Source organism: Pyrus communis, chromosome 13 (assembly GCF_963583255.1).
Source record: "Pyrus communis chromosome 13, drPyrComm1.1, whole genome shotgun sequence".
NCBI classification, from domain to species: Eukaryota; Viridiplantae; Streptophyta; class Magnoliopsida; order Rosales; family Rosaceae; genus Pyrus; species Pyrus communis.
Window position 1 is genome coordinate 1,719,555 of NC_084815.1, and position 72,089 is coordinate 1,791,643.

Genomic DNA, 72,089 nt, shown 5'->3' on the forward strand with positions numbered 1-72,089 from the left:
ATAATATTAAATATTAACGTAACTTAACAATAACCACATAAAATAAAATAACACGAAAAATGAGAGCGTAGAGAATCTGTCTCCGTGTTGTATAGTGAGGAAGTTTGATGTGACAGATCCACAGCATGCAATGTGTCTTCAGCTACCGGTCTCGGGTTTCTAATTTCTCATTGGCGGGGAAGTGGTACTTTTCTTGGTGAGCACTAACCTCCGGTCACGTGATTGTGTTAAGTTTGTTAACTAATCTACCATTTTTCATTGAATTAAACGCTTGAAGAGAATAATCTAAGATTTTGTTTGCAATCAGTTTTAACGAAAAGTCCACAGTATTGTTCATTTTAACAAAAAAATCACATTTTTACATTAAAAAGTCAAACCTGATACTATTCACTTTACCATTTATTTTGTTCCGTTAAAACTCAAAGTTTCCAAACCCTTTTTATTAATTTTTCTTAGATAGAAAGGCTTAAGTACTTTCACACCATTGAGAATTGGGTTGGATTTTAAAATAAGGTATGGAATTTGGGTTTAATTTATCCGCTGCTGAGGTTGATTGTATAGTCAACTATTAACTAGAGGTGTGGTAATGTCGAATGCATACACCAAGCAAACTAACCATACCACAAAGAAACCTGCAAGGTCATCTTTTAAATTTCAAGATGTGAAAAAAGTTAGCACTTTGTGTTTAAAATATCGATATGCAAATTTGTAAAAATATCGATGGATATATCATATATTGATATCGGTTGTCTTTGATCGAAATGATGGAAATTTACTTAAAATGTGAAAATTTTAAAATGAAACTTTAGGAAATGTTAAACACTTGCTTTAAATGAAATATAAAAATTTCTCTGATATTTAACCAATATATCATAAATATAGACGAAATCTGTCAATTTTAATCAAAATTTAAAAGTTTTTCTGATATAATGTGATGTTTAAATTTCACCCACCTTTTTCATTTTTTTTTTTCTAAATATATTAACCGTATCAATGAAATTTTAAGCATTGGTTGGCACCTAAAAGTTAAAACTAACAATCTTTCCCACCGACGAGCCAGGCGCCAACTTGTATTTCCTACGTGCGAGCTCCACCCCAACTTGCAATTCCTAAACGTGAACCCCAAGACGTTTTAACTCAAGTTGAGATTCCAATCCCAACAAGGGTTTGTTTGTGTGTTTCTGTTTTAGGCTCTTGGGTTACTATGGAGGCTCATTTTTTATTCGTTTGGTTTATGTATTTGGGCATTTGTTCATGTAATTATGTCGTGTTTTAGTAATAAAGTAGCCCCTTTACCTGAAAATGGATTTGGTGTGTTATATGTGGTATAGTCATGGGTTTAGTAAGTAGGCCCCGCACTTCCATGTCATCAGTTAACAGTTCATTAAACGGTTGCTTGTAGCTCAAACGCTTACAAACATTTATTTTTCCACCCGAAGTCCTACGTTTAATTTTCTCTCCCCCGTTATGGCTTTATTTCAATCTTTGTTTGCTAACAAATTAAACATAATAGAAGCTAAAGCATCTCACATTTTATCTTGATGGATGTACAAATTGCAATGGAGTTGATTTTTTCCTCTCCTAATCTCTCTCTCCTTCCTTCCCTTCCTATTTGAACAGTTACGGTTAAGCCACATCAACGTTTTGTGTTGATTTTTTAATAGCCATAAGCAATGACGGAGCCAGGAATTATTTGATGGGTGGATTAAACTAAAATTATTACTACGAAATCAAATGGTTAATTTTTTTTGTTATTTACATAAAGTTACATAATAATAAGTCTAAAAGCAATAATTTGAATAAGAAACTTAACTCTGAATAAATCAAGTTTCAACTAAATTTAACAAAGAAAACATTTAAAGTTGCAACTTATAATAGAAAGAAACATACATTATCAATCTTGTCATAACAACCTAACAAATAAAAAGGAAAAAAATACCTATTCAAATTGTGCTCTTCGATCATTAATAGAATTGAAATCCCTTATTGTTTCATTTGAATCAATCTTTTCAGCAAGCTATTTTTCAATGTAAACAACCATTGAATCTACTACAAATTCATTCTCCATCTTGTTGCGAAGTCTTGTTTTAATAAGATTAATTATTGAAAAAGCTTGTTCAATAGATGCAAAAGGTATATTACTCTCTAATTTATCACCACCATCTCTTTTTCTAAAGAATGAATCAATAGTTTTTAACCTCTCATCCAAGATACATTGACCCAACCAATTGAACAACAATAAACAAGTTTATATAATAAATTATATTTCTAAAAAACCTATCAGAAAAAAAGTATATTAAATTTGAAACTGAACTATTCAAGCACAAACTCTTAAAATTCAAACAATAAACAAATAGTTGTGACATATGTTTATTGTGATTGCGTAAATCCTAAGTAGATATAGATTAGGAATCATTTGGGATCTAAAATATTTTTTCTAATAGACTTTGTATTACTTGGAAAGCAAATTTATTTCCTTTTTATTACTATAAATAAAGATATAAGGACTGGAAAATTAACACACAATTCCTTAATCCTATTCTCTAATCTCTTTCTCTTCATGCCCCTTCAAACATAAACCACAACACAAATAAACTCATAAAAAATTAAGAATAAAGTAGTCAAAAACTTACCAATTGATGAGAAAAATCAATAAACTTTCACAATTATAGGCTTAGTAAAATGAATAAAATAATAAAAGGTAATAATTACTCCTAAAAACCTAGAACCGTGTGTGACCACTCCTTATGAAACCTAAAATAATAAAATACTAAAACCTAGTTTTTAAAACCAAAAAATGATCATCTCTCGATCCTTTGCCTAGGGATCCTAAGAATTCTGTGATTGTAATTGTTCATTGTAATCGTGCGGTCAATTTTTGTTAGGTACTATTTATATTTAATTTTAAATTTGAAATTTTGAAATGATTTATAATCGTACAATATACGATGAACGATCACGATAGCAGGATTCCTAAAATTCCTAAAAAAAAGATCTGACCAAGATCATTTTCCTTTAAAACCGTGTGACTATTATTCTAAAATTAGTAAAATATTAAAGCCTATAGACTACTCCCTAACAAACCCAAGAAACGTGTTCAGAACTTTCATTAAAGTAAACAATTTATTTTATATTTTTTAACTCTTTCTTTTTCTAAAAGTAATCTTGTGTCAAAACTTTTACTTATTGAGTGAGTGGGCTATAATAATTATAAATAATAAAATTGTCTAAATTATTAATATTTTTTAAGCTCAACCAATTAAAATTCTTCCTATGCTAGCCTTGTTACTACCTCCGCCATTGGCCAGAAGAAGACAAAAAATAATTTAAAATCTCACTCCAATGGCAATAGCGGTAGTTGTGGTAATGGTAGGAGTTCATGTAACAACCCGTTTCAAATTTTACGTTTTTATTTTATTTTAAAAGCGTGAATTTACGAAATTACCCTAGAGGCAAGGACTTTGACTTCCGTTGACCATCGACTTGTGAGATGTGAGACTTATTCTTTTAGCATATCCTTGTAGTACTCATTGGTACGAACGTAAAGGCGAAAGCCGTTTGCGAGTCCGGATTATAACGGTATAGTTATGGACGTTTGAAATTGGTTATTTAAATATTTGAATTCCCACCTTGTGGGATTAGTGGACCAATTAAATTAAAGGGACAAGGAACCAATTAGAAGAAGAAGAAAAGTTTGCAGCCAATAAAAAGGAAAGAAGAAAAGAAAAGCAAGAAAAAAAAAAAAAAAAAAAAAGGGGAAAAGCTTCCCGTGCACCCATACCCGCGCCACCGCGAGTTCATCTTCCAAGGCCGATTCCGGCCAACTCCAGTGGAATTTTTGGATGCCACCACCACCATCTTGAAGCTCTCATTCCCCTCTACAAAACCCACCCAAGAACCACATTGATTAACCATGGTATGGGACGGTTTGAGGCCACGAAAGTTGACAAAAATCAATGGTGCTCCGACCACCCTTTTTGATGTTCCGGCAAATCGGCAAAGCGATGGCCGATGCCACCACTTGGGCTTTGTAGCCCATCATCCCAGGAGCAAAACCCAACCAACCTTGACCCCGTTGGACCACCGTAGACGACGAATTGACGTGGGGAAGTTTTAGGCACCTGCCGGCTTTGTGGGCAAAATTGACCATCTTACGTCCACTTTTGGACTTCGTGGAAGGTATGAAAGTTTCTCCACTCACTGAGATCTTCATTTCTGTGAAGTTTGAGAATTTTTTGAAATAGTTGAATTTTCCGGCAAGTCGGGGCGGCCGACCGCCACCCGCGGCGGCGCGTGCGGCGGCGCGTGGCCAGTGGGCCGCCAATGCTATTTTTAGGCTATGTCAAATGTCTTGAATTCATTTTTGTCATTTGAATGACGTAGGTTGATAGTTGGAACCTAAATTCGTTACAATACGTTACTTGATAAAAATGTGAATCGATGATCCGACTGTTGGATCGTCACCAAAATTGGATACATTATAATACATAATATTTAAAGATCATAGAAATTTATGGATCGGGAATCCGACTTACGGATCTTCCTGAATTGGATTTGTAAGTTAGTAAAATAAATGTTCACGGCCACTTGTTTTAGGCAATTGGCGGAGATCTGACCGTTGGATCGTAATGAAATTTTAATATGTTATTCTAGAAACATATTTTGGATCATTGGGAGTTGCGGATTGGAAATCTAATATGCGGATCTTCCGGGTCAAGTTATACAGGGTTGTAAACCCTATCGTCGATCTTTAATCGACGGTTGACTTGTGGTCAATGGGTCTCAAACTATTTAGAATGTCGTTGAGGTTGTGTTTTATGTGAATTACATATTCTACGGATAAGAGTTCTGAGATGTGATTTGATAATTGTTCATAGGGACCAATCATTCAGGACGTCTCGATGCGTGCACTAGAGAATCATAGCGTGGACTCCTGGTGAGTGGATCTTTTCCTTTTTATCGTACATATTGTTGAGAGTTCTATCGACACTTTTAAATTGATTAGGCATATTACTTTCATATATAATTATTGTGAATGCTTGAAGTACTATATTAACTACGAATGGCTTGATCCCTGTCTAAGGTACGTAGGCAGTCTAACGAGACGTTAGATGCAGCCATAAAATATTTGAGACAAAAGCCTTATTTGGGAAATTGAGTAATGCGAAGGAAATTGATAAAGACAAGTTTTAGTTTTGTGAATTAGTTAGTTAATTAGTGTTAATTGGGTTATTATGGATAATTATCCCTGAAAATAAGTAGTTCGGGAGTAGAGCGTTATTGATTGTACATTTCACACTGTATAGTTTATAATTGAAAATGCTACAACATGGTTGAGTGTTAGATTGCATCATGGTATCTTCATATGTATTGTACTTGCATATAATTATTGGGAATGCTTTCAAGTGCAAAGGTGGACGCAGGACACCCAGGTAAGCTTCAGGTGAGTACATGTTGATGTTAGTGATGGTAGTGAGTACGATTGTGTTGAGATATAGTATAGCTCATAAACCTGCACCCCGGTGTTAGTGCTCCCGCCCGTGGCCAGGGCACAGTCCTTCATGTGATGTTCACCTCCCGCACCTTACGCTCACCTTGGATTCAAAGTAGGTGCACAGTCCTGTCGTACAGACCACTTTAGGTGGTTCCGACTTGTAGGTAACCCGCGATTATTCGCCCAGTCTTCACGTGATCGTAGCACTTGAGCGTATTTATTTACACCCAGTCCTGTCGTACAGACCACTTTAGGTGGTTCCGACTCGTGTGCAGGTATACTTATTGAGCTATTGGCTAGCCAGGATTGATGAGATATGGATAAGTCGTACAGGTTACTATAGGTGACTCCGACTTATATGCTAGCCATGATTGATGAGATATGGATAAGTCGTACAGGTCACTATAGGTGACTCCGACTTATATGCTAGCCAGGATTGATGAGATATGAATAAGTCGTATAGGTCACTATAGGTGACTCCGACTTATATGCTAGCCATGAGTGATGAGATATGGATAAGTTGTACATGTCATTTTAGATGACTCTGACTGATTTATCACTTTGTATTGATTTAGTTCATTTGGCCTACTTATTAATGTATGGTGGAGTTGATGGCAAACCGTGGTTTTGGTCATTTCTTAGTATGGTTTGGATATATGTATATATGTTGTACTGTCTTATGGAAAACGATACGGATTCTACATTTAGGGGCATTACTTTTAGTGAGGTAATAACTTTGGGAAGCTTGGTTTTATTGCTTACTCACACCTTCTGTTTGGTGCCCTCCAGGTTTTAGTTGCTGAGTTTGTATCGACAAGAATATGTGGCGAATCTTAGTATTGATGGATATTTCTAAGCGTATGATTCTTACCCACACTACTGTACCTTACTTATGCTCTGACATCGCGTGTGAAATGGGTTCGCTCCCACTTATAGCGCACTCTGGTACTTAGACACTTTTAGATTCAAATTTATTCACTTTTTCTACACTCTATCACATTTTATGGCTTCGTCACCGTCCAGGTGTCGGCCAGCACAGCTCGATTCAGGGTCCAAGTGGACTTTCTGGGTTGGGGTGTGTCAGTTCACTTATAATGTTCGAATTTGTTGGATTTAGATCTCATCCGGATCTAAATTGTGAGGATTATAGGGTTACTCACATCTTAACTATTCATCGTACATCGTGCGGTCAGAAATTATTTGAATTTTTTATTTAAAATTAAACACAATTAATATATAATAAAAACTGATCGTACAATATACGATAAATAATTGTAATATAAAAATCTCTAAAATCCTCGTAAAAATAATCCAAACAAGATTCTCATTCGAATTTGTTCACCACCGTTACTTCGTGGTGCGCTTTACCAAGAATTCTTAATGAGCGCCATGTGTCCAGTGAATTATCCACAATTAACTTATTTAATATCTAAAAGATTGGTGGATTCGAAGAAGGCAGTTGGTGAGAACCATAGGTCGCCACTAGCCAGTGACAATTTACACGTGAATCTTGATTTAATTACCCCAATTTTTTTTTTAAATAGTGTTAAGCTCACTCCATTATCTTATTATTTCATCATTTTTAAAATATAAGTATCAATAACAAATATCTTTTCTTATAAAATGATATTTAAGGACTTAAATAATAACTACTAACATTTTGCCATATCATCATTAGTTGAAATAGCAAGAAAAAAAAAAATTATGTACAGCGAAGGGGAATATATGGGTAGAGCCGTGCAGGTGGGTGGTTGTGAGGCTATAACATCCCATACCGAACAATAAAGAGGGGGAGTGATGTGTTTTATACGTACATGCTCAGGTCCATATAGCACGAGACTTTTTGAGAACTCAATAGCTTCCGAAGTTAAACAAGTTTGGGTTAAAGAAATCTCATAATGGGTGACCCACTGGGAAGTTGCTCGTGAGTTCCCATAAACAAAACCGTGAGAACGTGGCCCAAAGCAGACAATATTGGTGGAGCTGGTTTGAGATGTGACAAAATAGCATCAAAGGCACTCTGTCATGTGGTGCGAGTGTGCTGACGAGGACGTTGGGCCTTTAAGAGGGATGAATTGTAACATTCCACGCCAATCAACAAAAAGAGGGTGATGTGCCTTGTACTCATATTTCTTGTCCATAGTCTCATATTCAATCTTTAATTGGCACTCTGACTTGGTTTTTTATGATGATATATATGTACCAGTACCTATTTCGCCATCTCCGTCCTTCGAGCGTAACCCAAAAAAGAGGTGACTGTGTACCTTCCATGTCTGCCTTGATGGATTTTTGTTTGTTGTTTGAATTACTACTGAATATGTCCCATGGTTGGTTTTTTTTTCCTTGAGATAAATATATTTTACAGGTATACATACATATATACATATTACAGAAAATAAAATTTAGGGTAAAGTACAAAAAACTACCTCAATTATTGGTGTCACGACACTTTTATACCTCATCTTTTAAAATTAACAATGTCATACCTCATCTTACGAATTTGTGCCAATGTTATACCTTCCGTTAGCTTGGCGTGAATTTCTCAGTTAAATGCTGACGTGACTTGATTCAAGACCCACTTTATATTTAAAAAATTAATAAAATATTATTAAAAACTAAAAAAAAAAAATTTAACATTTTTTAAATATTAAAATAATAAATAAAAGTAAAAAAAAAAAAAAAAAACTTCATCCCTTCCCCTTCCCCCCGCGTCCTTCTCTCTTCTCCCTTATCCCCACCCCACCCTCTCTTCTCCCCTACCCGAGCCCCTACCTGCAACCCAAAAAAAATATCCCAGTTCGTCTTCCCCTCACATCCACCCTCCGCACCCAACCTCGCACCCACCCCCCCCCCCCCCCGCGAAATCGGCCTGGCGAACGGGATCTGGGTTTTTTATTTTTATTATTATTATTTTTTCTTCTTCCTCCTCCTCATTCTTCTTTCTGGGTTGCAAGGGGTTGGATTTGTTTTTTTTGGGGGGGGGGGACGAACTAGGTTGGGTTTTTATTTTTTATTTTTCGTTTTCTTCTTCCCCCGGGTGGGGAGGGGAGGGTTGGGGGTTGATGGGTTTTCAAATTTATTTATTTATTTTTTTTGGTTGAAGATTAAGTAGGGAAGAAGATGAAGATGGGGAGGGAGAGAAAGGGGAGGGGGTGGAAGAGACGAAAGATTTTGTTTTTTTTTGTTTTTTAACTTTTCTTTATTATTTTATTATTTAAAACTATTAATTTTTTTTTTAGTTTTTTTAATTTTTTAATTTTTTAATAGAAAGTGGAGTCTGAATCAAGTCACGTCAGCATTTAACTGACAAATTAACAGCAGACTAACAAAAGGTATAATATTGGTACAAATTCGTAAGATGAGGTATGACATTGTCAATTTTAAAAGATGAGGTATGAAAGTGTCGTGACATTAATAATTAAGGTAGTTTTTTGTATTTTATTCTAAAATTTAAAGAACTTAAAGATATTCAAAAAGTTATAATTGAAATAATGGTGAGTGAGAAAAGAATGATGTTATTATTTATTTTTTTATAGTAGATGAAAATATAATGTGAAAACGAGAATGAGACCAGCCTTGTACCACTCTTTTCTTTTTATAAGCTATGGATAATTATGACGGTGTAAAGTGGTGGTGGTCAAAGTGGACAACTGCAACAAGACAAGTCACTTCATATTTACTTCCTTAAACGCGGTTTCTTCACATTTTGTTTGATTCCACAAACCATATTTATACAAGCCATGCAACTTTGGATTTCCTTTTTTAACTTTTTGATTTTTGATTGTTTGGATGGATTTAGTATAATTATTTTATTATTTATATTGGCAAAATAATATAGTAATTCTCAAAAATTTTAAAAATTCTCCAAAATAAGATCGTGCACTCATTCTATTATTATTTTTAACAAATTTGAACTTAAACACTCGCATATATATCTCATGTGTTGAGTAGTAAGTTTTACATCACCTAATAAACTACGAGGATAAAAATTTCAAAAGGGTAGTGTTTGATACTTGAAAATTATAAGTGAACACCAAAATTGACGTGCATCAAACCCAAAATCCTTTCAACGTAGTTGATAGTTTTTGGCTTTGAGCTCAATATTGGTTTGAAATTGAAAGCTCTTTGAACTTGCACTCATTTTATCCTTACTTTTTAGAGCATTTCCAATGAAGATGTCAAAAATATAAATGTCAAATGTTAATTTGATAACTGACGTGTCAATATCGGATATTCTTTTTTTCTAACTGATACGTTTTTTTTGTTATAAATGATATTGGTAAGACCCATTTAAAAAAAAAATCAATTAAATTAAAATTTCAAGATCTATAATTTGTGCATTAATAAGATTCATATAATAAAATAATTGAAAATTATTTGACATTATATTTTCTCATATGTCAAATTTGACATATGAAAACTCATATGTTAATCCATATAGGATTGACATATCGATTGGAGCTTGCTCCTACTTTCAAATTTGATTACATGACATTCCACTTACGACTTGACATCTCCTTTGAAGATGGTCTTACAATTCTCTCATGTGCTGACACATCACTCAATTCTACACATTTTGCAGGTTTCGGCTTTGAGCTCAATTTTTATATCGTAATCGAAAAAACTCTGAACCAACTGAATGAGCTTCAATTCCCACACATTATACAAAATTTGGAGAAAAAATGCAAACAAATTTTCTTTTTTTCTTAAGCAATAAGAAAGCTATATATAGTAGCCAAAATACGCCGTATCTGGTGAACCGAATTCAATGCACCTGCCACCAGTTTTGGTTTCGGCTTTGTTGCGCCGAATACAGCCGCGCCATGGAGGAGGACCAACCTAACCACCTCCCTCCCCTGCAATAGGACCACTCCTTAAAAATAAAATAAAAAACAACAAATTAGAAAGGAAAAAAAAGGGAAAAGGTGAAGAAAAAGCCACGCGTTGCCAGATGCATGATTTTCCGCAACCTTTATTTATCAATCACAATCATTTCCCAACTTCTATGTGAATTTTCCAGGCTGTCTCCTACCATAATTCCATTTTTTCATAAATTAATTTTGATTTCCCAATCATGAGCAAACATTTTACATCATTCAGATTTAAAAAAAAAAATGATATTATTTATATTAATTAGATGGAGGAGTAAGCTAATCTTTACAATAAGTTAGCAATAATACGATTTAAACTCTCATTTCTTGAGAATAAAATCTAAGATCTCTCACTAAAATAAAGAGAAATATCATTAAATTGTATTACTAAATGAACTACACCATTGAATATGGTGGTTGATTTAAAATGGGTCATGATATTTCAATTTTTTCATATGTATCTAACATTTAAAGTGTTTTTTTTTTTTAATGAAATGTGAAAATATTGAAACTTCATGATCAGTTTTAATACTGATTTCAAACCTCGATAAACATCAAGACCACAAAACATATGGATTTTGAGTGCACATGTTAAAATATTTAGAAATGCTGAAGAAACTCTCTTAAAAAAGGGATTTTCTATGTACTCTTTACCACCTTATGTTTATAGCATAACGTTTTATAATATTGACACATTAATTGATGTTAAATTGTGAGATAATATACAGTCCATGAAAAATCTCACTTTGAAAAACGTCTCCATAATATTTCTTATTGATTTAGTTACAATTATAGTCAAACGATATTATTTAGACTAAGGGGTGGGCGAGTAAGCTAAACCTTATAATAGATTAGCCATAATAATATAGTTTAATTTGTCTTTAGCGAGAATCGAACGTAAATATCTCACTTACAGGTAAAGAAGAATATCATTAGACTAATTTAGTGTTATGTTTTTCATTTGTTTATATATTAGTTTAAAATATATTTTTTCTAACAGGCAATGGGTCATGTCATATTACCCATTAATATTAACGGCTCGATTTTAGATCGGGTCATATTAACTGTTTATTTTAGCGGTCTTACACGATACGACCTGTTAATATATCGGATATGACACGATAATGATATGAATGCAAAAAACACAAAATGACCCATTAAGATATCGATTATGATACAAAAATAACACGAATACGAAAACACGACATGCATATTAGGTCTACTTATAATTTAAATAGAAGAACAACGCGAAGGTGACGACATTCTTGTGCAACAAATAAAATTGCTAATCAATCATATTAACTTTGGACGACGATAATTCTACTTTTGTCCCGTTTCCCCGCTCCTTCCCTTCTTTAATATGATATAATTAATATTCCTCCCTCTGACCTTCTCGATAATTCTTCCGTCTTAAGATTCTAAACCCCCTCTCTTTCTCCTCCTTCATATTCTTATCCCCTCTCCTCGCTTCGCTTCACAAGAAAATCTCTCCATTCCTCCTCACCCAGGTACTGAAATCTCTCCTTCTCCCACCTTATATATATATATATATATATTCTTTTTTTTTTAAAATTTTTTTGGTAATTTTCTGTTTGGTAGCTGAGAAAATTAAGGAGGAAAAAAGAAAGAAAACAGATGGGAGAATCCAGAATCCGCTTCGTTTGGTTCCGAAAAATTAGTTTCCAAAAACGCGGATCCTCTGGCCGCTGATGGTTTAATATGAGCCGCAGGGCTTGCTGTTTTTTGGAGTCTGGGAACCGGAGAGCGGATTTTCTTTTTCCTTCATTTGGTTTCTCAGCAACCAAACAGCATACCTCAGGATTATTAATTATTAATTAATCCTCCGGTTTCTCAAAATAATTTAACGGAAAAGCGTTTGAGATTTCGTCAATTTTTTTTTTTTAATAATTATTTTGTACTCTCGATCGCAGATCAGTTTTCCGAAATCAATTCTCTTTGGCGAAGACGACGACGATCTGATCTAATCGAATCCGATCGGCGAATTTAAGAAAAACAAGATCTTGAGGCGAAATTGTAAGCAGACATGGCGGAAGAGCACAGATGCGAGGCCCCAGAAGGCCACCACCTCTGCGCAAACAACTGCGGATTCTTCGGCAGCCCGGCCACCATGAACCTCTGCTCCAAATGCTACAGAGACTTCTGCCTCAAGGAGCAGCAGCAGGCCTCGATCAAATCCACCGTCGAAGCTTCCCTCTCCGCCTCCGCTGCCGATGCCGCTTCTTCCTCTCTCTCCGCTCCTTCTTCCCCGCCTTCAACATCCTTGCCTGCCTCTCCGCCAGCGATCGAGACTCTCTGCCAACCTCCGCCCCCGGCCTTGACTTTGCCGGAGGTAGCCGGAGATATAATCGGTGAGCCCGCTGAAGTTGTCCGGGCTCCTGAGGTGGCTACGGTGGTGTCGCAGCCGAACCGGTGCACCGTTTGCAGGAAACGGGTCGGGTTGACCGGGTTCAAGTGCAGGTGCGGGACCACGTTCTGCGGGGTTCACAGGTACCCCGAGAAGCACGCGTGCTCCTTCGATTTCAAGACCCTCGGGAGGGAGGAGATCGCCAGGAGCAACCCTTTGGTCATAGCCGAGAAGCTCGAGAAGATTTGATCCGGGCCGTCGGATCTTAACACCTTTGTCAAAATTCAAATCGGTGATCGGCAGGTTTCAATCAATCAGGCTGTCTGCGGAACCGACGATATGATCAGGGCCGTTCATCGAGCACGCGTGGGAATTAAGCTGATATAAATATATTTTCTGTTCCCCTAGCTTTTTAATTTAATTTTATATTAGCTTTTACTATAAGTTATTGTGGGATTTGGCTTGTAAGTTAAAAAACCAAAAAAAAAAAAAAAAAAAACAAAAAAAACGAATTTCTTGTTTGGGAGTGAAATTTCGGGTAGATTTCAGTGTCGATTCGTCTCTCTTTCGATTTAATCTTCCATCGTCGTCTCATGGTGCGTCTTGCTTTCGATTGTTTTTTTTTTTTTTTTTTTTGTCAAATAATAGATTTGGTTAGATTAAGTGTTAGATTAATCATCAATAAAGTTTGAATTCACGTCGTCAGTACAGGATTTAACTCATTTTCACTACCGTAGAAAAAGGATTCCTTTCGATTGATCCCTGTCGGCAGACCAAGTCGCAACACATAACCTTGTAGGGTATGGTTTGATGTTGGCTTGTTTAAATGGAAAATTATCTGCCTTTCGATTGATCCCTGTCGACAAATCAAGTTGCAACACATAACCTTATAGGGTACGGTTTGATGTTGGCTTGCTTAAATGGAAAATGATCAGCCATGTTGTGTGCTTTTAGAAAAGGAAATTGTAACGAAATTTTGTCGATATTGTTCACTTTAACGAAAAATGATAATTATACTCTAAAAAATCACTTATGGTAGTTGTAAACATGAATTTTCCTGAAACAAAAACACGTGTACAAAATAATATTTTGTATTGATTTTGGGGTTACAATCTCTTTTACAATTTGATCATCTGATTTTATCTTGGTAAAATGTAGATATGCGGATGGGCTGTTGATCCAAAGGGCCGTCGGAGCTTGATCTTAGGATGAACGGTTGATGAACGGATTTTCAAGGGCTTTTGGGCTTGATCTTGAAGAACGGGTGTGTGGATTTATTGATGTTGTTGATCCAAATGGCCGATGGTGCTTGATCTTAGGATGAACAGTTATGCGGATTTATTGATGTTGTTGATCCAAAGGGGCCGTTGGGGCTTGATCTTAGGATGAACGGATGATGAATGATGAACACTTTCTTCAAGGACCGTCGGGGCTTGATCTTGAAGAATGGTTGTGTGGATTTCTTCAAGGGCTTTTGGGCTTGATCTTGAAGAATGGTTGGATGTGTGGATTTGTTGATTTTGTTGTTCCAAAGGGCCGTTGGGGCTTGATCTTAGGATGAACGGATGATGAACGATGAACACTTTTTCAAGGATCGTCGGGGCTTGATCTTGAAGGAGGATTTGACGAAGAACGAAGAGGGCTTTCTTGATGATTAGGGATTTGCTTGAGAGCTTTAGAGTTTCAAAACTTCAAGGTTTTGGTGTGATGTGAATTGATGAAATGAAATGAATGAAATTGGCTTCTATTTATAGAAAATTTCAAGGCCTAATTTTGAATATAATATTCATATAAAATAAATCATTTATGCCATGTGTTGACACATGTCTTATTTGATGACTTTTCCGATTTATCTTGATTTTTTGTTGAGTCACACACTATGTGTAAAATTTATGCGACAAGTGAGCGTTGAAATTTTAATTATTGGTCAACATTCATTTCACCGAAATTTCAATGTCTACAGTAGTATTCACTTACAACACTTTTTGTCCCTTTGATTAAAACTTAAAATTTTCAAACTTTTGTCATTAGTTTTCCTTACATGGAAAATGAAGATGACTAGGGCTACTTGGCCCGAATTTAGGATTTTTTTTCACTCATACTCTTCCACAATTTCGAATCAATCACTCGCCCCTTTACGCCTGTCGCTACCATTCCCTCTAGATTTGATGGATCTCATCACAACACTAGTTCGCTGCGCGACTTGAGTGTTTGGGCCATGGGTTGGTTAGGACAAATTATTTTCTTTTAGGTTTTTTAGCTAAAATTGTTTTTGAGATTAGTATAACAAACGATCGATGGTGGATAAATTCAAGGATCACTTCTATCAATTTCAAATCTCAGAGATCAAAAGTAAGACACTAAATTGTAACTAAGCCCATGTTTGATGAATTCAAGGATCACTTCTATCAATTTCAAATCTCAGAGATCAAAAGTAAGACACTAAATTGTAACTAAGCCCATGTTTGATGAGTAAATTGTGTCATAGATTTAAAATTCGGAATTTGAGTCCATAATGACGGGTTTTGTAATCTGACATGACCATGGTTTACAAAGCTGATCCCCTCAGTCTTCGTTGCCGTCCTCTCTTCTTTCTTTGTTATGGCAACAAATTCCAACGTTCTTCCTCCACTTTGGCGACAATTCCGGCTAGCTAACCTCTTCGTTTGTGCGACTTTCTCTCATCTCCTTTGTTCTAGTGAATCGGAGATGTGATTTTTCAGGTGTGGGTCGCAAGTCATTGATGGTGGTATCTTTTTATTTTTTAATTTAGTTTCCTTAATTTATTTTTCTGATTAATTTTATTAAAAGTTTGTCATATGTAGAAAAACATTGAAAGTTTAATTATTTAAAAAAATTAATAACCATAGTTAGTCCAGTCACGCTGGTTTAGTGAGTACCAGACAACAGGCATAAATTGTCACATCCAGGCCCAGGCCCCCACCACATCCTGGGCTCGACTCCACCGTAGCACGATATTGTCCGCTTTTGGCCCCTACCACGCCCTCACGGTTTTGTTTTTGGGAACTCACATGAGAACTTCCCAGTGGGTCACTCATCCAGGCATTGCTCTCGCGTGAACTCGCTTAACTTTGGAGTTCCTACGGAACCCGAAGCTAGTGAGCTCCCAAAAGGTGAAGCACTAGGAAGTTCCCGTGTGAGCTCCCAAAAATGCCTCGTGCTAGGTAGAGATGAGAATGTATGTATAAGGCTTACATGATCCCCACCCCTGAGCGATATGAAATCTTACATAAATCCAGTTAAGTCTCATCCAATTCAGTCCAATACTGTAAGTCATATCCATGACAATTCATGCCAGCCCACCAACGCGCCCTTTGAGTTTCTTTGACTTGTTTACAGTACCCGATCTTTCTCGGTATTGCGATTGTAATGTGGGAGCTTTCTTTGGATTTGCATGTTTGCCACCTTTCAACCAGCAGTGATGGTTTGGTATTGCTGTGCTTTGAAAAAAAAGCTGCTTCTGTTGTGCTGTGAGAATAAGCAGTTGTGAAATAAAGCAGAAGAGTGTTTGGTAAACTTTTTTGTAAAAGTGTTTTTGAAAAAAAAAAAGCAATATTATAGTGTTTGGTAAGCTTTTATGTAAAACAGATGTGAAAAAAAGCCAATTTTTCAAAGCTGGGTTTTGCAGCTTCTTGTTTTTGGCTTTTTTTCACCCAAAACTGTGAAAAAAAGCTGAAGCTGAATGTTTACCAAACACAAAAATAGCTCCCAGCTTTTTTTTATACTAGTTTTTTTTTAGAATCACCTCAGTACCAAACTAGGCCTAAGAATGGGTTTGAGTTTGGCTTTAGCTGGTGTTTTATGAAGAATTTTTGGTGGGGAGTGATCCGTCTTTTAGGTTTTTTAGACTTGCCTTTGTGGCCATGTTTGAGAGAAAAACCCTTTTGGAACTAAGACATAATTTTAATGATATCATTTGTCCAATAGATATTCGTCACGTGTTCAAAAAGCGAATCACTAGGGTTTGGATGTTCATAATCATCGACACTGAAATGCAAGCACACATCCCACTAGTAATAGTATATGAATATGATCATACTTACTCATCACGTCATGTTTCCTTGGAAAAGGAAAGACTAACAAACAATGAGTTATATGGGCATGACTCGTCTTGCAATTTGCAATAGGAATCGAACCCATTTGTCGTACGTTTGAGTATTTTGTTGACATCACAAATGCTAGCTTCTGAGTTGTCTCTAATTATTTCGCAACAATGCGGTAATTTAAACAATTCTAATTTGCATGGAGATGGATTCAAACTTCTACGTAAGGAAACACATTCACCGTCTAGACCAATTAGCTTTACTCACGTTGGTAAATCTGCTTCTTTTGAAACGTTTTCAGGACCAACAAGATTAATTACAACAGTTGATTTTTAGACAGAAAAATCACAATCCAAGACAAAACACAATCTGATGTTTAATTTACACAAACTTGTTTTTTTTACAAAGCATCCAATACAGAAACATGATAATAAACTAAGAACTCAAAGGTAATAATCCACACCTTGCACTTAATTACAAAAGAAGAATTTATAAATATTTGCACACAGAAACCTTGTAACTTCCAATCTTTGCGAGATAAAAAACAAGAAGGCTAAGATATTGTATACTTTGTGTGTAACATGTGAGCCTATAATTCATCGTTAACGGATGATGAACCCACCTTCTGGTTCCCAGGATGTAAGCATGCCTTGGAGCTGCTCAAACTTTCTAACCAGAGTTGGTCTTTTACAACGGAGTTTGAGTCGTTGTTTCGATGCCATCCCCAAAATGCGTGTGTTTCGTTTACTATTCTGAGTCTTCCATGTCCAAAACTAGGCTCTCTGTACAAAGACAGAGGGGAAGCCGGATCTTCGAACCTACATTTATAAGGATGGTTAAAAGTTTGGTTATTATGAATGGAAAATTAACACACACACACACACACACACTATCTTCTAAGATTATGTAGCTATGGTCCGTTAAATCTTTGGAGAGATAAATTCAAACTTAGGTCACACACACACACACTATCTTCTAAGATTATGTAGCTATGGTCCGTTAAATCTTTGGAGAGATAAATTCAAACTTAGGTGCAAGGAGACGGGCACGTTGTATGTCGTAACCAACAAGTCTAACCTACATATGTTTGAATATGCAGAATGAATGTAAAAGATGGTTTCGTTTTTTTTTTTTTTTTTTTTTTTTGGAGTGTCTTTAAAATCTCACGAACAACTTTTAATGTTACCATCAAGGTATCAACAATCATAATAACATCCTAGCAACACAAAATCTTGACCTAAAATAAAGAGTACTTACATTAACGCTAGTCCTTCACGGTTTCCACCGTCACCAACGGTCATATATACTGGACCACATGGATCAGCTTCATTGTTGTAAACCCTAGTCTGCAACATTATATGGTTAAAAATGTTAGAAACCCCAGTTTTCATGCATCAATCATTAACAAAGTTAATCATATTATACACTATTAGCCATTCATTAATGTTAACGAATTTGCACGTAAGGAATCAAATTAATCCAACTTACAAATCGTTCATACGCATGAACATGCCCTGCAAAAACCACATCCACCCTTGCCTTGTACAACAACTCTTCCATTGCTTGCCTCATGCTCTCCCCTTCACCCTTATGGGCAGTATTGGTATTATACCAAGGTGCATGCAGAAGCACAACCACCCACGGCGTCACCTTCCTATCAATCTTCGCTAAATCAGCCTGAAGCCACTTGTACTGATCCGACTCAGCATCAAACTCAGCATAGGACCCCAGCATGATGACGTGGGTCCCGGCAACCTTAAAAGAGTAGTACAAGTTGGAGGTGGACCCACTCTCTTGGTAGGGCATCCGCCACCTGGCATTGTAGGCCATGAAGCCAGGAGGGAAGCTCTCGATTTCATGGTTGCCTTCGGTGACCATCCATGGGCGTTTGCTGGCGTAGGGCTCGACAATGCGGCCGAAGGAGTCCCAGAGGGGTTGGTGTGAGTTAGCGTATGACAAGTCGCCGGGGAGGAGAAGCACATCGTAGTCCATTCCTCCGATGTGTTGTAGGGTTGATTTAGTCCATTCAGTCTGACCTAGGTCGCCTGAAAGCAACACATGGACATACACACACACACACATGAGCAATGTTACATTTACCAAACTTCGATCTTATAACAAATTAATGTGACAGACGCAAGGCCGACCTTGATATTGTAGGGTTGGCAAACCATTAAGTTTAATAATTTCGAACCAGGATTACTGTATTTAATATGTATGCATATGAATTTGGGTGTTTAAGGCGGTAGCCTTACTGGGCTCCCTACAGGGTTGGCTTTGGACTTGTCAACCAATCCACCAAATCGAAGAACAGGAACGCTCTAATGTTGGGTTATTATATAAACGGCTGGTTTAAGCGACATGGATTAGATTGGAAGTGCTCGTATAATGAACCTGAGTTCGAATTGTCCTTTGCGTAGCTTATCATTGTTGCCCAAATAAAAGGTAAAATATTTCTATTTTCTTCAAGACCGACTAGGCCTTTCTACAAAATTATGAGGTCTAAGGTGAATGAGTGGCGAATATTCTCAAAGCCACACACACAAATATATATGAATCCAAAACATATTAATCCCTTTGACAAACAAAAAAAAAAAAAAAATATTAATCCTTATATAAAAGCCATATAATCACAAAGCTAAGGAAAGTGAATCTGAAGCTAAGCTTTTGGTCTCAAGTCTCTGATTATATATATTGTTCCACTTGAGCAAAACCCATTCTTTTTATGCCAGAGTTGATTTATCGGAAGATAAATAGATAGGGCTGCCGCTGATTCAGGAAGACCCCAATCATATATAAGATTCATCCTTTACCAAGATTAATGTTTCTTTCATAAGATAAAGGTTTATTTACATTTAGATAGCACATAATTAAGAGAGAGTGACTGAAATGATGATTTTACAAACTTCAATACTTGAATTAATTGAATTTAAAATGACGACCACATATTAATTAAATCTCAACGACATTACCGATCAAATATGAACAATATATCGATAAAATTCCAAAAATAATTATCTCAACAATTAAAAATTTATTTTCATCAGTTCATCAACCGGTTTCCCTAATTAAATTAGTACCCATGAAACAGTTAAACGGTCATTTCAGCCAACCCATTGTTGCAGAATCAAGCAGGCCTCTAAAATTAAAATGAAAAGGAAATATAAACTTGCAAACATGCAAGCTGACGTGTTTTTTTGGTCAAAAGCGCTGATATGTTGTGTTTGTTAGAGTACGAGTATGAATTAGTTATTAGAGCTGGCTGTAGTGATTAATTCAAATAGATACGGAAAAGTCTCGTTTGAAAGCTAGAAGTTGTCCTTTTTCTTATAGGAATAGAATTTTATATTGGAACTGTAATATATATATATATATATATAAATATATAAAATATGGATTTTTTTGATGGTTTTCTGCGATGATTCTAATATATAGGAGAATCATTAGAGTGTTATGTTATAAATAGTGGACATTGTTGTCACAAAAAAATACGCTCATTATTGAACCAAAGACTTATTATTTGTTTGAGCATTGTGTATCTGATAGAAAGGAGAAACTTACTATTGAAATCGGCTAAAACTTCATCTTCTTCTATTTTTAAAAGAATTTTAACGAAAAACTCCTGATACTGTTCATTTTCATGAAAAACCATATTTTTACACTAAAAAGTAAATTCTGGTACTAATCATTTTACCCTTTATTTTGTCCTTATCGTTAAAACTCAAAGTTTTCAAATTATTTTTATTAATTTTCCTTATTTTAAATGTCAGATTATTTCTTACAGTTTTAATTAGGTTTTTGCAATGTTTACTTAAATAGGCAAGGCGTGTCCCACGACAGTACGACTTAAAATAAACGTTTCGAAGACGCAGCTAAAAAGTTTGCGAAACTTGCAACTTTTCCTAACGAGTGTTTTACATTCATCTCCAACATTTGTTGTCATTCCGCTTGGACTGAAAGCAACTATAAATAGCTAACTAACCAACTCTATCGTACTCCCCAAATATATCCCAAATATATACATAACATTCCTTCTAATTCCAGAAAGACGCTCATCGATAGTTCATTTCATGTGACAAGCTACTAAATCTCCACTCAAAATTATTGATCGATAAATTTCTTGCGATAGTGAAAATTTTATCCTGTTAAAGGTGTGCTTAAAATTTAGATTCTGACAACATAACATTATCTTAATTTGAAAGAAAAAAATGTAACTTAACTTACCGGCCACTGCAAATTCAAGGGGAAGTTTTTGTGGGGGTGTCTTGAGGGAGAACTCGGGGCCTGAACCTCCACACCTATAGAAGTATGTAGTGGCAGGCTCCAAGGGACCAATGGTAACATGGTGGATCTTCCCGGAGCTGTAGGAAAAGTACTTGTATGATGTGTGTTCTCCAGTTGCCTTCCCATTATATATCCCAGATACCTTTCCATACTCCACAAGTGATTTAACATGCATGCTTTCAGTAACCCATGAAATTTTCATATGATCTTTTCCCACTAGTGAAATATGCACCTAATACGACGTTAAGAAAACAATCAACAAGAAATTATAATAGTCGGGTGTTAACTGTTTTTTCTGAGCTCAAAATTATAGCATGTTTCGGTTTTCTTCCCCATTACTTAGAAATAGTGAGCTGCCGGTTCATGTACAAGATACTATCATTACCGTCCGGACAATTAGACATATAAACTGTTAGAATACCCATAAACTGTACCTGTTGAGGGTCCTCATCGGAACCAGTGTGATGGGTGAATATTACTCCGCGAGGAGGTTGTCTAACAAAATCATCATCTTGTGATTTTAGATGTTGAGGGAAGAGACATATGATTAGGAGAAGAGAGAATACATGAAGATATAATTTCTCCATTTTTGCTTTGTGAGAGCTATTGGATACGAATATTTCCAGAGCCTTGGAGAGATATATAAGAGGGTTGAGGGGGTTTGAAAAAATGGATAGAATAATAAGATTGCAATGGCGTGTAAGTATGGCAATACTTGCGGCAAAGCCACTGACGTTCTAGGATTCTCAATCTTTATATCTATATGATAGTTCTATCCAGCATAAATTATTAATGTAGATTGGGCTTTGCTTGGCTCTAATCTTAATTAACTTGGTTAATATCATCAGTTTAATGATCATTTGAATTAAGGCTGAGTCTAATTGCGTGAACTTGTAACTAAACAAGACATTATATGAAGAGAATGAGCTTGGCCGGCCCTAGACTTACAGGGCACACCCTACACATGACATTTGATAAATGATGATACGCAGTAACAGATAATTAAGTACATGTCCTGTTTTACCCACGCCAAAAAGGCCAAAAATAGAAAGAGGAAAAATACGGTGGGCAGGTAAATTTTAGGCTTTAAAAGTCCTCGATTCAAAACGTATGACAAGAGGTTGCTAACTTGATTAGGTGACTTGCCAGCAACAAATTTCCTTCATTGACGTGCAGATACATTTTATTTCCAAGCACTCAATCCATTTTGAAAAGTAGTATTAGCTAACTTAATGGATATCTCAGTTGAAGATACCTTTGGGTTATAATTATTTAACAGATCATAATGTACCATATTAAGAAACATAAGGCATATTCTTCAATAGATATATAATATATCAAAATGTCTTTCAATGAGAGCAAGTTTTGTACATTGGACCAGATCATCAAAAGCGAGAAATTTTTTAGTGTACTATGAACATTATCACGTGGTATAATTATTACATTCAAATTGTAACATCCCGCATCGATCAACGGAGAGGGGGTGATGTACTTTATATGTACATGCCCACCTCCTATAGCACGAGGCCTTTTGGAAACTCATTGGCTTTGGATTTCATCAAAACTCCGAAGTTAAGCGAGTTTGGACGAGCGCAATCCCAGGATGGGTGATCCACTAGGAAGTTGCTTGTGAGTTCCCAGAAACAAAACCGTGATGAAACGGTAAGCCTAAAGCAGACAATATCATGCTATGATGAAGCCGGTCTGGGATGTGTCAAAAATTATAGAATTATATTTTAAATATATATCAACCATATATTATTCTTCCATACCATAAGACCTAGAATGATAACATCACGTTGCAGTATTTTAAGCACACACAAACATAGCTACCTCGAATAACATCCCTTTCTTTGTAAGGTTTGACGTGGAACGATATTAAAGCTAACTTTTAATACATATCGTATGTTTATGTGTTAAATAACGCAGACCATTAATCTGAAATAGTGATCCAATCAATGAAAATTTGAATGAATGGTTTCAAATTCATATGACATTTTATAATATGAAAAGAACATTGCTCATCGATGAATCAAAATATTTATAGAACCGGAACTGAGCATAACTGGAACCGTGGAAGAACTTTTTTTTTTTTTTGAGCTTAAGCTGAGTTTGAGCACCTTGCTACTCGGCTTGACTAGGCTTCTTTACACCTATCTTAAGTTTTCTATTCTTTAGAAAAGTTAGAAAATACTCGTTACTATGAGGTGATCTTAAATAGTATTCTATCATTTGTATCATTTTTAGAGAAAATACTCATTACTATTTGAAAAATTATTTCCAAAAAATGTTCTTTTTTAGTCATATACATATCTGACACTATTTTTACACAAAATTTACTAAACATTAAAAACTGTTGATTGTACTCACAACAGACTTAAAATTTTGTTTACCAAATGCAAGACTATTTTGATCACATCTAGCATCTCACACGGCACTTTCAAAAATGATTTTCTTACAGCACAACAATGTCAAACTAAGTTAAAGAATCACTTTATTGGGAAAAAAGGGTTGGTCTAACCCATACAATAGGTCATCAAAAATTTAGTATTAAACTCGTTATTTGCAAAATTAAACTTAAATCCTCTCACTTAGTTACTTACATATCACTAAAACAGTGGTACTAGAGGCCCATTTTTAGAAGGGAGTTTAATTGTTTTAGAAGGAAATAGTCTGCCCATTTTAGAAGGGAAATCAATTCAGTATAATACCTTATAAAGCTCTGACAAAAATCTAAAGTGAGGATTTGCTCATGTATTATTATCAACCTTTTTAGCGTAATCACATTGAGAGCTGATTTGTTTAGCTTTATACATTTTTTTTTTAAAAAAAATTTGTCATCAGATTGAATAAATTAAATAAAAATAAGTAATAAAATTGAATAAAAGTGTGTAGAAGGAAAAAATGATGTGTCTTTTTGTCATTTTCCAAATGTTTTATGATTATACAAGTTAATTTCTTCTTCCATTTTTTTAGGGTTGGTTCGGTATGGGATACTAAACCGAAAATGACATATCAAATCCCAAACCAAAAATTTTTAGGATGAGAATCCGATGACCGATCCTGAACCGAAATTTTGGGATTCTCGAAACCGAACGTGCATCAAAATCCAAATCATCTAGATTGAAATTGAAATCATCTGAACCTACATTAAAAACCTAAATTGAAATAAGAGAGTGACAATGAATCGGTGGTTGAGAGAGAGAGACATAATGAAGAGATAGTCAGACGGACCCGCATCCTCCTCCTGACTCGAGCCCTCAATTCGAAACCCTAAGCTTCAATTTGAAACTCTAAGCCCCAATTCAAAACCTTAACCTTAAATCGAAACCCCACACACACAGAGACTGGAGAGAATTGATGGTGGGGGATGAAGCCGTGAGGTGTGGTGGTGGCCGGAGTGAAGAGAGTTCGTTGGAGTCAAATTGTGAAAGGGTTGGTGGTTGTTGAGCTTCGAATTCAAGAAGGAGCGACAGAGAGATAGAGAGAGTCTAAGACTAAGTGAACTTAAGGCTTAAAGGTTTGAGTCCTTCAAATAAGGCAAAACTCTTGGTGAGGATCGACGATGTTATCACCTAAGTTGCTGCCATTCCTGCAACGTGTTTTTTAGTGAGGGATGGGAAGTTGAGAGATAGAGATCAAAGAGGTCAGTTGAGAGAGAGGTGAGTCATTGGTGTGAGTGTGATGTGGCCGGATTCGAAGACGGCAAATGAGGAGGAGGAGAGAGATCAAGAGAAATCGGCGAGGAGGAGAGAGCAGGGTGAGGTGAGGTCGAGAGAGAGAGAGAGAGAGAGTGTGAGTGACTAAGTGAGGGTTTTATTTGGATTCAACGGTTGAGATTAAATCTCAACTAAATCCAACGGCTATTACAATTCCAAATATATATTTAAAATTAAATAATATATATATTTTATTTCGGTTCGGTTCGGGATTATTGAAAGAATGAAAATGTGAGACCGATTCCCATACCGAAATTTGGGGATCGATTCGGAATTGGGTACCAAAATTTTCGGAATTTTCGGTTTGAGATTTTTTCAGTTCGGTTTGAAATTTTCAGTATTTTTTTCCACCCCAACATTTTTGAATTGAAATACCCTCTAAAGCACCCTATCATCTTTAAGCATTGATGGATATCGCACTTCCTTCCTCTAATCCATCCATTGGAGATTGAAAATGCTAAATCTCCACGGTTCCAACTTGCCAAATGCCGACATACATGGTATCTGAAGAAGTCCTGCCACTGCCAAAGTGAAAGGCAATGAAACCGTGGCCGCAACACACCCCCAAAACAACAAACACTAACTAATGTCCGGACTCAACAATCACCAAATCGGTGACGAAATCGGCAGCCAAAGTGGCTAAGCATTTTCACACTAAAAATATGAAAAACCCATCGAACGACTCAAATTCGCTCAGCTTATGTTATGCCTTTTGGAGACGTGTCCAATTGTGTGACGTCCCACGTGTCACGTACTAACCGCGATGTGTTGTTCCATCGTTAAATTGGCATTTTCTGTTCTATTTATACGAGGAAGAGGAAAGAAGCAGACATTCGCTTTCTAGATCATTTTCTGGTGAAATTAGCCAGAGTTCGAGAGTAGTCTTAAACGTTAAACATGGCGGACGTCCAACGCTGGCCGGGACTGGTTCTCGCTGTTTTTACGTTAATTGGCCTGGCTTTCCCGGTGTTGTTTGGTGCATTTGTCCAAGGTTATAATCGCCCACCGCCTCGCAAGAACCTCTCCGTCCCTGCGGATGATCCTGGTTCTGCTTCTCCAATACAGGTACTGTTCAATTATTATTATTATTATTTTAATAAACTGATACAAGTTTTTTTTCTCTGCCCATAATTTAATTTAATTTTAGAAAAATGAATAAGTAGTTTTTATTTTTCTGGGGAATTTGAAAGCAAAATTGTAGGCTTGGACAGTGGTGAATTAGGCCAACATGTATTTTACCAGAATGAAGAAATCTGTTTAATTTCTTAATTACTTACCAACCACAAGAAAAGAATTAAGAGCTTGTTGGGAAGTGTTTTCAATTGAAAACGTTTTTTGAAAAAATTATTAATTCCAAAATCACTTGAAATGTTTATTGCAAGCATTACCAATTAAGTGTTTCTCGTATGAAGCACTTCAAATGCTTTACCGAAATTTACTTGCATTTTTATTAAAAGTCAATTCCAAAAATATATTTAAAATGGTTTAGTCAAATGAATGGGAATAGACATATATATGTGACACAATAGGTCAAATGGGAAGTGTTGCATATAGAAGATTTAATTTCCTTTAACGTCGTCATTTAGTATTATTGTATGATGATATTCTACCTAGCGTAGATAATATTGTGTGTTCCAGAAAAAAAAAAATATTACCTTCCACGTTGTATCCAATTTTTCTTTTTTCTTTTTTTTTTTTCGTAAGGCTTTAAAGCCCTTTTTTTTTTTTATTAGAAATTATCTACTCCAATAAATTGAAGATCAGTAATGGTTCTAGACCAAATGATGAACATTAAATAAATAAAAATTAGAGATTTAAAACATCATGCTCTTATTAGATGGTCCATATTTAAATGAGCCGTAGCTAATATATCTGCTGATTATGTGCACATGCAGGTGCATACTTCAGTAGTAGGCGAGGACAGAATGAGGGTGGCATGGATCACAGACATCCCTAGTCCGGCAACAGTGGTATATGGAACATTTCTAGGTGTTTTTGAAAGCACTGCAACTGGAATTACAAGTGTTCCTACACCTATGGAATAATATACACGTATGGGGATATTCACGACGTCGTTATCGGTCCGTTGAAACCCAACATGCAGTACTACTACCGCTGTGGCTCCTCTCATTCGGATCCTGAGTTCAGTTTCAAAACCCCGCCTGCAGCATTCCCTATCACATTTGCAGTCGTAGGTATGTGTAAATATTTAGTAGCACATATATGCTTAATTAAACAAAATTAAATGAATGAAATTAGCCATCTACCTACATGCTTGGCAGGTGATCTTGGACAAACTGAATGGACCTCCTCAACCCTCCAACACATAGCCAAAACAAACCACGACATGTTGTTACTACCAGGAGACTTATCCTATGCAGACTTGCGCCAAAGTAAATGGGACTCATTTGGCCGTCTGGTGCAGCCACTGGCAAGCCAACGGCCTTGGATGGTCACACATGGCAATCACGAGGTCGAAAAGATCCGGATCTTCCACCCGCATGCCTTCACTGCATACAATGCGCGGTGGCACATGCCATATGAAGAGAGCGGATCAGACTCAAACCTCTACTACTCATTCAATGATGCCGGAGTTCGTGTGATCATGTTGGGGTCGTACACTGATTTTGATCCAAGTTCTGCACAGTATCAGTGGTTGCAAGCGGATTTGGGAAACGTCGACAGGGGGAGGACGCCGTGGATCATCGTGCTTATCCATGCTCCTTGGCACAATTCTAATAAAGCTCATCAGGGTGAGTCTGAATCTGTTGGCATGAAGGAGGCCATGGAAGATCTGCTCTATCAAGCTCGTGTTGATGTGGTTTATGCAGGGCATGTACATGCCTACGAGCGTTTTGTAAGTTTTTTCCTTAACTTGTAACGTTAGAGCCTTTCACATTTTGCACTATCTAATTAAGTCGTTTATTTTATTTTTTAATTTATTATTATTAAGTAGGGAGAGTTCGAAACTATTACAATAGTTTAGTTATGAGAGGAAGAGTTTCGAACCCGGGACGCAGGGGTGAAAACTCAACACCCTCTAACAATGATCACATGCAAATTAAGTCGTTCATGAACAGAGCATGACACACTAATAAACATCTACTTAATCATGTCTTTTGCCACATAAGTAACTACATTAGCAAATCCATTAGTTGGTTATACTATGTAAAAAGTGACGTTGATGCACTAACTAGTTGATAAGTTAATATGACGATAATCACTCGTTTTGAGCCTACTACTCTTACAAAAATTCACATATATCCGAAATCAATTAGGATTGCTTTTAATTACTTGATTTGGTTGAATATATTACTAATGATATTTTTTTTTTACTTTGTTGTCTTAGACTCGCGTTTACAAGGATCAAGCCAATAATTGTGGTCCAGTGCTTATTACCACTGGAGATGGTGGCAACCGTGAAGGCCTTGCTAGCAAGTAATTAAGTTGGCTTAATTAGTTGCAGTTCTTTCCATGGGTTCCTTAATTATTTCGTATATTTTTCTTGTCGCAAACTGACACTTTTTTTTTTATATTCTTTTTTATTTATTTTTAATATTTCAGGTATTTGAATCCGAAACCCGAAATATCGGCTTTCAGGGAGGCAAGCTTTGGGGACGGGCAATTGGTTGTAGTGAATGCAACCCATGCACAGTGGACATGGCATCGGAATGAAGATAGTGAAACAAATGCAAGTGATTCCATTTGGCTCACAAGACGCGAATCCGATCCTGCCTGCAACAGGTAAACTTGTAATTAATTAAATAAAATAAAAGTATATGTGTTGAGGGTTGAATCGATATATTATTCTTCTCTCTAGGAGGCATATATATAATTGTACAAGAGGTCCAATAAGTTAGAGAACAAGAATTTCAAATATACAATGAATCAATCATGTAATCCTATTCTAATTACATTCCTAAAACATATAGTTGACTCACGCCAACACTCCCCCTCAAGTTGGTGCGTAAATATCACCTAAGCCCAACTTGTTGAGTGAGTCTTGAAAAACCTTCACTTTACTGCATGAGTTGACACATTAGCTAACTGTTCTTCAGACCTCACATACAGAATGTCAATCAGCTTAATGTCCAACTTCTCTTTGATAAAATGTCCTTCCACTTCCACATGTTACAATCATGTTGGATTGGATTGTTGGCTATCTTTCTCGCTACTTGATTATCACAGTATAACAACATAGACTCCCAAGGCTTAAATCCTATTTCAGTCAGAAGAATCTGGATCCATAACAATTCAAATCCCATGTGCCATACCTCGATATTCCTCCTCAGCTGTGGACCTGGCCACCATGTTTTGTTTTTTACTTCTCCAAGTTACAAAAGATTTCCTGCCACAAATGTAAAGTAGCCTGACGTGGAGCAACGATAAGTAATGTCCCTAGCCCAGTCATCATCAGTATACCCTTTTATCTCCATATGTCCATGCTTCCTGAAAATCAACCACTTCCCAGGTGCACCTTTCAGATAACTCAATATACGCATTACAGCTACCATATGATCCTCACTAGGAGAGTGCATAAACTGACTTACAACACTAACTGCATATGCAACATCTGGCCTTGTAAGCAATAAGTAAATTAGCTTACCTACTAACCTCTGGTACCTCTCTTTGTTAGTTGGAATTTGATCCTGGTACATTGCCAGGTGATGATTCTGTACGATGGGGGTTTCTGTTGGTTTACATGCCAATATCTCAGTTTCAAAGAGAAGATCTAGCACATATTTCCGCTAACACAAGTAAATACTATCACAAGAACGAGCAACTTCAATTTTAAGAAAGTATTTCAAGCCCCCTAAATCCTTCATCTCAAATTCCGAGAAAAGATAATTTTGCAGTCTCTTTATCTCTTATGTATCATCGCATTTGACTACCGTATCATCCACATAGATTATGAACAAAGTGACTTTACCTCACATGCGTTCGATAAACAATGTATGATCTGCATTCCCTTGTTTGTAGCCATAGCTCTTCATTGCTTGGGTGAACCTTCCAAACCATTCTCTAGATGATTGTTTGAGTCCATAAAGAGCCTTTCGAAGTCTACACACTTTTCCAACTCCATTTGGTACTTTGTATCCAGGTGGAAAATCTATGTATACTTCTTATTCTAGATCTTCATATAAAAATGCATTTTTCACATCAAAATGTTCAAGGGCCAATCAAAGTTAGCAGCTATGGACATAAGAACTCGAATAATATTCATTTTTGCAACTAGAGCAACTGTTTCCTGATAATCAACTCCAAATGTCTGTATGTACCCTTTAGCGACCAATCTTGCCTTGTATATATCTATGGATTCGCCTGCTTTGTGCTTTATGGTGAATACCCATTTACATCTCACCGGTCTCTTCCGATGTGGTAGTGGTACCACGTTCCATGTTCCATTTCTTTGTAAGGCCTTTATCTCGACTTTCATGGCTTCTATCTAATGACGATATTGCAGGGCTTCTTCCACTTTGGTTGGGATCTTGACTTCAGCCATTTGATTCACAAAAGCTTGATACTTAGGTGATAATCGATGTGTTGACACATATTGTGCAATTGCATATCTGACTTTTTCATCCGGAGAAAATCTATTAGGTGGTTTACCATGGTTTTGCCTAGGAGGTAAGACATAAGAACTTTCAATAATACTCGAATTATGAGAACATACCTCTTGGATATCATCGGGGAGATGAACATGTACTAGTAGAGGAGAATGAGGGTTATTATTTGCTAGGTCTGCTGCTTCGGTGCTATCAATTTTCTTACTTGCTGACCCAAACAATTCAGGCTCATCTACAAGCCGAGTCAAAGACTCTCATCTCGGTCCACTGCTGCATTCCACAGCTTGCTCCCCACAGTTAGCGTGTGGGTTAGTGCTTAGGCCTTGTACAAGCGGGCCTAGGTTGGTGATTAAGTCAAAACTTGGGCTACTCAAAGGTTTTCTTCTCAGTCCACTGCTACATTCCGCTGCTTGCTCACTAATATTTTCTTGGTTAATTTCAACTTGTCTATTGGATAGCTTCAACGGTATATCAAACCACATATATTCATCATTTGTACTAACCAACTCCCCTTAACGAGTAGAGTGGGTTTGATTGGTAGTGAAGAACATTTCAGTTTCGGAGAATGTGACATCTATGGTGACATATAAACGCCTAGTAGATGGATGATAACACCGGTATCCCTTTTGGCTATTAAATCCCAAAAACACACAATGAATTGCACATGGGTCCATTTTACTACGTTAATTTTTTTGAAGATGCACATATGCCACACATCCAAAATTGCGAGGTGATAACTAGATAGAGGATGGTAGAGAGACATGATCCGTCAAGGATTCCATAGGGGTGCGAAAATTATGAACCCAGGAAGGCATTTAGTTCAAGAGATAAATGGAATAAGTGGCAACATCCACCCAATATGTATTAGGAGCTTAAGCTCTAATAAGAAGTGCCTGAGTGGTTTCCAAGATATGTATGTTCTTACGCTCCACCACACTGCTTTGTTGTGGAGTTTGAGGATAAGTAGTATCATGAAGAATGTTGTGCTCCATGAAAAACTGAGAGAGTTCTAAATTAAGATATTCTCCACCATTATCTGATATGAGGACTTTAACAGAGAGGCAGAATTGATTTCCAATCATAAGGTAAAATTGTTGGAAGATTTGACCAACATTACTTTTTTGTTTCATTGTATAAAGCCATGTCCTTTAAGTGCAATCATCCACAAAGATAAAAAACCAACGAATACCATGTTGTGTAGTTATTGGTGAAGGACCCCATACATTAGAGTGAACTAACTCAAAAGGCAATGTTCTTTTATTGAAACTCAAATGGTACAAAGTACAATGACTTTGCAAGAATGCAATCATTACTGCGGAAATCATACTCTGAAATGCCACTAAATAAAGATGGAAGTAATTTTTTCAAATAACCAAAAGATGCATGTCTTAGTCAACAATGCCATAACCAAATTGTCTTGGTCTTATTATTGTAATTGCTATGCACTTGATTGACTCCACTTAGTACCACATCCTTCACATAATATAACCTTCTCCTCTTAGTACCACGTCCAATGATCGCCCGTGTCTAGATATCCTGAAGTAGGCAAAAAGTAGGAAACATTAATACTACATAATCCAACTGTTCTGTAACCTGACCAACAGATAGTAAATGATTTGATAATGATGGAACAAGTAGTGTATTGTGCAAAGATAGAGATGGAGTAAGGGTTATTGAACCAACTTCCATAACAAGAGAAACTTCGCCATTTGCCATGATAATATTCTCCTTTGGTGGGGAAGTCATGTGGTGAAACAATGATTTGCCGTATGTCATGTGGTTAGTAACCCCTGAGTCTATTATCCAGCCAGAATCTCATTTAATGGATGTTATGAGTATATTACCTATTTTACCCGAATCCTCATTTGAAATTTGCTTAATTAAATATAGCATCTGGTCGGTATCTTCCTTCGCTGCAGGTTGCAATTTTTCCTCCAAGTTGTGGCCCACTTTTTCCTCCAAGTCGTGGACTAATGTGTGTGACCTAAGCTCAGAATGTCTTGTTGTAATAGCAGATTTCCCAATGTTGCAATTGGATCTTACTTGGCCTGCTGTCATAGTAGCCCCTCCAGCCCCATACTCGACCAATTTAGCCTGGCCTGTGCATTTCCCCTTGGTTTTCACTTGTTTTTTTAGTTCCCAGTACCACTATGGATACCCATGTATTTCAAAACATGTATCTTCAGTGTGCCTCTTTCCATTATAGTGATTGCAATGAAGTTTGTCCTTGTCGATGTCTTTTTAGGTATGGTTCAGGCGTGGTGTTCCAGTGGATGGTGGACGTATGGATGGTGATGGGGACTTGGTGACCATTGCCATAGAAGAGCTCGTTGCCGTGGCTTTTGTCCCAAGCATAGTTGTCTTTCTTTATGCTTCACGTCGAACCAAATCGAAGCACTCTTCAATCCCAGGAATAAGTTTCATTCTTATGATTTCACTCTGGACTTGGTCGAAGCCATTGTCTAATCTTGTGAGAAAATCATACACTTTGTCATTTGAAAGCTCTTCCTTACAAGTTCAAAGATCAGTTGCACACACCATCTTGATATGACGTCTTTTATTAAGATCTTGCCATACTCTTTTCAAATATGTGAAATATAAATTTACCGAACAACCATCTTGTTTAGTTCGTATAGCCTTACATATAATATTGAGACTCGTCGGATCCGTCGTAAAACATTTGGGTTGCACTCTCCCATATATCCTTGGTTGTCGGAAGATCAATGAAGAGACTCAGCATGTGTGGTTCCATGGTTTTCAATAGCCACTCTTACACAATCACATCTTCGGTGACCCACTTTGTGTAACCTAGAGAGTCTTCTTCCACAACTGGAATCTTCCCAGTTAAATATCCATGCTTGTCGAGGCATGCAACATGGACTTCCATCATCTTTAACCAAACTTTAAAGTTCGTATCATTCAATCGAATTCCAAACAGAACGCCCCTGAAGTTGGTGGATTCATTTGAACTAGACATGGGTTGGATGGTAACCAACTCTCCGGACGTTCTTTCTTCTGCCATCACATCAAGTTGGTTGTGATTTTAGTAAGATTAAATTTTGATGTAGTTTTGATGATTACAAAGCCACAAAGGTTTTGGGTTTCTGGGTTCAAATTTCAAGAACACCAGAATTAGTGTATGATGCAACCTTTGTTGAAGATTGCACGTCTTGACTTGTTTTAGGTTTTGGTTTGGGAAGAGACATAGCGAAACCTACTCTGATGCCAAGATAAATGTATATGTGTGTAGAGTTGAATCGTTATATTATTCTTGTCTCTTGGAGGCATATACATAATTGTACAAGAGGTCCTATAAGTTAGGGAACAAGAATCCCAAATATACAATGAATCAATCATATAATCCTATTCTGATTACATTCCTAAAACATATAGTTGACTCATGCCAACAAAATATACAGAAGAAAATCCATGTATTGGATGTGTTACTTCCAACCCTAATAATCAAATGAGAAAATCGAAATTATTGGTTTAGGGTCTCTACTATTGTTTCTTTTTGCGTGTTTTTTATTTTATTTTATTGTTTTGATATAAAAGCGAGATTGAGAATGAAGACTCTAGGTATATTAGTGTGTGCTCTTAATCATTAAAGTTGCAAATTACTTGTTGTTGCTTTTATTTTTAGCTTGCGAAACATGTTTTGCCGCGTTACACAAAGACTAATAAATCACTATGCATATTCAATGTTAATATGTTCATGTGATATTCATCTCCAAATCCAAAAAGTTAGGCTATCTCCAACCAAAGGGTCCAAAGGGCCAGAGAGCCGAAAATAGCCGAAAACTGTCTCCAACCGAGGGTTAGCCTCACTGGACAAAAAAGGGCTAAAGAGCCAACAGACTGGCCCAAATCAGCTAGCCCTGGGCTGGGCCAGAATTTTGATTATTCTTGTCGATTATATTCGACAGGAATGGTAGGCCAAAATTTCAAATACAATGGCTAGTTACCGTTGGATTCCTTTTTTTTTTTTTTGGGCCAAATTTTTTTTTTTATGAATTTAAAAAATTTAAGTTAATGTTGTTTTTAAATGTAATTTGTAGTTTTTAAATTTAAGTTGTTGTAGTTTTTAAATTTAAATAATAAATTATGTTTGGCACGATGGCTCTTTGCCCCTCGATTAGAGACAATTTTTTTTGTGATAGGGCGAAAACGAGTCCTATAGTCCTTTGGCACTCGGTTGAAGATGGTGGCAAATATGACCATGTACTGTTCATTAAAATATTAATATTTTAAAGGACCAAATGGCTAAAATGAGCTCTCTAACCAGCCTTTAAGCCTTCAATTAAAGATGGCCTTACAAGCTAAACATAGATGTCAAACTCAATACTTAATTATGACTCGCTTTTTATATGACTTAGCTTCCCACTCTCCAATATCGTCGTATGAAAACAAAAACAAAACATGCTTATGCGCCAAATAATCATATGGGCAGTGCCAGCTACTTAGCCCAATTACAACAATGTGCGAACCCAATGAAATAACTTGAACTTTCTGATAAAATGAAAGGCCGAAACGCATTCTTTCCTTGTGATATCTTTGGGCTACCGTGGACCCAATTAAATTTTCAGATCGAAAGTTAGATGGCCCATGTTCCACTTAACGGCATAAGATAGCTACTCTAACATTTTCATGTCACATCTGTGTCCAAGGAGAAAGTATCCTGTTTGCAATTTTCATCACGTGATTGTAAAGCAGATCCGTTTGAGTCCAACATCCCGGAAAAAAAATTTCAAGGATGACTTGCAACTGGGTATTTAAGAACAATTAATGTGGCAATACTGATCATGAGTACAATGTGGAAGAAAGAAGAATCATCAGTGACATCCCTGACACTGAAGCAACTAAATTTCAACCAAACCATCCCTGTCCACAACAAAAAAATGATCATCAGCTTCTGAATTGTTAAAAAAACTCCCAGTTGAAATATTGGTCATGGACTCGTTATGTCCTGTCTTGTCCCATCGAAATCCTAGTTAAACACTTATATTGTGACGTTTGGTGTACCGGACTATTCCCAGCACACTTAAAACTTCTCCTAGTTATCAATGGTTTGCAATAATAATGGTGTGGGTAATCCAAGACTGCCATATTTCTATGCCTCCTGGAATTTGAGCATCATCCCTTTGGATTCATTACGATGTTTCTAAACAAAGTCAAATGTGGTTATAATTTTCTTACTTATGAAAACTGTAGCTCTGATGTGAACTTGCAATTTCCTCCACCAGAGTGAATGATAATTTGTTTTAGGGTTGTATGTAAATCATCATTTTCGGCTATCACACTTATCTTGGGACCCCTCTTGGGTTGTGGATAAAGAAGCATACATTTTGGCATTTTAATTTAGTCCAAAGGTGAAGATGATTTTTAGACTGAGGAGGGAAAAATTACTAGGCTAATAACTAATTAGCATCAAAATTACTTGAAGCGTCGTAGTTAAATGAAAAGTAATTACTTTTTATAATTTGGACCAACTATTTGTGTCATCAACTGGTGTCTTAATTTTGCATCTAATTCTTGCATTGATGTGTATCTTGGCGTCTAAACTAGGTAATTGATGTGTATCGTAGCTTAAGTGACGTTTAGGATTAATACTTTGCACCCCTTTCATTTAGAGTCAGTAACATTCTGATCCGTACTTCTAAAAATTAAATGTTTAGGGTTTACCCTTAAGTAACAAATTCAATGTTATTGCCCTAGAGGCTTTTCTTTGTACATATTTATCAATCGACATATTATTTTGTTGTATGTAGTCATATAGATAACAAATAGATTAACAGAAGTTATAAACAGAGTTGAGTAACGACTTATGTATGCTCTATTTGATGTTCATGTAAGCAAAAAGTATAAAAATTTGTAACTTTACCATTCGTTACATTAACAATTTCGTTCTTTTAAGCCTGGTCATTAACAAATTCGTTGGTGTTCCAAAAAGTTAAAATTACTGTATTCTTTGTGCTTTTTGCCTTTTTGGCGAAAGGGTACTCCTTAAAATCTAACCACTTTCATCATGAAAATGGAAAGTATGTGAGTTCCACTTATCTGAAGTGGGTTCAACATAAGCAAAAACCTACTTTGGTATCCACTGATAAATTAGGGTTTCATCAGGGCTGACCCCATTGTTGTTTGCCTTTTGTTCCTAAAGCATACTATGTTTGCCTTCATCAAGAGCCATAATTAAAAGAAAATGTGCATCAATCACTCTCCTATTTTATTTATGCACGTTATAAATTGCATTCCAAAATGAGTTTCTTCCATTCTTCATGATAAGCTTTTGAAGAAGTGTGGGAAACTTGTTATGAAGTGTAAATGACATTTTCCTCGGTTATTTTTTCTTTGATTTAAACTATTATTGATGAGTTGAATAGGAGTTTAGGTTTACTTTTAGACTGAAAAATATAAAGGCATGCCAAAATCATGTTACTCGACTTTCTTCAAAACTAACATGGCATCGATTGACACGTGCTACATTATTTGCACAAATTGTATATAACTAGTGCTGCGACGAAACCACTCTTACGAGATATATCTTTAACTTCAAATTTACAATATCAAACTCCATTTTCTAGTCAATTAACAAGTTATGCATCAAAGTGTCATGTATCCAATTAGAACTGAGAAATCAATGGGGTGGCACATGATCCAGATTTGAAGTAGCTAGCTCGACACCCTCTAGCCCACCTATAAGGCTATAACCGTGTGAACTCATTGTGGTGTTCAAGTAGTGATCTTTTAGATTTGAGGCAGAACCCAGAAGAGATAAAAAGGGGTTATGATCTTCTCTTACACGTGTGGTCCCAAACAAAATTACCACCCTAAAAAGTTCAAACCATCAAAGCCTTCTTAGCTCTCACGTGTAGGGTTCAATGCACTTACTAACCATAATAATGTAGGATTTTCATCATTAGCCATGCAGGAAATTGGAATTATGTGAAATCATTAAAAACGACCTCAGAAAAAGTTGTTTTTAGTACGTACAGAAACCACTGGAATCTCACATTACAACTAGTTCACCAAACGGAAACCACGAATTTTTAGTACGTACAAACACAATGACGGATTTAGGAAATTTATTGGGGTTTCAATAAGAATAGCGGACACAGTACGCAAATTTGTTTGGACGTAATATCATGCAAATTGGCATTTTATCGAGCCTAAGGTCATTTGCTAAGTCATATTACAGGCTTGTCGACAGATGTCAACAACTTTCAAATGAGCAAGTCTACTAATGTTAATAGCTTTTTAGCGAGCATGTCGATTAATGTCAATAGCTTTTGAGCGAGCATACCGACTGATGTCAATAACTTTTGAGTGAGCATGCCGACTGATACTAGCATATACCGAGTGAACACATTGACAAACGCCCATAGCAATGCATACAAAGGCATGAGACTAGCAGCTGTCCTGCCCAGTATTTATAGAGGCAATTCTTCAAGCAGTCAAAAGGTAGATTTTAAGGGTTATCAGACTTTCAAAAGGACAACAACAAGCTTTTCTATGGTTTGAGGTTTTTTTTTTTTTTTTTTTTTTTTGGGGGGGTGGGGAGGGGGGGTGGGGTCAGATGACCCACCTTGTCCCAAGGTGGATCCACCCTAGTAGAAACACTACTTGGTTACGCATATTTGAGTGTTAAGTTTAATCCAATGGTTTAAATTTAATGACTGAAAATTATTGAATCAAATTCAACGATCAATTATGCGTTAGCTTAAAGCACTGAGTGCCTTTAAGTATTCAAGAAAAATTGCAGAAACCAACCCATGATTATAAAGATAAACTGGTATAAATCATGCCATTGCCATCGAATCACATTGCAGGAGTCAGCAATTTAAGTTTCACCAGGGGTGATGCAATGCAATCATCTTTCTTTCTTTATTTCTTTTTTTTTTTTTTTATGTTGTTGGGTAAAAATTAGGGGGCATTTAACCCTATACGGAGGGGGGACTGTATACATAATGGTAATTATAGGCAATGTGCATGATGAAGGGTGTTCATGAATGCCTCTGTGGCCATGCAAAATCTCTCGAGCACTGCCATAACGCATTTATGAAAACAAACAACCCTTAACCCCTTCAAATCATGAAACCCCCTTTTATTTTCTTTTATTTTTTTCCTCCTCTCTACAATTTTTCTTCTTGCTTTGGTATTAAAGGGTGCCTCCAATTCTGCCGCAGAAAGTAAGAAGGTTATTTAAGAAGGATATTTTTTTTATTTTTTTTATTTTTAGTACATTGATATTTTTAAATTAGGGAGAGGGGGAGTTCAGATAAGTCACACAATAAACAGTTTAATTTGGTATCAAATTCGCCATCTACAGAATTTAAACCTAAGATCTTTCACTTATAAGCGAAGAGGGATATCACCAGATCGTAATACTGAAGGAGTATTGTTTGAAGGGGAAGGAAGGACGGGGGAGGGGGGAAGAGGAACCATCATTGTTGGAGATGGCCATCATTGGTTGTTCAAGATCCGGATTTATAACGCTTTAGTTTGTCAATTTTGAGTCCACTCTTGGGAGGGATTCTACAGAGATACCACCCTTTGGCCCCTGTGTTTTTGTTGACAGGATCATTTGTTTGTTTGAAGAGAAATGTTTGGGGAACTCTTAATGGATTTTTTATCATCTCACAGTTTAATGTTAATTGTCGTGTTAATATTATAAAATATTATGCTAAAAACATGAGGTTGTAGAGAATGACCAAATTGATTTGCGACAACCAATTTTAGGAACGACATTAATTGATTTTGAAACTAAAGAACCAAAATGAGAAGTTAAGCCAATTTTAAGGACAATTCTTGGTAAAATAAAAAAAAAATTAATAAATAAACCCTTTTATTTGTAACTAGGAATTTAGGATACTTATGTTACGACACTAATCTAATTTAATCAATCGTCTTATACATATGCCAAATTATCTGACAAGAAATGCTATTATTATGTATCATGAGACCCTAAATGATATGTTGCTTTATACTTTCCCCACGATTTTCTGAGTCCCTTCTTTGAGAAAAATCGACAACAGGCTGGCAATGTGAGACCGCCATCACAGCATTTTCCCACGGTTTCCGAATCTTTTCTTTCTTTTGAGGTCGGCTTGTGTTTGACACGTATTTAGCTCATTCAAGATTGGTTAGTAAAAGAAATCAATTGAGCTCGAACATAAAAATTAAGGAGTTTTAACGAAAAATCCACGATACTGTTTACTTTAATAAAAAATTATATTTTTACACTAAAAAATCAATCATGGTACTATTCACTTTACCCTTTATTTTGTCTTTATCATTAAAACTCAAAATTTTTAAACCATTTTCATTAGTTTTTCTTAAAAATTATATATTTGACTTGTAAAGCTACCGAACAACTCGCATTTTTTATGAGATAATTGAAGTTTGGTTGTCTCATTCGTTTAAGCTTGACGTATAAGGGTTAATAACATTTAATCTTTAAAATAATATGAAATGAAAATTAAAGTCCAACTTTTTTTTTAACCAAAAATAAAATAAAATAAAATCCAACTATTAAATAGTTTTTCAAAATATTTATTTTATGTTCATAAAGTTTTCTTCTTCTTTTTTGTAAAATATGAGTCCTTAGTCTAATAATATGAAAAAAAAACCTATCTTATATTATGGTTACACATACATATCATTAGTTTTGTACGTATCAAATAAAGAGTTACATAACATACTATAATTAGTTTTTTTATAATGTACTAAAATACTAATACATACTAGAGTACATAATGTACTAATAATGTACCAAATTATTAGCAAGTTATGCATCTATCGTATCTCATAATTATATGTTAATAGGATATTTGCTATGATTTTAGAAATTGTAAATGACTTCTATTTGAGAAAAAAAATTGAAAAATTGAAAAGAATTATAATAAGATAATACATATGTACTAAATTTTAGGATTTTTGTGATATTAATTTGCGTAATCATATACTGCTTGGTGTATCATGCCGTATCCTTGACACATTAAAAAGTGCTATTAAAATCCATAATTAGATTAAGGTAAGCACAGCCCCAAGTGAGGATGGAAATGAACGAGCTCCACGAGGTACACAGGCAGTTGGACAATTCTACCCTCATCTGATAGACCCTTCCAAAACACCACCTGTCAAACCCTGATGTTTCGCGTTAAGCCACTGATAATCCATGAGGGCAGCTGGCTGCCCCAAAAAACTCACCCACTACACACCATTTTTTACAAGGGGTGGTGCTCTGCACACATCTTGTGCAACTTCTCTTACACTTAATTTTTAACCGTCAGATTAAATGAATTGAAGATCATTAAAAGATAACAATTAATATAAATGTGTGAAATGTAAACTAGAGTTTGTGGATAGCACCATAATTTTCAAGCTCACACCCCTATATTGGGCAAAAAACAACCTGCTTTTTTTCTTATGGTTTTGTCTTGGTCTATAATTATGATTGTAATAACGTAAAACAAAACACCATCGATACGGTGAAAAAAAGGTGCAAGTTATGTATAAGGGTAAAATGGTCATTTTATTGTACTTAAAGGACCGATAGGCCTACCAAAGGGATACCCTTCTTTGGTCTTTTTGTTGGAACCACCTTTTTTAGCTAATAGGGATTCGCATTTGGGGTAATGAGTTTGTCACAAAACAATGCTCTAGGCACACTAACACTATTCAATTAAGAAAATGGTAAACAGACAGCTTTTTCTCATACGTTTGTGTTTAGTTATGAACGTTATTTTCACTTTATTTATTTAATTCGATAAAAAAAGAGTGTAAGAGATGCTAAAAGGAGTGTCAAAATTATCTCCCTTCAATTAATACTTTTAAAAAGCAGGTGCGTGTTTGATCAGTTAAGCAAAGTAGTGTGTCAATTTCCTTGTACCTAAATTCAAATCCTCTACATCGTACATTTTTTTTTTTTGAACAAACGATATTATCTTTACTAAGAGGAGGGGGTAGACTAAACTTCACAATGGGTTAGCAATATTGCGGTTCAAATTTGCCTTTGGCGAAAATCAAACCTAAGACCTCTCACTTATAAGTGAAGAAGAATATCACTAGATCGTAGTATTAAGTGACTCTACAATGCATATTAAAGTAGGTAAATTAGCACTATCAAATTAATATATTTAAATATAAACAAACGTGAATTAGACTAGATAATTAGCATAATACATCTGTCAATTTGTATTTATGTTTTGATCTTTCTCAATGTGTATATATAATATATGAGTAAATTTTCTTTTGTAATAAGGATAATGGATTAAAAAAATCTTTGAAAAGACCTAAAACACACATATTTTTAATCATGATCATTATTTTCGTTTATGCATGTAATTCGATAAAGAGGAGCGTTCAACTATTACATTTAAGAAAACATGTGAGGGTTTGATCAGTTAAGCGAAGTCATGTGTTTGCCTCCTTACATTTGAATTCGAATCCTCCACAACGTATATTAAAGTAGGAAAATTAACATTATTAAATTAATACACACACACACACATATATATATATATATATCTAAATATAAACAAACGTGAGTTAGATCAAATAATCATGATAGTACGTTTGTCTCTTTATATTCAAGTTCAAATCTTTTTCAATGTATATGCGAATAAATTTGTTCTTGTAACAAGGATAATGGATTCAAATCTTTGATAGGACTTAAAAGATATGAGATAGATTTTCTTGACCAAAATGACAAAATGCATATTGAATTTTTTGATCTTGAAAAGGTGGGAGGGGAAACCAAAAACCATAATGGATGAAATTGATTATTTCCAACAGTTCCCAACACGAGAATTATGAAATGAAAGGGGAATAAAAAAAATAAAAAAATAAAAAAAAAGGACCAACAAACAAGAAATAAGAAATAATTGTAAAAAATAGTAGAAATTGTAATTGATGATGGAGGAAATAAGAGAAGGGAGGGGAGGGAAAGCCAATCCAAACCATCATTGCGAATCTTGGGACGGCCCTAGCTCCCCCATCATTTTACAAAACCCTAGCTACCCATAATTGTCCCTCTCCTCTTCTTCCATATCCACTTTTATGACCAAAATACCTCTAGTATGCCCTTTATTTTGTTTTTCTTTTTTTCCCAAGTATTTTTTTTATAAGTTTATTTATTTCTTTTGCTGCAAAACCCAAAAAACCATCATTCACATGACGCCATATTCATCATCATCATCATAGAAGACAAAAAACGCTAAAATCTTTTAGGCCCCAAACCGGCCGCCTTCCATGCTTACACATGCATGATTGTGGTGTCAGATCGAGACGGGCATGTCCCCTTGACAACCCTCCCTCCCTCCCTCCCTCTCTCTCTCTCTCTCACATATGGTTGCTTTGTTTCTCTGTGTAGGAGGACTCGTAGTAGTGGCATTGGCACTATAAATTAAGGCCCTCTTTGTTCCTTTTGTCCCTCACACCGAACTCTTCCTTTTTCTCTCTCACTGCTACTACTTGTTACAGAACCAGAAGATTTGCTTCTCCGGCCCCAAAGCTCTCTTACCAACCCAACCTTCCAAAGGTCACTTCTTTACTCATCTTACTTAAACAAATATAACACACACACACACCCCTCTATCTTTCGATGTTTCTTTTTTCCTGCTTACTATTTTCATGTTCTTCGTAGTTCACATTGTTTTTGGTTTAGTGTTCTTCTTTTCCTGCCCTTAGAAACGTTCCTCACCCTCCCCCCCCCCCCCCCCCCCCCCCCCGCCCCCCCCAAAAAAAAAAAAAAAAAAAAAGGAACTTAACAATTTTTGTTCTTATTTTTAAAATCTTTTGATCGTTCTTACCAACTTCTTGAATGTGGAAAAGGGTAAGATTTGTATTTGTGAATGCTCTTGTGATCAAACCAGGAAGTTGAAGTTTTGATTGTATTTGTGAATGTATTTGTGAATACATAACTTTTGATCCTTTCCTTTCATGTGTGGGAAGCCGAAAGAGCCTATTGTTTTTTTTCCTTGAGTGCAGTTTTAGACTACTTATGATTCCATCTCTCTTTTCCTTTACAAGCAAAACAACCCACCAATATATATATACACGCACACACATACATACATAATTAATCCGACCATAGTGCTCCAAAATTTGTTAAGTTGCTCTGCTTTTCCCTGTTTTCATCACCTTCTTTTTGGACAACTGCCATAAGTGCTTCCAACAAAAGCACTGCACAAACCAAAGTTATTTCCAACAAATTCTAATCTGTTTCTGGGTAACATTTCTTTGATCCAATATGTCTCCCATTAATTTCATATTGGATTTTCCTTTTTTTTTTTTTTTTTTTTTTTTTTTTTTTATACCTTCTCTTTTTTGCATTTTTTTATAGTATAATGTTATTGTCTTCATGTGAAACACATATAAAATGTTTATGCTAATAAATAACATTATCTGAGATACCCCTTTTATATTTTTTTCGGTTCTGATTTCAGGGGCAACACAGGAATTGAAGACAAAATTTTCACAGCAATGGACAGATTGAACTCGAAGCTGTACTTGCAGAACTGCTACATAATGAAAGAGAATGAGAGGCTGAGGAAGAAAGCACAGCTGCTAAACCAGGAGAATCAAGCATTGCTTTCCGAGCTTAAGCAGAAGCTGTCCAAAAGTGCTTCTTCAAAAGCAAAAGCCAATGCAGCTGCAGCTGCTGGGAATACCATTCCTGACCTCAATCTCAGCTCTTCCTCCAACCCAAATGCTACTGGTTCAACCAACTAATTATCTGATAAAATTAATTAAAATTAAGTAAAAATGTGATGACCCCAGTAGGAGGAAGAGGAGGATTTAGCCCTTTTTTTTGTGTAATATTATTAGTCGACAGTTGTAGTCCCAGTTTTAGATACCAAATAGGACAAGATGAAGTTGTAGTGTGTATCTCTTGCACTACCAAAGAATGCTTCTGCTTCTTCTATTTCCGTATCTTTTTTGGGGGGTTTATTAAAAATTTCGGCACTACAAGGCTGTATCAAGCTATCTAGCAAGCAATATAAATATTATTTTAGCTTTATTCCTCTCTCTCTCTCTCTCTCTCTCTCTCTCTCTCTCTCTCTCTCTCTCTCTCTCTAAATATCCAAATTAGAACTATTGTCTTGCACCAATTCATACACGCATGTTCATTCAAGAAGATGAACTTACATGAAATGGGATGTCACAACGGTACATGAATCCCACTATCCAAAAAAGTTAAAGAAAATGATGATAAATATCTCTCACCCTTTAAAAGAAGCATTTGAAATGGTAGACATGGTTGGATTTGGCAAATACTAAATTCCGCAATAAGTTGTGTGATACAGTAAATCACATGGCAGAGTGATCCAAATGTGTACAAACCCGATAGCTCAACTGGCTAACTGGCTTGTACCAAAGACTATAATTTAGACAGCCAAAAAAATAATAGAGAATTCGTTGCATCATCGAATATATATTCACTTGTGTTTGCATCATGTAATAATAATATAAGGTGTAAAAAGATGTATTCTGATAGAAGGACATATTCTCTTTAGAGAATGTAAGCAACATGAAACACACGTAACGGTACAACTTAAATCTCACATCACGTACTTAGGAGCAACTAAAATTGGAGAATAACTTATATAGACGGTGAACATATAGGTAAGGTGATAGTTTTCTAAACCAATCATGTGTTGTTATATGTAAAGGTTAAAACATATAGCGGCACATGATAGGTTTGAAACTTTACCTTATTTCTGTTACCATTTCATGTGTCTTTCAATTAAAATATAAATTATTTTGTCGCATAAATGATTCATATTAAATACGGTTTGAATTCGAGGACACACATTTTAACACATATTTTTGTGATTCCCATTCTATAACTTTTTTCAAGGATCCAAACCATCTATATTTCAATTCATCATCTATTGATCATCCTTGAGAAAAATTTGGCAAATCCAAAGCTACTAAGACATTCCTTTGTAGCGAAAAAAATGACGAATATAGTTCTACGAAAAACAATAAATTTAATCCAACAGTCGTATGGTTCTGGATTTGGGTAATTTTTAGTAGACATGATCTTTTAAACAAGATATAAAAGATAGATCATTAGATCATTAAAATACATTACAGAGTGAGCCTTTCCTGCTAGTGTAGGAAAATTGGTTTACATGTTCACCATTTACACTCGTTATTCTTTTTATAGTCATTACATTGAATAAATCAGAGATTTATCAATAGATAGAAATGAGTCAATAATTGAAGAATTGCAGGATAACGAAATGAAGTACGAAGATTACTCCCCGTTAAAAAATAAAATAAAATAAATAAATAAATAAAAGGCTAACTACATTCTATACCCTCTAAGTTGGAGGTGATTTTCAAAATGGGTTATAAGGTTTCAATTTTTTCATATTGCACTTCGAGCTTTTGAAATTGTACCAAGTTAAACATTATGTCTCTTTGAACGTCTAATTCTCCACTAAAATTATGAATTTTTTTTTTTTTTTTGGGGGGGGGGGGGCGGGTTTATTAAAAATTTATCTCTCTCTCTCTCTATCTCTCTAAATATCCAAATTAGAACTATTGTTCTTGCACCAATTCATACAAGCATGTCCATTCAAGAAGATAAACTTAAATGAAATGGAACCTTACACCGACACATGAATCCGACTATCGAAAAAAGTTAAAGAAAATGATGATAAATATCTCTTACCCTTTTAAAGAAGCATCTGAAATGGTAGACATAGTTGGATTTGGCAAATAGTAAATTCCACAGTAAGTTGTCTGATATAGTAAATCACATGGCAAAGTGATCCAAATGTGTATAAAGCCGAAAGCTTAACTGGTTAACTGGTTTGTACCGGAGACTATAATTTAAACAGCAAAAAAAAGAAAAAAGAGAAATTCGTTGTGCCATTGGAAATATATTCACTTGTATTTACATCATGTATTGATAATATAAGGTGTAAAGAAATATATTATGATTGAAGGACAGATTCTCTCTAGAGAAAGTAAGCAACATGAAACACATGTACGTAATGGTACAACTAAATCTCACACCATGTACTAAGAAGCAACTAAAATTGGAGAATAACTTACATAGACACGAACAAATAGGTAAGGTGATAATTTTCTAAAACAATCATGTGATTTTATATTTAAAAGTTAAAACATATAGCGACACATAATAGGTTTGAAACTTTGTCATATTTCCTTTACCATTCCATGTACGTCCTCTATTAAAATAAAATACAGTATTGTTTCGCAAGTGATTCATATGAATTTGGAGACACATGTTTTTATGGCTTGCATTTCGTAACTTTTTTCAAGGATCCGAAGCATCTATTTTTTAATTCATCATTTATAGATCATCCTTACAAAAAATTAGACAAATCCAAAACTATAAGACATTCATTTGTAGTGCAAAGAAACACTAAATCTAATCCAACAGTCATATGGTTTCAGATTTGCATGATTTTTTGTAGACATATATGATTTTTGAATTAAAACATAAAAGATAAACGGTTGAATCACTGAAATATATTGCGGAATGAACATCACAAAAACTTGTGTCAAAATGTATGTGAAAATATGTGTTCCCGAATCTTAATCCTATTAAATAAGGGGATGTAATTTTTTTAGTAGAATAGAGGAGCTACACTCCAGCATTGAAACTAAACACCAGCACAAACTTAGGTCTAAAGACCCCACAATATCTTCTTAAACAAATCGTCCAACACTAGCAAGAAGGGGTAATTTCTGCACTCCATGTTCACCATCTGCACTCTATTATTCTTTTATAATCATTGCATTGGATAAACCAAAGGTTTATCAATAGATAGAAGGGGTGTGCTATCCACTCATCCCTTTTTACTTCATACACTCTCTTAATTTGCGGCCGTCGGATTGACTGAATTAAAGAAGATGAAATGACATAAATTAACCAGGTTTGTGTGAAAAGTAAAAAAGAATGTATGGATAACACACTTGTAGATAGAATTGACGAAAGAACTCTAGGATAACAAAATGGAGTACGGTAATTACTCCCCATTAGAAAAAAAAAAAGGCTAATTACATTACACACCCTTTAGGTTGGAAGTAATTTTCAAAATGGGTAATGAGGTTCCAATTTGTTTAGATTGCACCTTAAGGTTTTGAAATTGTATCAAGTTAAACATCATATCTCTTTGAACATCTAACCCTCCATCAAAATAATGATTTTTATGTGTACAAATGTGGCTTACATGTTAGTCTAGATAAGGGTCTCAAATTCACTACGTGTCAATTGAATGAATTATCATACAACCAATCCAACCGAAAACACAAATTGATAAATTTGAATACCTTAAGATGTAATATAAAAAAATGATCAAAACTTCGTAGTTCATTTTAAAAATCACTCCAAACTTAAACCGCATAAAATATAATTAGACATAAGAAGTCATAATTTAATTTGAAAAAGAGCCTTTTCATTCAGATTCTATAAGACTGAGAACCGAGTTTGATAGGGGAGGATCTAATCAGAGGATCAACGTCATCAAAAGACTCAGCAAACAGAGTCAATGTGGGTTTATGAAGTTAAAAAAAAAAAAAAGTGGTAACCCACAAAATATCAAATATGTAAGTCATGGACATGACATTAGTCTCTTGGCATATCGTTTTGGTTTGACCATCACACACATATGAAATGAAATCTATCAGGAAATAAAGAACGTCTAATCAGAACTCGATTGTGTCTAACAAACCCTCTCCCTCCCTCCTAATCCTGTGCCTACTAATGAATGACACCTTACCACCCCATCACCAACTCAGCAAAATCAATTTGGAGGTTGAAAATAGCACCAAGGCATCATGACTGAGATTTCGGTAACTTCTATGAAACAAGTTTAGTATTTATCGTGATATTTTAGTTTAATAATGTATTATCATTTGTACGGTACTTTTTATATAATATTATACTATTAGATTAAAACACCACGTAAAAATGAACATGTTTCATATACATTGCTCCTCCTTCCAAAACCAAGAACATGAAGACTTACTTAGACTTAGACTACGTTGTTAATAAAAAATTTAGGCCTAGCATAGTCTACCACCAACATCATCGATATTGTCTCAATATAATCAATTATTACTAGATGTTGAGATTTATTATAAAAGACTAGTGATATTAGGGATTGAAAGTCCCATATATTAAGTGAATTTTTTTTGTCATATGCCCGATATGAGATATTATTCTCAAACAACTGTTTACTTGAAGAACACTTTAGCTCAAAGGTGCTTCTAGTAAAAATCAATTTTATTAGAAGCACATCAAAATTTTAATAAAAATATAAGTTCTTCTTATAAAAACACTTGAAGTGCTTTTTAAAAGCATGTGCTTCTTCAATAAGAACGTTTAACTTTTTGTGCCAAACATTGTTAGAAATGCTTTAGTGATTTAAAACACTATAAGTTATTTAAAAAATAATTTCAAACAAGTCCAAAGTCATATATTTTAACTTTTATATATAACAATGCATGATTAATATGAGAAATGATCATGTAAACAAGTTTCACTTCCAAGAAAAGGTCCTTGCTAGTAAATAAAATTCAGACCTAAATCCTTTAAATATGACAAATTAAAGTAGAATAGGGATATAGGGTATTTGAATGAACCCTAACGTTTGAATGGGTTTTCTCTTTGCTATGATGCCATATTTGTCTAGCTATTATTTTCTTTGCATCAGCATTGACCTTCATTTGCAGGGGTAGTATCCTTAAAGATTCTGGTCATCATAACAATATCCAAGACGTTTGAAATGTTGAAGAGGGTTATGTGGCCTAAACGATTAGACGCTTAACAGATTGATTTGATTCAACATTGTTAATTGAACATTCCCTTGATCATCAATCAGTGCCATGTCTCATTTCTTAGCTCGTTAAGGAGAAAACTTGGTTACACCGGTTTCATGTACCGATGTTGTATTCCTCACACATTCGTCTTACATGTTTACTTGATGCGTAAGGCAAAGACAATCGGTGTATAAAACAGGAATGTGAGAATTCCTCTTCATTTAGAGCATTCACAAGTTTAGATACAAAAGTTGTCACATGATGTATAAGATAGACATAACTTGGGTATAAAGCGAGGATCAGAATTAGAGATTTTTTTTTTCTGCACAAGGAGAATTAAGAACTTTTTTCTGATGTAAGCAATATTCTACTTTAAACAAATTTAAAAGGTAAGGAGGGGCATTTCAACTGAATGTATAGGAAAGGGCACATTTTATAGCCAATGTGGCTACAACGACATTTGCATGGGAATTACAATTTAGAGTAATGGATTTAGGATTTTTTTTTTTTTTTCATAAATTCGGGTTGGTGAACCAAATCTTGGACTGTGGAGATGATTGTGGACATACATTTAGTTGATGGACCAGTCCAACCCAACTTGTTGAACCTATAAGTCGACCCAGAGCCGAATTTCAACCAAACAAGTTGAACAAGTTTTCTAGAGACTACTTATTACTTAAGATCTATTCAAGGATTTGTTCAAAAAAAATATATATATCTATTCAAGGATAATATTTTGCATCGAATATGCTAGCGTCAGTCGCGAACGGATGACTAGCACAGCCATTGATGTTTAAAGGACCCAACTGTGGATCCCACACTCAGCGATGGCTGTGATAGCATCAACACCCAAAAGCGACTGGTGTTTGCACAACTCATACGAACAGTTGATGCCAAATAATGCTACAAAAGGAATTAGAATCGACCAAACCTATTTATTCCGAAGATTTCACAGGCTTAGTTGCCGGAACAATATCCTTGCCAGCATCTGCAATTATCTGTTCTGTCATTATACAAATCTGGGTACGTCATTGGAAAAAGTAACCACAGGAAACCCACAATTCCTGCTACAGATGCAACGGCTATTAACCCTGAGAAAATAACGAATGTAAAGACGAGGTCCCAGAATTTAACTAACACAATATAGTAAAAAACACATCCCCATAAGGAGACAGCACAGCATTAGAATATTAGAGGCCTTTTAAGTGATACATTTTCACTCCGTACTGAAAGACGTTCTGGTTATTCATAAGAAGGAAAATATTTGGCTTAAGTTTGCTACTGTGTCAACAGAACAGACTCTATGTAGCATCCATGCCCTCCTTGTGTGTGATTTCAATGGGGAACCTAGGTTCATGTCATGTTCTACAGTGGTCGGGACTCCATGCCCCAAAATAGAGTTGTAACTTTCCTATTTCTTCTTTTCATCTGAATGGTTTGTTTTATTCTTGTTTCTTACAATTTGTTGGGTTTCTCCCCCATCTCCTTTTACGCACATGATTTTCCACGGTGCTAAGTAAAAGATCAAACAATGGAAAGTTTGCTCTTCATTCTTTACGTGCAGTGCAGATACCCAAGTTTCATGAGTTAGTTTCATGATGGTAAAAGAAGAGAAACAATAGTACATATAGAATAACTAACACACTTGCACAAGTTTCTGAAGTACGATCAACATCTATGAAAAAGATAAATCACAAGTAGGTTATTTTCTAAAACTACATTCTATGATTTCTCAGTTATGCAGTTTTTATCTTTTTTGGTTGTTACATCCTCATTTGGTTGCTAGGAAACTGTACTCGCATACCTTTCCCTTGTGAAACTAGCACAGGCAATCCCATAAAGTTGCAAAATGTGTGAGCAACTAAAGGAGCAAGAAAATTTCCTGCATGGAATAAATACAACACATTTCAGCGACACAGAAAAATATCACACACAAAAAAGAGGAAATGAAAAAGCTCCCCATAGTGCTGTAACACATATCAGCGACAATAACAATAATATCGGAAAACACCAACTATCACCTACCAGTTTGAATGAAGAGAAAAGATGCATATGAGCCAAAGACGACCGTATAGCCTAACTGGAGACCTGTCAAAGCACATTCAAATTAATTGAGCATCATGGTGACAACCGTACAATTTTACAGAAATGCCGTAAGTGAAAAATACCAGAGATTGAATGTACTGAAGTAGAAGGGGGAGGGGATTCCATAATGGAACTGCCTAGTGCTACCGATTCTCTAGGCTGAATCTCTGTGCCCTATCCATGCAAGGAGAGAAAGTTGAGCATACCTATAACCATGAAGGCTTTGATCAAGTTATGGTTTTGCTTGCTGTAGACCTCCATTAGATGGTTTAAATGTGCTGCAAAAATTAATCGTACACAGTAAGATCAAATTTTCTCCAAGTTCAGTCAACAAATGGGACAAACTTAAAAAAAACTTTACTATTTTAAATGAAATGTCAGAGCAAGTACTCATGTAGGGCAGACAAAAAAGAATATTGGGCATACAAAGGAACATCGCGAAGGGATTTTTCTGCACTAACAAATTTGGAATTTCAGAGAGTAAAAGTAACCAGAAGACAAACTCTTTTGTAGTTTTACGTTGAGGGTCAATAGTCAACCATCAAGGGTTTCAGGAATTAATCCGGAGAATATAGTTATGGGTAAACTGTATTTAACACATACACAAGCATGAATTACCAGTAACCACAGATACAAACAGCGAGCATAATATTTTGCTCTTTAACAGCATCGTAAACGTAGAGGTTGTCAGTCACCAAAGCCATCAACTATTAATACACAATCACCAGCTCTTAGTAAATAACCAGATTACTAACCTGATCAGGATAGACATCTGCTATGACATTTGTTTAACTTACCCAAACTGAAGAAAATGGGGCAGAGAAAGATGACTGTGGATTTTTGGAATCCTCCGCAGAGAAGTAATGGGATCATACATGCTCTGAACACCAACTCTTCGGTAATAGGAGCCTGTTTAAAAATACTGCCAATGAATTGACGCTACGAAAAATACTATTTTTTTTTCTCCAACTGAAGCCAAGGAAAGAACATGTGGATAAAAGTAGGGCACTCTATAATCTTTATCTTCATCATGTGATAAATCCACTTACAAATCAGGAAATGTTAACATGAAATAGATTCGTTATAGGGTTTATATAACAAAAAATCAATTTAATTCAGCACCAAAGATACAAGTAAACTTACCACAATATAATTACGCCAAACCAAAACATTGGAAGCCATTGTACGAGTACAGGCAACAGCCTCTTGTGAGACATTCTTGATATATTCGAACGAAAAGCCTCCACCATAATTCATATCTTCCGTCAATGAACTCACTAGCATTAGCGCCTTAAGGACCAAGGATCCAGCGTACACGAGAGCAGTCAACAACAGAGGAAAGACCACAGCTTGCCACTGTTTCACACATAAAATCGCGATTTAGCATGCAAATTTAGCAAGCATTCACACCGTTTCCCAATCTGCATACGATACATAGAGAAAAACGGCTGCTTCTTTTAGGAAATCTAGGAGGGTTTTACTAAAAACCAAAAGGGAACCCAACAATATAAAGATTGTATCTTAGCATAATAATACTCACAATATGGTCTGTTCGGATTCCGTATAAACTTAACAGAGATGATACGTCCCTGCTTTTCATCTGACATTATTCAACAATGTTAACAAAGTGAGCTAAAAAATAACAAAAATTGCAATTGGTCAACATATAAGTGTACCCAGTAACAGTTCTTCTGTGAACAGTAATGTCATCTATTTTATATCACAGTAAAAATGTCAAATTTCGAAAACCCAGTTTCCTAATATGCTAAATTTTCTACTACAAATAGCTTAGCTACAGAGCTGACATTGTTCAAAGCGATAATCAAGATGCTGAAGATCTGTACTGGGTCAATCGAAACTGGGAAGTTAAAGCGGACATACATGGAGGAGGAGGGCGGAGACGATGACGGAGACGACGGATGAAATGGCGGCGCATACGAACCGTCGGATCATGAAGTTCTTGAAGGAAGGAGGAGGAGGAAGACGGAGGATTACAGTCGGGGCGTAGAGAACGGCTACGTAGAATAGCGCCATGGCAGCGCAAGCCACCACCGCCACTGCTTTCGAGACGCCGCCGTCGTCCATTTTTCAGTTGAGAGACGGAGACTCCCGCTCACTGTTGTGGTCGTTGGTATTGAGTTTTTTTTATGGGTTTTTCTGTCGACTTGGATTTTCGGAAGGACTAATTGGAATTTAATCCCTTCTTGTTTATGCTGCTTTCTCATCAAGCAAAAGCCTAAAAGGACTACTTTACCCCTTTCTTATGATATGAATCTTAATCAAGATTTTTCCCTGTAAACGCGAGTTAGGCCAGCTGATTAAGTTAGTGTATCTCTTTTTTTTAAAACCGTTGTTGGACAATAGGTAATCATATTTGATAAAAAAAAATTGACATTAAAAATTTTTGATCTCGTAATAAAAGTGATTTATTGAAAGTGCTTCTAAGCGATAATACTTAAAAAAAAAAATCATTTTCAGATGGAATGGTAGTTTGAAATTTAGTATCGAATTAACTACAAAACTTCATATATGTGTTAATTTCTAAGTCTCAAGCATCGATTGACGCTACATTGGTAATAAGAACCTAATTAATATAGATAATTAATCATCTTTATTTGTGTATGATACATTCATAAGTTGGGCGTGGCGTTAAATTTCGAAAATAATGTTTATGACAAGATTTTCTGCACTATGAAAGGAAAACTAGTGTTCTATTTTCGACTCAAGTACGACAAACGCCCTATAAAAAAATTGGAGTAATCAGAATTCTGATGAAAAATGATTTGAACTTGAGTGTGTGTAGATAACACAGATGTTAAAAGAAAACAAGAGGATGTAGTTAAAAATAAAAAATAAAAAAATTTACCTCAAGACTTAAAGAGCAAGGAAGTATCAGACAAATAACAGAAGGGGGCAAAAGTGTAACTTCAAGCGATTACCGCGCGACAAAGATCATCAGCTCAACACCAATTAAGCCGAACTTCACCGATAAAAAGTCAAAAAAGCCCTTACTCCCCCTCCCAAATACAACCGCACGCTGCGTTCAACTGATCTACCCACCTCGCTCGAAAGCTCCCACACACTCTCCTTCCTTTCCCACCCCAAATTCTGAAAACCCTAATCGATCTCGCCCCCAAATTCCCCAAATCTTCCACCCGAGCTGTCCGATCTCGAAATGAAGAAGGAATTCGCCGTCCCCCCGGTGGTATTCCCCTCCGGCGGCAACCCTACCGCCGTCGGATCCAACAACATCCAGCAACGCCGCGTCGCCACGGCGCCGTTTCAGCCCCCGCGCTCCTCGACCTCTTCCATCCCCTTCATGTCCTTCGACGTCGGTTCCGCCGCCACCTCGTCCTCCTCCTCCTCCCTATTCGGCGGCCCGATCGGATCCTCCTCCGTCCCCGGCGGCTCCGCCTCCTTCGAGGACGAGGAGCCCCTCCTTGACGAGCTCGGCATCCACCCTGACCAAATCTGGAGTAAAACCAAGTCCATCCTCAACCCGTTCCGGTCCAACCCGGCGGTCCACAAGGACTCGGACCTCTCCGGGCCGATCCTCCTCTACATGTTACTCTGCCTATTCCAACTCCTCGCCGGAAAAATTCAGTTCGGCGTCATACTCGGGTGGATCGTCGTTTCATCAATTTTCCTCTACATCGTCTTTAACATGCTCGCCGGGCGTAACGGCAATCTCGACCTGCACAGATGTACGTCCGTAGTGGGGTATTGTATGCTGCCCGTGGTAATCTTATCAGCTACCTCGCTCTTCGTCCCCCAAGGCGGCACCTTCAGGATCGCCGTGGCTGCCGTCTTCGTCTTGTGGGCTACTAGGGTTTGCACAGGGCTCATGGTTGCCCTTGCTGATGGCGGCGACGAGCATCGCGGCTTGATAGCGTATGCTTGTTTCTTGATTTACACTCTGTTTTCGCTTCTTGTGATATTTTAGGGGAATTGGCTGTGAAACAATTTGGGTATTGCAAATTTTTGGTGGTTGGTTGATAGTGCATGGGTTAAAACATCTCTGTAGCTGTGGATTTAGGTGAATGTGATGTTGTGAATTCGAAATCTTATGAATGTATGTTGGAATATGTAGAAAATGGAGATATCACAACGAAAGGAATTATCGTTTTTAGTCAGGATTACTTGGAAAAATGTTTTACCTCATGATTATCACTTGTTATAAATGGATTTTTCGTCCTGTATTGTCTCAATTATGTTGCATTGTTGCTATTGTTGTTTTGATTTTATTCTGCTATAAGTTCATGAATTAAGTGATTCCTTTTGCTTATGCACTCCCTGATTAGTTAAGCTAAGATGTATCGGTTGCTCTGTCATCTAGCCTCTTTGCAGCATAGGATGTGCTTGACTATATGTCGAAACAAAATAGGGATCTAAAAGGTTTGTGGTTGTGTACCATCTGAAGCGTGACGTGAGTTTGAGATGTAGTCAACTTAACAATGTGATGGTTGGCTATTCGCAAACTGGACGCACAAGGCCTCCTGCATCAAATGGTAAAAGAAAGCGCTGTGTTCTTGGTGCTTGGAAACAGTCATCTAAGGCTCATTTTAACTGGTGAAGTACAAAAGCCGAAGCTCCAAATGATTTTAAGTTTTTCTGATTCAGGCTAACAAAGTTGTAGCCCGTATGTTCTGGGTTCTTGCATGTACAAAACTTTATAGCTGAAATGTAAGAAAATTGAAACTTTCGATGAATTTGCAAGATGAGAAAAGAGAAAAAAATAGTTAATATAGTGACCATACTTGTAGAAGGAAATAGGGCACTGCTTATGCTATTTGAATCCCTTCTATAGTTTTAGCTTAAGATATGAACGTAATGAATTGTATACGTGGTGATGGAAAATGTGGCCTTGGTTTTATTTACTCAAATGTTTAGGCCTGGTTTGGTGTCTAGGTTTGGACTGGATTGGAATGGACAACCCGCTATAGTGAAGGTATGTTGATCATTTCCCTCTACCTTCAATATAACTTGAATTGTTTCTGAATTATCCAATCCATTCCAATCGTAGCCACCAAACGAGCCCGTAGAGTTCAGGCTTATGCTTTACATAACTATAGAAGTTATTATACTTATTAGGTGATTGGTATCCAAACTCCATGGAATGGTCTTGTCACATTGTTAGACTCTTGAGAGCTATTGCTTTTGGTTGTTAACTAAACTTAAAGGATTAAAAGCAGTGTGTCCTAGGTGCGGAATATCTTGTGTTCTGTTGAGGTAGTTAGGTCTACTGCTCAAACTTTAGTGGTTTTGGTAGATATTAAATCAACAGTTCCTTATTGACACTGGATTTTTAGCTTTTCTTGATGCAAATCAGATTCCGTCTTTCTTGACTTGTAATACCATATTGCCCGTGATGAATTCGAACATTTTCTAATCACATGATGTTGCAGGTGATGTGTACATGTTTGTCGTGCGTTAGAATTTTGAAAATTATTTGTATTTGATGTGGTAGTGAGCGTCCTTTTCTATTTGTTTTGATTTTGGGAGGAATGTTTTAGGGTGATACTAATTGGAGCTATAATATGAATCTCCGGTACCAGTATTTTGAGAATCCACTTGAACTAGGACTAGCCTTGTTTGTATTAACTCTTTGAACTAATTTCAGGGCGTTTACCTCGTTACCAAAATAAGAAAAAGAAAAATCATGTACAAGTATTTGAGAGTATATGTCAGGCATACGTGGGATTTGACTTTGGAAGACGTGGCTTTCAAAGACCAATCTCCACATTCTTTTAGTGTCGTTGTAAATTTGTTGTAGGGCGTTCTAATTCCCACCCGAACTCCAACCTCACCACCAAACACCAAATATGTGCACATATATAAGTACAAGAGCACATCTACGAAACTTAAACCACGACAACCATGGCTTCTCTCGTCGAAGGGTCCCCTTCCACACAATGTGCTGGACTGTGTAAAGGCCTAGCAGACATCGAAGACGAAGATGATCTCTTTGAGATCGATCTTGATTTGATTGACAGCGTTCCTCAAACACAGTACTACTGGAACAGGTATTTCACTGCGACCGGAAATGCACTGCTTGCCAATTGCCTACTGCCGGCCACCGACATCTCCCGTGCCATCCCCGTGGTTTCGAAGGCACTGTCGTCGTCGGAGCAGACTGGTAATGTTGTTATTGTCCCGCAAGCTGTGCCCTTGGGGCAGCTTCTAGGGTTGCCATTCCAGGAGGCATTTGGGCTTCACCTAAAGGAAGTGAAACAAATGTGCAATCCAATTAGGAAAAATGTTCCATCATTTGGACGTTGGGTCTGAACCATTATAAGGAAGTTATCATATTGTTTATCGGGGATAAGCGTCTCTTTTTCTTTTTTTCTTTTTTTTTGGTTAACATCGGGGATAAGTGTTTGTCTCCCACAATGTTCACTTATAATTACTTTTTTAATTTCTGTAATTTGTTGCTAACTTTTTAGTTTCTTTAATTCGTTGAATATTTTTTTCTTTTTTTGGGTAAACTAATTTGTTGAATACTTATGCTACAAAAAAAATCATCTAGAAATCGGGTTAACTGTAGCAATCATCCTTGAATTTTATCCCTTATTTAATTTTAGTGTCTGAACTCTCATATTAGTTTCTTTAGTTCTCAAAATTAATAATGTGTTGTCTCATTGCTCTTTTTCACTAGTGTTGTTTATTTTTCTGTTAAATCTAGGGGTATATAAGGAACTTCATCCCAATTCACCAAAAATAAATTTTAAAAATGAATTATAAGAAAGAAAAGAAAAACTAAAAAAAAAAAATCAGTTTTTATGTTGGTGAGAAAATTGAATATACCCCTAGATTTAACGTTTTACTAGCCTTTCTGCACACGCACACATGCATGCGAGAGGCATTTTTGTATCACGGGCGCTACGCGCCCCAAATATGTATTGTTTTAGATATTCTTATATTTCATAAGTGATTATTTTATAAATTGTGGGTGTGTGTCCATCACAACAATTTCTTATTATTTTCAATCATCTAATTTAGTCTTTTTGCACCTGCCCATTATACAGAAAAAAATGAAATTTATGAATTGCACACTAACCATTCCACATTTCTTTTGCTTGCTGATTATTATGGTGTCGTTTTTTTTGTTTGGCCGATAGAATTTGGTTTCACGAACTGAACTATGCCTGGTCATTATTATCACTTTGGTAATTACTGATTAACAAAAAAAATTAAGTTAATCAGAGTAGTTAGAATTCTCATATATCCATCAATATCGTTTTACCCCAATATATTGTACAAGAAGAAAACCAAGAGTTAGGTTCCTTAAAATCAAGAGTTGGGTTCCTTTGTCAATAAGGGATTAAAAATGGTGGATTTCATTTTCGTTTACTATGATAATGGTGTTATCGTTACCTATTGATAAAATTCCAAATAGACGTGTCTCTATTTTTACTCCTGGTTGGGAGATATCTGTCGGAGTAAAAATTATTGATCTAAGCCAATTGATTCTCAAAGAGTGGAAAAAGAAGAAGCATGAGCAGTATGTATTCTAAATTCTTTATTAAATTTGTTACAAGAAATTCTAACATTATATATACCTTCAATATATAGGTGGTGCATGAAAAAAGCTATAGAAAAATTAAAACCTTCAACAACTCCTCACATCATACGTATTTGGAATAAAGTCCAACAAATTAGGTACAACACCATTTCTTACTTATTTATTTTTAATGGCATTCTCTATATCATTCTACAAATTAATTATCTCAAATTAAAAAAAAAAGACAATTTATGGGTGCAGGAAAAAGGTTAATAGTGACCAAACAACTTTTCTAAATACGGTAAGTCTTCTCTTATTTTTATACGGAAGTATACTATAAATTCAAATCGCATTCAATTTTCAAATAGAATAAAATTGCAATTTTTGTTAGTTTTACAAGCATCACACCGGTCTCAAAGTACAAAGGTTGAAGTACAAGATTAAGGTAACATTTCTTACTATTTAATTTGAGAATTGTTATTGGCACTCCAAAAATCTCATTCTATACTCCAAACTTTCTATATTTGGAAAGAAAAATACACTTGTGAGGAGTGTAGAATGAGATTTTTGGAATGCCAATTAAAATTCCCTTTAATTTTGTAAACATGATTACAATTTGTTACCTCAAACTTGACAAATTATTTATTTTTCAGTATTCTAAAAGTAACTGGAGTAAAAGTATTGCCATGAGAAAATTGTCAAAGTTAAAGGTATTTAGGTTAAATTGCTTACAACCTTTTATATTTGGGATTGTGCATTATAGTTAGACTTCTTATATTATCATCATTGCTTGCAGATTAACCATGAAAATCTAAAGCATCAAGTGCAAGCAAATGGGTGGCAAGCATGGCTTTGATTTCACACGTAAACACTATGTTTACATATGTACATGTTGTCCATATTTTGATTTGCTTCATATATTAGGAGTTCATCCCTACTAGCCTAAAACTTTGACTGAAAACTTATGAATCTGAAAATTTTGATTTAAGGGCATTAAATGTTATCAACATGTATTTAGGAATGAAATTACATGTCGTATTTTCATATTTTTTTAATAGTTTATGTTTTCCCATTTTATCTTCATTGTTGTTTTAAAGGAAAAATAGTAAAATTGTATGAGAGATTACTCACATATGTGCAAATTGGATGAAATATATGCTGCTAAATTCTTCAACAAACATGGCAATATGACAATATGGCATGCATAACGATAACACCATAACGAAAATGAAATCCACCATTTTTAATCCCTTATTGACTAAGGAACCCAACTCTTGATTTTCTTCTTGTACAATATATAGGGGTAAAACGATACTAATGGATATAAGAGAATTCTAACTACACTAATTAACTTAATTTTTTTTGTTAATTAGTAATTACCAAAGTGATAATAAGCATAGTTCATGAAACCAAATTCTATCAGCCAAACAAAAAAAATGACACCATAATAATCAACAAGCAAAAAAATGTGGAATGGTTAGTGTGCAATTCATAAATTTCATTTTTTCTGTACATGGGTGGGTGCAAAAAGACTAAGTTAGAATACATACTACTCATGCTTCTTCTTTTTCCACTCTTTGAGAATCAGGTGGCTTAGATCAGTAGTTTTTACTCTGACAGATATCTCCCAACCAGGAGTAAAATAGAGACACATTTGTTTGGGATCTTATCAATAGGTAGTTCCTTCTTCATTTTTTATGGGTATTCTTGTAAATAACCTGAGAATGAAAATAAATAAATTTTAAAATTACCATAGCACACGTATATCACATTAATATAATCAAAATTGAAACTCATAATCTGACCAAAATTTTAAAAATGCACAATGAATATTTCAAAGGAAGAAGTTAAAAAACCCAAATGAAGCTAAACCTGGGAATTCATACAATTACATAGTATGCTTACATGGAAATGAGTAAAATGAGTACAACCATGCAGGAAAAAGAAGTGAAACCCCACCGATCTCATACGACTGTGCTTCCATCACCATGCTTATAGTATCCAATTAATGACAGCGTGCATGCTAAAAATTGAAGGAGATGGGGATTGAGCTCATATCATTCACAAACACAAAATAAAAGAGATCGAAGAAATAGAACAACTTAGAGAAGTGAAGAAGCTTTGGCCACATAATCGGAGGAGATGGGGAGTACATATAATGATAATGTAGCTAAAATGGAAAAAATGGGAATGTATGTGGGAATTGGGAAGTTACTGCTTGGTGGTGGGAGAACTTCATCGTTTTTTTTTAACTGACCACAACCTCTACCCTTTTTCTCCCACTTTGTTTCTTATTATTATTATTTTTAATATAATTTTATTAGATATTAATATCTTCTCCTAAAATGGAGGAGATACATTCATGTTCTTTTCTTATTTTTCCTTTTTTTCAATAAAACAAATTTTAATTTTCTGTTTAATATATCTCTCCTAAAATGGAGAGCAATTACGTTGTTTTTGTTTAATATAAATTTCTTAGATTTTTTTTAATATAATTTTGTTAGATATTAATATTTTCTCTTAGAATGGAGGAGAAGTTATTTTGTTCCTGTTGTTTTATCTGTTTCTTTTTTTCCACAAATTTTAATTTTTCTGTTTAATATCTCTCTCTCCTAAAATGGAGAGCAGTTATTCACCTTGTTGCCTTTTTTTACTTTATTTTTTAGTATTTTTCTCCTAAAATGATGTTCAATACAGTTATCTCTGACTTTAATATTTCATCCGAAAATGGAGGAGTTATTTCATGACGTCCCTTTACTTTTATTTGTCTTTTTGTTTAATATAATTTTGTGAGATATTAATATCTCATCCTAAAATGGAGGAGTTATCCACCACGTCCCTTTACATTTTTTTATTTTTTCAAATATATTTTTCTGTTCAGCATGGTTTTTTACGAGTTTATTCTCGTTTTCTGTTTTTTTTCTTTCTAATTTGGTTGTGAAGGAAACGTGAAAACATAAATATTAAAACTTGAAAACAGATCTAAAATATAGCAATAACCGTACTAATCAAAATGGAAGCATAAATATTCTATGTAATATTTGTTGAAATTCATGCATCAATAAATTAAGGTGAATAAAAGAGAAAAATAACTAAAAAAGAAACCCGGCTAGTCGAAATTTTTTTGTGGCACTTTCCCATCGATATCCATTTAAAAAACCAAACGATAACTACTCATAACTGCTAACTTTTAATTTGTTTTATCTTTAATTTGTTTTTTTTGCCTTTATCATTTATCTCTCTATCCTCTCAATAACTGCTAACTTTTAGAGGATAATTATCATGATTTTTTTATATTTTAATTACCATGTTTTGTTTCCAATACAGTTTTTGATAAGCTAAGCTGTTTTTTACATTTTTGTCCTCAATTTTTGGATTTGGATTGTGAAGGAAACATAGGCATATTCTTGGCATTTTGGAATGCTTGATCAAATTGAGGCTCTCACTTTATATATACCAGCATTTGCTTATACACTTTGTATGTATGAACACATTGTTTTAGAAAATGAGTAGGAGAGAGAGGGAGAGAAAGAGAACATGGAGGGAGTGGGAAGTTTTTGTTTTTGGTTTTTTATTAAATATTGGAGGTATTTTAACATCATTTGTAGGTGAGGTTTCAATAAAAAACAGTAAATTTTGGACCTATGAAATTACATTATTGCCCGTCATTTTTTTTTGTGTGATAGAAGGCTAAGTAGTCTTTTCATCCTCTTTTGGTTGACAAAAAGGGTTTCATTAATTAATAGAGATTATATAAACATAGGGATATTCTTGGCATTTTTGAATGCTTGACCAAACTGGGGCTCTCACTTTATATATACTAGCATTTACCTACACACTTTGTGTGTATGAACATATTTTTAGAAACTGAGAAGGAGAGAGAGAGAGAGAACGTGGGTGGAGTGGGAGATTATTTTTTTTGGTATTTTATTTTTATTTTTATATTGGATGTATTTTAACATCACCTGTAGGTGAGACTTCAATACAAAACAGTTAAATTTGGACATATGAAATTACATTATTGCCCATCATTTTTTTTGTGTGATAGAAGACTAAGTAGTATTTTCATCATCTTTTGGTTGACAAAGAGAATTTTATTAATTAATAGATATATATATATATATATAAACTTTTATTTTAAGAAATTGTTATTGGTATTCCAAAAATCTTATTCTACACTCTAAACTTTCTATAATTGTAAAGAAAATACACTTGTGAGAGTAGAAAATGAGATTTTTGGAGTACCAATAACACTTCTCTTATTTTATTATTATTTTATAACTTTTACTTTATTTTTAGTATAAAAAACTAATATAAGAGTCCAAAACCTAAAATTGAGTCCAGAACCTAAAATTCAACTAAGTAAAATTTACTACAATTAAGCCTATAAATTAACACGACCAATTTAATTCCTCTCATTGATTAATTGCTACAACAAGATGATGTTGTACCAATTGTGATTCACTTTCTCTCAATGAGTCCATTTGGTCAAAGGTATTTCCGATATTTGTAAGGTTTGAAATTTTTTTGATATGATCGATTTTTTTGTGAAAATTTCATAAAAATCAAAGAAAGATGGAAACGAGAACTTCACCTTATATCAGAGTAACTCTTAAACTTCGACTAAAATCGATACATTTCGTCGACATTATTAGGATATTGGTTAACATTTCCTAAAGTTTTATTTTAAATTCATGTTTTTGAGCAAATTTTTTTAATTTTCAGCGAAGGCAACCGATATTTTCACCGACATTGATATTTTAAACACTGGTCAGAATAAATCAAAGATGGAGGGAATTTAAAATTTTACTAAATAATTTTTCCTTAAAAATAAGTTACTAAATAATTTAAATCTAGTCTAACAAATTCCAAATTTGAAATGATGGGAATTTGTTTTGTTGGCTCGTAACCAGATTTAGCATGAAATGGACAAAAAAAATCTCCAGCCATGATCCGGCTAAAAAGATTCACCCGCTTTGGGCCACACAATGCAATCCAGGGAGCCTACGGCTACTTTTTCTGTGGGGCCCAGCCAGGTCGCTCCGGACCACATACGTAACGAAAAGCAAGGCGCGCTGGCATCATACCTTTTTTTGTCAGAAAACCGAATAAAAGGATTTTTTTAATTTGTTTTTTAAGAAAAAGTCCAAAATTAAAAAACCTAAAACCTAAAAAATAAATAAAAATAATGTCTATATGAAATGAGGATTATCTTCGAATACGATTTACGATGAACGAACACAATTAAAAAATTCGTTGAATTCTCATAAAAAGGATTCTCGTTCATCTATGTGTACCACACAGACTAGTATCACATGTTTCTACAAGCACATCCACACTTATTTCATTCAAAGATTTCCTACAAATTCTCTACTTAAACATTATGGTGGCAGTAGGGGCGGTGGTAGCGCGAACAATGTCAGGTTTTTTGTTGTTGTTTTTCAAACTCCTACTCTCGTGAAGATTTAGAAATAACAATTATCCAAAGAATTTAAATGCGATGACAAATTGAAAATTATAAGGCGAGCCAAGCTCATTCATTGGACTTCACCTTGAACAAAGGCCTCTTCATAAAAAACATGTCCTATAAAATCATGCCATTTATATAGCCGATTGAGGCGCGATCTTTTAAGGCCTCTTCACACGGAGTTCTAGCAATCAGAACATCTCCAAAATGTCTTGCATGAATTTTGAGAAATTTAAGATATGTTTGGTACTTTTTAGATTCGAAAAACACTTATTAAGTTTTACATCTTAAATACTTATTTGATAAAACTGTTTTAAAAAACTAATATCAAAATTAACGTGAAAATTAGCATACTTCTACAAAAACAAAAAATATAAGGTTTTAGAGTTTTTAAACCCCAAATCCACTACTGTACTAAAAAAAACTCCAAATCCACTACTTTGATCTCTCCTCTCGTCTCATCCCTGATTTTTTTTCTCTTTATCCTGTTGGACTCTCGTATCCTCCAAATCTCTCTCTCTCTCTTTCCTCCCTCCTCGCTCGAATTTCTCTCTCATCCCTCCTCCGAATATCTCTTCTATTTATCTCCTCTTGCTGCTCTTTCTCTCCTTCCACTCTACTGTTTGCCTCTCCTCTTTCTTTCTAATCTCCCTCTCATCCGACTCTCTCCTTGGATATCTTTGTCTGTCAAATTGAGTTGTATAATAACTTTCGAATTGATGGGAAATTGTTGTAGGATAGTTTTTCTTTTCTTTCTAATTATTAAAATATGAAAACAATTTTGAATCTCATAACAAACAAGTTTTTGGATCTTAAAAAAAATTATTCTTAAAATATGTTTTTAAGAAATGTTTTAAGAAATTCTGACATTTTTTTAATACGATACCAAGTAGACCCTTAGAATGCTGCGACAGTTTCGTGATAATTGTTTGTGTACATACGATGATTTTTTATATAGCGAAATTCGCATCACAAATCAAAAGCTGTAAATAAAAGTTTTTCAAATTGGTAAAATTCGATTGTTGAGCTTTCACAAGATATTTTCCATGCACAGTAAAGTATATCTTATAACTCATTTGAATTGATCCTTCCATTTATTAAGTTGTACAGGAACCTTCTATTTGAATTGATCTTAAAATAGAAGGGGAAAAAATTTGAAATTTTAATGAAAAGCTATCGGTACTGTTTATTTTAATAAAAAATTATATTTTTATACCAAAAAGTTAATTCTGGTACTATTTACTTTATTCTTTATTTTATTCTTATCGTTAAAACTCAAAATTTTCAAATATTTTTTTATTAATTTTTCAAAAAAAAATTATTATAGCGGTCAAGAATGTAGCTCTAGTTTCTCACCCTGACCTTTCTACTTTTCCACGCTCTCTTTACTTTTCCTCTTACACTGTAGCTAAAGGTTTGTACGATGTTGTATCATTAGGGTGGCAACTTTTCTCCAGATCAATTGAGTTCTTACTTCAAGTATTTCTAAATAGATTCATACATACATACATACATATACATACATACATACATATATATATATATATATATATGTTCGGAACCTTTTCATTTGGTCATTCTCATTCAATTTTTTCTTTTCTCTTTTATTTTGCAATGTTGTATAATGATCAAAATCGTCTATTTTGGGTAAAAGCTGAAAAAGTAAAACAAGAAGATTTGAGAAGATTACTAGCATCATCATGTATCTAAACTACTTATTAACAAAATTTGCTTTATCAATAAAAACAGACTGAAAAGCCAATTTGGTATTTTATCACAAAATAAAATTATAGACGCTAATATAATTTACCACAAATCAAATTTGTTGTTTTTTTTTTATTTTTTATTCTTAACCATCAAAACATAACCTTTCACTTCCTCTTTATTTTATTTTTTTATTCACACACACGTGGACTACATTCTAGCCAATAATTTATCCCTTACATAAATGTACCAATACCCCATAGAAAACCACGTACTTAATTATCTGTTCTTTTACAAGATTGGACTGGACGTGGTGTGACTGCACGGTGTCAAATCCTACATATTTGTTCTTCAAAATAAACGTGCAAAATATGAAACCCTAACTGGACTAGTTAAAGCCATTACTCAGAGGGCCTTCTACTTTTCCAGTTGAAATGGAAGCCAAAAACCTAAAAAGACAAATAATGGGATAATTACTTTGGTTGGTTCTTCCTCCCCCCCCCCCCCCCCCCCCCCCCCCAAGTGGACGAGGAAAAGTCAGTTCTCAGAGGGTTCTTAATTGTCTTTGCAGTTAAAAAAGATAATTAAGAACCCTATAAAATATGATCAGATGCAACTTATTGAAACATTCAGAAAATATGACATAAAATCTGACCGAAGACCCAGAAATTACACACAGCAGGAGTACCTGCTCTCTCTCTCTCTCTCTCTCTCTCTCTCTCTCTCTTAATTAACTTGTGGAGTTTATTCTTGTTACATGTAAGCAATTGTGGCCTACTGGGGAGGATATTAATTAAACACAAATTTATTCAAGGGACATTTTAAATGCGATCCCTAACTATTAATATTATTTGATTAAAACTTTGTTGGTTTTTAATTTTTGATCGAAATCCTTAAAATTAATGTGATAATGTATTTCTATGTAGGTTACTATATTTTTTTAATTAAAAATTAAAATTTATAGTTGTTTGTATTAATGAGATTTTAAATAAAAAACCCATAATTTGTGGATTAAATTTATTAAAATATAAATTATACTCTCCAATAGTTGTGTGTATGTGTGTATATATATGCATATAAACATGGGTACATTCATAAAAATTAACAAAAAAATTATTGTACCAAAATATGGTACATTCTTCAAAATCACCAAAAAAAAAAAAAAAAAAAGATATTAAGCTTAATAACAGTAGTAAATTTCTTTGATTAAACTTGACATGGATACATTCTCAAATCAAGAAAAAGAATGTACCCATATAAGTTTAAAAATGGATTAGAAAAAAGAATTGAATAGAGTTTATATATATATATATATATATATATATATATATATAAAAGGGTACATTTTACATACAACGAATTGGTATATTTAAGAATTGGTACATTTTAAGATTAAAAAATTAAAAAATTACATGAATGGGTACATATAATGTCACATCCCGACCCGGGACGGATCACTTCCCGAGCCCGCTCCACCACCGTAGCACGATATTGTCCGCTTTGGGCCCTGACCACGCCCTCACGGTTTTGTTTTTGGGAACTCACGAGCAACTTCCCAGTGGGTCACCCATCATGAGATTGCTCTAGCCCCCTTCTCGCTTAACTTCAGAGTTCCTACAGAACCCGAAGCTAGTGAGCTCCCAAAAGGCATTGTGCAAGGTAGGGATGGGAATATATATTTAAGGATCACTCCCCTGGGCGATGTAGGATGTCACAATCCACCCCCCTTAGGGGCCCGACGTCCTCATCGGCACACACACGGCCAGGGTTAAGCTCTGATACCAATTTGTCACATCTCGGACCGAGGCGGATCACTTCCCAGGCCCGCTCCACCACCGTACCACGATATTGTCCGCTTTGGGCCCCGACCACGCCCTCATGGTTTTATTTTTGGGAAATCACACGAGAACTTCCCAATGGATCACTCATCCTGGGAGTGCTCTCGCGCGCTACTCGCTTACCTTCGGAGTTCCGATGGAACTTGAAGCCAGTGAGCTCCCAAAAGGTCTCGTGCTAGGTAGGGATGAGAATATACATTTAAGGATCACTCCCCTGAGTGATGTGAGATGTCACATATAAGATTAAAAAATTAGAAACCTTTTTATAAAAAATAAGGGATACAAACTTATTCTAATTTTTTTTTTTTTTTTGGAAATGTTTTTAATTGAAAATTGGTTAAGAGTTCAATAAATGTGTGAGATTAAAATCCTAAATCAATTAGGGTTTTTTTATTAACACCCCACATATTGTTGAATACACCCCACATAAATATGTATTATTAAATCACTCATGTATATTAACATGAAATGACTATTTAGCCCCAAAAAATTTAAAAGAAATTTAATACAAAAATTATTTACTAATATGAACCCTAACTCTAAATTTGTTGTCTAAACCCGAACCCTAAAATCTTAAAACCCCTAATTGACAAAAACCCCCAAACTGATAGAAACCTAAACCCCAAAAATAAAAAAAAAATGTTACGAATTCATAACTAGACATACTTCATTATGGATTTTGTAAGAACTACAACATTTTTTTGTTATCAAAATCTATAACTACTCCAAAAAAAAAAAAAAAAAAAAAGAATAAATCCATTATAATATAAACAAATTTTTCTCTAAGTGGTAAGCTTGGCAGTCGACACTACTTTCTTTTAAGTTTTGTACAGGAAAAAGAATTGAACCCATTATAATCTTCCCATTATGATTTTGGAAAAAAAAAATCCACGCATATCCTATTATTCTTTTTTGGGTCAAAATTTTGTGAGATTGACTTTAGAAGAGTAACAGAGAGGGATACAAATTTTGGATTTGTCCTCTACCAGTAAAATAAACCGACAATCGAATGTCATGTAGTCGACCTCATAATTAGCATTTACATGTTTAGTGAGAGTCTTGAAATTTGGAGGTGTGGTGAGAATGAACAATGAGAGAATGTTGAATGTATGTGAAGAATGTGGGGTGTATGTAGAAAGTTTGGGTGTGAGGGTAGTACAAGAAAGTATGTGGGATGTACTAAGATAAATTTTGATTGAAAAAGTAGATGAGGGGTGTATTTACTATGAGGAGTGTATTCAACAATATATGGGATGTTAATAAAACAACCCATCAATTATTAATTTTTATTTTAAAAATTATGTAAATTCATTATTGTATTAATGCTAAGGAGTTTGATCAAAATCTGAAAACTAGTAAGATTTCAGTCAATGAACATTAGTAATTAGGAATTTGATACTAATTTTTCCTTTATTCAATCAACATACATATGGATGGAGGAGTTTTGGGTGGAGGTAGATTGTTTGCCCTCCTTTTACCATGTCATTCACATCCTCTTCTATTTGTGCGGTCACGATTAAAGCACGTTAACATTTTATATTCATACTGCTTTTTATCTTATTATCTCTATAAAAAATTAATATAAAATATTAACGTGACTTAACCATGATCGCATAATATAAGAGGGATGGGAGGAGCATGGTAATGGAAGGACAGACAATCTGCCTCTTTTGAGTAGCCATTTAAGAACCCCATAAAATCTGATCAGATGCAACGTGAAACCTTCAGAAAATTCTATATAAATTCTGATTGGACAGCAAGAAAATTACTTAGTCAAGCACACACAGTAGGAGTACCTTCTCTCTCTCTCTTAATTAACTTGTGAAGTTTATTCTTGTTACTGCATCATGAAAGTACGTAATAGTGGCCTAATAGGAAGAATATTAATTAAGCACATTTATTTGATTAATATATGGATGTAGGAGTTTTGGGTAGCTACTGGCTAGCGTCTTCTAGCTGCACCTTCTCTCTGCGCATTGAAGTAAACGGCAGCGACAGGAAGACCCAGGTCATTTTCAGCCGCGAAGCTTCGAGTGCTGAAGCAATCCCTTGAGGAAGGTGGGTTGATTGATTGTCTTCGTTTCTGCTTGAAGAGAACAAACACAAACCTGTGGATGCCAATGTTGGGCCTTGGCATCTCGTAGCTCAGCGCCTCTCTTCCTGTTAATACAATTAATTAAAGGGTTCTTTACACATAAGACCTATGCAATTCCTGTTTCTTAAACAAAAACTCATCTAATATTATCAACATCCAAATAAAACACAAATTTAAAATATATATTACCATGTAGATAGATAGGTGACCTACTTTTTTTTATTTTTTATTTTTATTTTATTTTATAGCAAACGATATTATTCATATTAAGAAGAACGAGGTGGGCTAAGCCCTCATAATAAGTTAACAATGATGTGATTCAAACTAGTCTTTGGCGAGAATCGTTAAGACCTCTCACTTACAAATGGAGATGAATGATACTAGATCATAATACTAAGTGGTAGATAAGTGACCTTTTATCACAAAAATATTTATAATTTATGCCACAACAGTACCAATCATGTCAATCAAATAACATTCATATATTTTATAGGTAAATCATTTTGCATGTATTGTTTTTATTATTATTATTATTATTTTAACCTAATTTACCTATATTTATATCCAAAATATAGATGAATTAATTTGAATCAATTAATATTCTTTTATTTTTAGATGAATTATTTTGCATATATTATTACACATATACTAGACAATTTTATTGTTAATATATATGCTAGATGAAGCCAAACACTGTGTATGTGTAAATATAAAATAATTTAAAAAAAAAAAATATATATATATATATATATATATATGGAAAATAGAGAGAAATTGTCTTTTCTCTTTTTTTTTATTAACAAAAAGAATTTTGTTAATAAGTAGTTTAGATATGTGTGTAAATAATTTAGTTATATTTTGTACGCAGATTATTTTGGACATGTATTAGTCAATTGAAAGAACAGGAAACACTAGTCACTTAGTACTACGGTCAAGTAGTGTTTTTTTTCACTTGTAAGTGAGATGTCTTAGGTTCAATTCTCGCCAAAGACGAATTTGAACCACATTATTGCTAGCTTATTATGAGGCTAAATCCACACCCCTTATCCCTTAGTATAGATAATATTGTTTAAAAAAAAAACACTATGAATGCTCTTATGTAGGACTTACCAAATGCGGCATCTGTAGTGCCTGGAATGTCTGTCACAATCCTGTTTAGTTCAGATTAGAGAAATTTGTGTTAGTTTTGTACTTGACAACTTTCCTTCTTTATAGCTCTTTTTGTTTCATTTTCTCATATGAAAAAATAAATAAATAAACAAGGACAAAAATACGGTGCATTGGTGGTATAACAAGTACAGACCGCGCACCCTAATTTTTGTTAGTTTTGTACTTAACAATTTTTCCTTCTTTATAGCTCTTTACAGTTTGAAGTTTCGGTTGATGCTTAACAAGTACATAAGGACTCTGTAATATTGCCGACAGGTTTTTTCATCATCTTTTTGATGAAAATGCCTACATGTTTTTAGGGCTTTTGGAAATGATGGTACTTCATGAGAACACTGTAATTTTGTTCGTTAGTTTTGTACTTAACAATTTTCCCTTCTTCATAGCTCTTTACAGCATGAAGCTTTGATTGATGCTTAACAAGTACAGAAGGAGTCTCTAATATTGCCGACAGGTTTTTTCATCATCTTTTTTTATGAAAATGCCTACATGTTTCTAGGGCTTTTGGAAATGGTGGTACGTCATGAGAATCTAGGTTAACCTTCCACTTTAAAGCTAGGTTAAGTAATTTCACAGTGTGTAACCCAAAATAAATAAATAAAGAGAAAATAAATTCACAGTGCAGGTGCTCCGTTTAGATAAGGATCACTAGGTTCAGCATATATACCAGTGCAGGTGCTCCCTTAGATAAGGGTCACTAGGGCCAGGACAATCTGGGTCCGTCATCACCTGCAAGATTAAGAAAACTATCACAGGACTTCAAAACAATAACATCATCAAATTATATGCCAGTAGGTGAGACTTAGGGTTAGGGAGTAATACAACGATGGTAAAACATAAACAAGAACTAATCAATTCATTAAAAACAGAACAATATATACCAAAGTAAAGAAAGATCTCAACTCCCCTCCTTGAATCTCAACTCTAGGTTTGGCTGTGACAACAGAAGGAAAGAGCTCAAGTCCATTGCAGACTAGCTTGGTGTTGTAAGTGACAGACATGTGTGTTGTTGGAGTGAAGGAATCAAGAACATCTCCTATCACTCTCCCAACAACTAGAGG

General features: G+C 35.1%; 6 protein-coding genes and 1 pseudogene across 9 annotated transcripts in view; 4 read left to right on the top strand and 3 right to left on the bottom strand.

Moving 5' to 3' along the window:
• Positions 1 to 11,714: 11,714 nt before the first annotated feature.
• LOC137712682 (zinc finger A20 and AN1 domain-containing stress-associated protein 4-like) lies at positions 11,715 to 13,324 on the top strand. The gene is made up of 2 exons (XM_068451813.1): positions 11,715 to 11,873; positions 12,297 to 13,324. Exon 2 carries the CDS (start codon positions 12,410 to 12,412, stop codon positions 12,977 to 12,979), a length of 570 nt encoding a protein of 189 aa, XP_068307914.1. The 5' UTR covers positions 11,715 to 11,873; positions 12,297 to 12,409; the 3' UTR covers positions 12,980 to 13,324.
• Positions 13,325 to 17,158: 3,834 nt separating this feature from the next.
• On the bottom strand, positions 17,159 to 21,673 carry LOC137713267 (purple acid phosphatase 22-like). The gene is made up of 5 exons (XM_068452556.1): positions 21,513 to 21,673; positions 21,019 to 21,310; positions 18,283 to 18,839; positions 18,052 to 18,140; positions 17,159 to 17,612 (listed from the first exon to the last, which is right to left on the bottom strand). Exons 1-5 carry the CDS (start codon positions 21,663 to 21,665, stop codon positions 17,384 to 17,386), a joined length of 1,320 nt encoding a protein of 439 aa, XP_068308657.1. The 5' UTR covers positions 21,666 to 21,673; the 3' UTR covers positions 17,159 to 17,383.
• A 4,021-nt stretch (positions 21,674 to 25,694) lies between these two features.
• On the top strand, positions 25,695 to 28,545 carry LOC137713268 (probable purple acid phosphatase 20; annotated as a pseudogene).
• A 15,273-nt stretch (positions 28,546 to 43,818) lies between these two features.
• Positions 43,819 to 44,357, top strand: LOC137712089 (protein LITTLE ZIPPER 4-like). The gene has a single exon (XM_068451234.1). The coding sequence runs from the start codon at positions 43,850 to 43,852 to the stop codon at positions 44,096 to 44,098; it is 249 nt and encodes an 82-aa protein (XP_068307335.1). The 5' UTR covers positions 43,819 to 43,849; the 3' UTR covers positions 44,099 to 44,357.
• A 5,606-nt stretch (positions 44,358 to 49,963) lies between these two features.
• On the bottom strand, positions 49,964 to 53,415 carry LOC137713535 (CAAX prenyl protease 2-like). Of its 2 annotated transcripts, none has more exons than XM_068452846.1 (8): positions 53,138 to 53,415; positions 52,797 to 52,856; positions 52,400 to 52,612; positions 52,054 to 52,165; positions 51,463 to 51,534; positions 51,197 to 51,259; positions 50,976 to 51,053; positions 49,964 to 50,262 (listed from the first exon to the last, which is right to left on the bottom strand). In XM_068452846.1, exons 1-8 carry the CDS (start codon positions 53,339 to 53,341, stop codon positions 50,129 to 50,131), a joined length of 936 nt encoding a protein of 311 aa, XP_068308947.1. In that variant the 5' UTR covers positions 53,342 to 53,415; the 3' UTR covers positions 49,964 to 50,128. The 2 variants fall into 2 exon arrangements, with proteins under 2 accessions (XP_068308947.1, XP_068308948.1); XM_068452847.1 differs by having other exon boundaries at positions 51,193 to 51,259.
• Positions 53,416 to 54,294: 879 nt separating this feature from the next.
• Positions 54,295 to 55,823, top strand: LOC137713072 (uncharacterized). Of its 2 annotated transcripts, XM_068452319.1 has the most exons (2): positions 54,295 to 55,147; positions 55,593 to 55,823. In XM_068452319.1, the coding sequence occupies exons 1-2, from the start codon at positions 54,432 to 54,434 to the stop codon at positions 55,606 to 55,608; spliced, it is 732 nt and encodes a 243-aa protein (XP_068308420.1). In that variant the 5' UTR covers positions 54,295 to 54,431; the 3' UTR covers positions 55,609 to 55,823. The 2 variants fall into 2 exon arrangements, with proteins under 2 accessions (XP_068308420.1, XP_068308419.1); XM_068452318.1 differs by lacking the exon at positions 55,593 to 55,823 and having other exon boundaries at positions 54,295 to 55,479.
• Positions 55,824 to 69,584: 13,761 nt separating this feature from the next.
• Positions 69,585 to 72,089, bottom strand: part of LOC137713661 (protein TERMINAL FLOWER 1-like) — a 2,552-nt gene continuing 47 nt past the window's right edge. Inside the window, exons 1-4 of one of the 2 annotated variants that reach the window (XM_068452988.1) lie at positions 71,910 to 72,089; positions 71,696 to 71,757; positions 70,972 to 71,012; positions 69,585 to 69,926 (exon numbers count right to left, since the gene is read on the bottom strand). The exon at positions 71,910 to 72,089 is cut by the window's right edge and continues 47 nt beyond it. In XM_068452988.1, coding sequence (XP_068309089.1) covers positions 69,709 to 69,926; positions 70,972 to 71,012; positions 71,696 to 71,757; positions 71,910 to 72,089 — 501 coding nt within the window. In that variant the 3' untranslated portion in view covers positions 69,585 to 69,708. Of the gene's footprint in view, positions 69,927 to 70,967; positions 71,013 to 71,695; positions 71,758 to 71,909 lie in introns of both variants that reach the window. The other variant, XM_068452990.1, reaches the window with a different exon arrangement.

Coding starts and splice junctions, on each gene's coding strand:
- LOC137712682 (XM_068451813.1), top strand. CDS start 12,410: ATGGCGGAAGAGCACAGATGCGAGGCCCCAGAAGGCCACCACCTCTGC.
- LOC137713267 (XM_068452556.1), bottom strand. CDS start 21,665: ATGGAGAAATTATATCTTCATGTATTCTCTCTTCTCCTAATCATATGT. Junction 21,311..21,512: donor CCGATGAGGACCCTCAACAG/GTACAGTTTATG, acceptor ACGTCGTATTAG/GTGCATATTTCACTAGTGGG. Junction 18,840..21,018: donor CCTTGAATTTGCAGTGGCCG/GTAAGTTAAGTT, acceptor TGTTGCTTTCAG/GCGACCTAGGTCAGACTGAA.
- LOC137712089 (XM_068451234.1), top strand. CDS start 43,850: ATGGACAGATTGAACTCGAAGCTGTACTTGCAGAACTGCTACATAATG.
- LOC137713535 (XM_068452846.1), bottom strand. CDS start 53,341: ATGGACGACGGCGGCGTCTCGAAAGCAGTGGCGGTGGTGGCTTGCGCT. Junction 52,613..52,796: donor GAATCCGAACAGACCATATT/GTGAGTATTATT, acceptor TGTGTGAAACAG/TGGCAAGCTGTGGTCTTTCC. Junction 51,054..51,196: donor TTTTCTCTTCATTCAAACTG/GTAGGTGATAGT, acceptor TATTCCATGCAG/GAAATTTTCTTGCTCCTTTA.
- LOC137713072 (XM_068452318.1), top strand. CDS start 54,432: ATGAAGAAGGAATTCGCCGTCCCCCCGGTGGTATTCCCCTCCGGCGGC.